We start from the raw sequence: 72,089 nt of genomic DNA, 5'->3' as shown, positions 1-72,089 counted from the left end.
TCTACAGGTCTTTACAACCCTTGGCTTCCCTCTAGCCTCTCCATCTGTCTCGATCCTCGGCCAATAATAACTCTCCAATAATATGAAGGCTTTTATTAATCGAGTAGCGAGTTCCTACTTCTCGAGCTGTTGATCGATTGTAGGCTTGCTTATTTGTATGTTCGACGATCGCTTTAATAGAATTGAGGATTGAGCATATAGTTCTTAGTTTCAAAGTTCTTGCTTGTGATTAGTCATGCAATCTTGATCTTCACTATTCTGACACAGAAGAGGAAGAAGAAGAAGAAGAAGAAGAAGAAGAAAAACAAGAAAACCAAACAATGATTGTGCAACTTATAGGAATGGAAGTAATTCAAATAGAAAGGTCTTCAGCAGAATCAATATAATTATCAGTCATTATCGTTTTATTTGCAGATTTGCAAATAGGAACACAGAACCTATCAATCACACACCTCGAATAAAGTACATCATTCAAAAAACAACAAGTCATTCTCACCGAGAAAAATTATGCCAGTAATTATTTAATCGAATTGAAGTATTTTGAGTAGTTAATGTAATAGTGCAAAAAGTATAGTGTGAAAAATATAAATGGATAAGAGTAAAGATTAGATCTCATAAGGGTATAATCTATATGAAATAGATGTTATTTTTGTCTATCAGACACTAACTTGTCTATCAAGGTAACATTCTTCTTTTTCTTCTTCTTCTTCTTCTTCTTCTTCTTCTTCTTCTTCTTCTTCTTCTTCTTTTTATCCTAGTACATTCTTGTAGATGACTCTCCTCGCTAAGGGGCTTTCAATTGTAATGGGTATTCAATTGAGAGAGGTTTTTCACACTGAAATACTCAGTTTCCCAATATAATTATGCTATTTTCAGTGATTTCAAATCAAATTATCTAGAAAGATGAGATAAACCCTTTATTGTTTTTCCTAGAATAATTATATCCTTTATTCTCATAAACCAATAGTCTCTTAATAATAAATAATCAGCCGTATATAGCCTTAATAGTCACTTAATCTCCTTTAAGAGTTTACCTTTTTCATAATCTCTCTTATTGTCAACGACCCCCTCTCCAAATCACATTCTTTTCGGTTATCATCCAAAATTTGTCACATAATTTCGATAAATACTCTACTAATTATAATAAATTATCCCACAATTCTGGAAAAAAATTCAATCGCGATATAACTATGAAATCAATTCTTATTTGCAAATTCTAATATTCTTTTTTTACGAATCATGATTGCAAATTAAATTATAGACTTCTATAATATTCATGTTTTCATAGCATGATAAACAAACACTCGTAGATTATCATATTTACGCAGTTCTCCAGCATAGGCTGCTACATGACATCATTATAGTTTGCTCATTTAATATGCAGTTCACCAGGCTCAATAGTTTTTATCAATATCACATGATAAAAATTCTCTCTATAAAGTGAGATTCAAACCAAACTGTCAGTATTCCTTATTAATAGCATCAATGCTTCTGCTTATGCTAATGATTATCGACATCAAATCATAATTCAAACAAAGCTGACAGTTTGAAATAAGTCTCTCTAAAAAAGCATGTTTTCCAAGCTCGAACCTGATATACATGGTCTTGTTACTTCATAAGTTAAAATAGTAAAATACTTCATAGGAAATTAATTATCTACATGACACTTCAGCTACTGTTGCTTGTGTGATGTGATATACAGAGTGAGTCATATATATGGGAACCCTTCAATAAATTAGAGACTGTTGTAGATATAGTACTGTAACTCTCAGGATAAGTTATTGATCAAATACTCTACTTTTTGACGTACAACTGAATTTCAACCCCTCATAAGAGGGTGACTTAGGGGTTGTAACTGGAATATTTTAAATATAAATGCCCATTGTGTGGTACATCATTTTTAAGGCCTTCTTAAAACAAGAAAGATGACATCAATTAGAATGTTCTATGATACTTGTATCCAAAATGACGGCTGATTAAAGTTTTAGTTATTAGTGAAAAATGAGGGGCTGTAACTCAAATATTTTCAATGTAAACACCCATTGTGTGATACAACATTTCAAAGGCCTTCTCAAAACTAGAAAGATGACATCTATAAAAAATGCTCTATGATACTTTTATCCAAAATGGCGACTGATTGAAGTTTGAGTTTTTAAAGAAATAATTGATAAATTTCAATCAGCCGCCATTCTGGATAAAAGTATCATAGAACATTTTTATTGATAGAGGAACATTTCTAGTTTTAAAAAGGTCTTTAAAATGAGGTATCTCACAATGGGAGTTTACATTCAAAATAGTTGAGTTACAACCCCTCATTTCTGTAAAAAATAAAAATTTAATCAACCGCCATTTTGGATACAAGTATCATAGAACATTCTAATTGATGTCATCTTTCTTGTTTCTAAAAGGCCTTTAAAATAATGTACCACACAATGGGTGTTTACATTTAAAATATTCGAGTTACAACCCCCAAGTCACCCCCTTATGAGGGGTTGAAATTTTGTTGTACGGTATGTTAAAAGTTACAGTATTTGATCAATAACTTATCCTGCAAGTTATATTATTATAGTTACAAGTCTCCAATTTATTGAAGGGCTTCCATACATATGACTCACTCTGTATATCGAAATATGTTTGTTATTTTACATATTATATTTTTGACAACATCCCAGTGTTTTCGTTATCAGCTTCACAGTTTGAAATGAATCTCTCTACTGCTATTAGCAGAGTTCCAAGTTGAAACCTGATCCACATGAGCTTGATACTTCATAAGTTACTGGGATGGTAAAAATTGTATAATTGAATAGTGTTTTCGTTTTCTTACTCAAGAAAGGAAGCTCAAGGTAGACTAGATTATTCCTGGAATAAGGAAAGAAGTCAGGTGTATAACCAGATATTAGATGTTGGTAACACACCATAATCAGTTATATGATGTTGAATAAACTTGGAAAAGACGCAATAAATTCTCTGATAGATGGATCAAAATAGTTGATATGATATGAATCGAAGTGATTTGGTGAGGGATATATTATAAAATTACAGCATTCCTCCAAACCAATAGTTTGTTTTTATAAGTCAAGTCAAGCACAAGATGTACTTTGCTTCATTCAATTAAATTATATGGAAATTTCTTGTTTTTTCTGGAATAAATTGTGCACGTGTAATGACTCTCTCATGTATTCACTAATTTTTTTTTTGCTCAAAACCTGATTCCCCTTCTTTTTGTCCAAGTTTATCTATTCCTTCAAATATCTATTTTCAAGTTTACTAGTAAGACTACAGTTACTATACATTGTGTGCAATCAAAAGCCTGGTTTTACCATTTTCTCTTCACCTTATTTCATACTTTATCTTTATCTTTAAGGATTCTTTATTTATTCTTTTTTTACAATGAAGCACAGATCGGGAGAGAAAAACTAAGATTATCTTATACTATTTCTCTCTCAAACTTAGGTAACATTAAAAATCCAAATGAGGTTATGTCTTCTAGATCTCCACAAAATTTTCAGTCCAAAAATATTTGTACAAACCATTCTTTTGAATTTAACTTTACTCAGTTAATTCCTCTAAGTCTTCAATACATGGTACACTTATAAAAGAATCTTATTTTGCTTCCATGCTTTATAGAAATAAATTTGATCTAAATCAAATTCTGAGATCTATTTATGCTCGATTAGTACAGTTTTTAAACTGGATCAATTCATACGAATTTCATATTATTTGAACCACTCCTACCTATTTCCTACAATTTCTCAACACTTTCAAACTTTCTATCAAATGATGACTGGAAAATGAATAATTAACGATGAATTTATATGTTCCAGGCACAGAATGTCTTGCGAAATCACCCAACCTTAATGAGTGTGTGAAGAACGTCGCTCAGGGAGTTTTCAGCAACATGCATCTTGGTAAGAAGATGACTAGTTTTGTTGAGTTTAGTTAACAAGTTAAACATTTATTTAAAAAATGAATAAAACTAGGTACTTGAATTTGTCACCAGGTACCGCTAATATAATTATTGGATAACAATATGCCGGTTGATACACCAATGTTAATATTATTTAATTTATTAAAATAAGGAGATCACGTCCTCGGTGCTACATCATAGTTAATTGCTGGTAAACTGAAGTACGCGATATAGTAATGAGTAAGCGGTGTGATTGGTAGATTAGGTGATAATCTGAAATTGGTCTAGACAAGCCACTCCAATTTGTGTTTCATTCAAATGCCACAGAAATGTCGGCTCATACACCCAAAGTGATAAAAATGAATAAGTTCACAAGAAACAAATTAATTAGAGTATTGAAATGCAAAACGAAATCAAAAAAATGTTCGAAACAGGATAAAATTAAAATTTTTAAGTATATTTTTTAAATGTAAAATTGTTTTGACGATTGGATAAAAATATAAAATATTAGAACATTATAATAATTTATTCAAATGATAATAATTATCACGTTGACTTTGGGCCTACAACGGCTTCAATCGATTTCGACGATACAACTATTGTAAAAATACATTCTTCATGAATATAGTGAGGTCCGCGTCACTACCTCCGTAAACCTCTTTACGGAGGTAGTGTATAGTGGCAGTGTAGAAAGATGAGAGGACAACGTTGCCGATTCTTTGCCTTGCCACTGCCTTCTATAGAAGGTAGCTGCTACCGGTATATATGATGAAATATTTACTGTTTATTGTCATAAAAATGATCAATAATTATTGTTTATTCAGCAAGAAATATTATGTAGTAATTAATTTTCATAATTGTGATTAACAGTTATTTCTACACTGTTGAAAAACGTTCAGAGTTAGAAAAGGATAGCGCTATCTGCTTTGTTGAATGATAGACAAGGATAGCAACGCCAATGTTAATCGAATACTGCCATCATAACGTGGACCTCACTATAGTAGTTTATTCAGGCCTAGACTTCTCCATATTGAACTCAACAAGAAATCACAATACCCAGTCGTAATACAGTATAACTCATTCATAATAAAATTATATAATTTAGATCAATTATACTCATGTGAAACAGATCAATTTATTGCAATCACGTGATTCAGATCAATTACAGTCACGTGATTCAGATCAATTACAATCATGCGAATCAGAATAATCACATGTGATACAATCGAGTTCCATTGTGATGAACAGGTTTCAAGGAGGTTGGAGTGCCGATAATGGATCCATTGCAAGTGGTGAAAATGGACATAATCAATGGACAGGGATCGGTCGTGTTGAACTTGGAATTGACCAACACGTCGCACTCCGGACTATCCAAAGTCATTGTCGACAGAGTTGTGTAAGTTTTAACTACTCGTATGTAACAGTTCATATAACTTACCAGACTTTACCTAATACACTATAGTTATTATTGTTCACTAAGTTGTAAGTTAGCCTATGTAAGTACATGATGCATTATAGACTAGCAGGTAACCCGAGCTTCGTAAGTGTCCAAATAAAAACTTGACAAACTGAAAACTTGAAGAATCAAAAATAGGCTCAGTGGTTGCGCTGATAATAGCTATCGACTTGTAATTTAGAATATTCATTTTATTAATAAATTTGTATATAAATTTCATGGCAAATTAATATATTTTAATTTGAATTTGAAAAAAAATATTTCGATTTGATAAGTTGTTGAGAAAGATTCTTGTGTATGCTACTCCCTTTGGAAGAGTGACCACTTGTAGTGCTTACTTTTCTAGATACAATTTAGGAGTCGAAAAATCGTATCTCGGTAGTTTGGAGCCCACCTAAAGCTGTAGGTTCACTTTTCTTCTCTAATCATCATCCGTCTCATTACCCACACACCAGAATGGAGATCTTGCAGGCATCAACCTCAGCAAAACATCACAATGTATTGAGTCACTTGACATTGCTCTGTTAAGGTGCGTACAGATTTACGCGCCGCAAACATGAGCAATTCACTTTTAATCAGCTGATGCCAAGCTTTTTATATCTGTATTTTACCGTTTCTGTAAAGATACAGATATAGTCAGCTGATTAAAAGTGAATTGCTCATGTTCGCGGCGCGTATATCTGTACGCACCTTTAGATATATCGTGTGACTTGGCTGGCTCAGGTCTGGTGTCAGAGTTGTCGGATCGCACCTGATTAATTTCAGGGCTTCTGACGTTGGATGATCTCAGATTTCCAGATATTGAAATCTGTAAGAGCCAAATTAATACGGTACTGAAGCTATTAATTACGCCTTAATGATACGTAACTCTGTACACTTCATCAATTATTATTTCTATAATTCTATAATAATATTATACATAGTAATTAATTCTATAATAATTCTTTCAAATAGCTCTTTCGAAATAAATGAATAATATTTTGATATATTTTGTAGAGCCGACCCGGAGAAATACTCGTTGGACCTATACATCACAGTCCCCAACTACAACATTGAAGGCCTATATAAGGCTAAAGGAAAAATTATCGTTCTTCCAATCCAAGGAGAGGGTGACAGCTATTTCAAATTCAGTAAGTAGACAATTTTCCGCTTTTTCCTGTTTCATTGGAAAAGTATATTCTAATATACGTAGAAATAGAAAATAAAAATTTAAGTCCCCTTTATTAAAATTGCTTACTCTCTAAAATTGTATTAAAAACTGTAAACAATAATTTAAAAAAAGATACTTAGATTTTTATTTTCCATGTCTATTCAAGAGTAGCCCTAACATAAAATACAATCCAATAAGTTATATACGTACTTTATTCAAAGCATTGTCCGCTCATTCATACAGTTCTCAATATACAGTAAAACCCCGATAAAGCTAATTCTTCGCTATAAGTTATAGTGGATCTTTTCAAATTTTCTTCAAATTTACTCGTACTTGAAACTAAGTGAAAAATAAACGCGTTATTGAGTTCCGATCTTCCCATACAACAAAGCTATCATTTTGTCTCTTGAAATAAGTTATAGTCTACTGTATTTCGTTGCACTAATTTTGTACATCTGTAAATTATTGGATTATTTTTCCTCATCACAGATATTTTTGGCAAAAATAATTTTTTACTTATGAAGAGAAAAATATGAAGTTGTATGAAGTACTCAAATATGTTAATTCTACCAAACATATTCCACTTTATAATGTCAGTGTTTAATTAGCAATGGTATTGCTATTCTCGTCCATCATTCAACAAAACGGATAGCGCTATCTCTTTCTCGCTTTGCTCTGTTGCCAGATCGTCTTTTAAAATTAAAAATTATTAATCAATTTATAAAATATTTCATTTTAACTATGAAGATTCACATTGAAATTATTGAAAAATATAATTTCTTGCTTGATAAATATAATTGATTATTTCAAACGAGAATGATCAGTTAATATTACATCGATAAACCTATTGATGGAATAGAAACCTATGAATGGAAACCTATTCATGGAATAGAACTCAAATCACCATACTACCTAGCTCAAATTATCTATAAGAATTTGCCGGACGTCATTAGGGAGGCTGAGGATTGCAGCGACGTGCTGTATAAAAGTAGGTTGGTCAAGTGGTTTTTTGGCATAGGCTGGATTGGAACTGAGGAACTGCTCCATTCACCGTACATCTAGTATAACTTACCAGCTCAATTTAAGTAAAATATAATTTTTTCGCTTCATTGCTGGTCATAAGCTCCCTTGCTCTCCCACTCGTAAATTTATAATCAACTCTGCTCTGCTATTGATCACGTATTTTTTTGAATAAACTATCAACAGCAGTTACATTTATTTATATAGGTTGTAATATTTTTGTTTCCTATCCATTTTCTCAACCTTCAAAATTCAAAATTCTTAGTTTTAGTTGCTTTTGAGTGAAAAAGAACTAAATTTCAGAAAAGTGGAATCATAACCTCATTTCGGACTTTAAACTATTATCTAAATTTGGGAGAGGAATAGTACAAGGAGTATCCTTAGTTTTTCTCTCCCGGTCAGTGCTTCTTGTAAAAATTATAATAATAGAATAAAAAAAAACATAAAGTAAATAGTTCATAGCACAGATAAAGATACATGTTACTCTATTTTGATGCAAGAACTCTCCCCCGTCCACAGACGTATAGTCTTCTTGGGGGAATTCCACGCCATCTATATACTAGCATTAATGTTATAATGTATCATTTTCTATTTTAATTGATGTATTCTATCTAATTTATGAAATTTTACATTTTTTTGTGATGCAATGTGGAAAATAAATTGATTTGATTTGATTTGAAACCTGTATCAGCTACCGTTTATAGAAGGCATTGACAAGACAGAGGATCGACAACGTTGTTCTCCTATCCTTCTTCACTGCCATTATAACGTGTACCTCACTATAGAACTATTTACATCATGCCATATTATTAAAATTCAATAATGTATTGCTCTTGCAACCAGAAGTAAACATCGATTATACCATAGGAAAGGAAAGTTTATGATTATAACACAAACCAATGAAGGTTTGTATTCTGTGATTTTGAGAATTTTGACTTTTTGAGAAGTGAGACATTTAGCTTAAAAATCTTGATATAAAGTGAAATGCCAACTAATCAAACTGTCATATCAAATTGGATTCCGCTCTTCGTGTAATTATCTGCAGTAATAAAACAGTGCAGTGGACTACCTCAACCGGTTTACATGTGTTCTAGTTCTTATCAAAGAAAGGTATTTGAACCGTTCTGCAGGACTGTAGACTATGAGATCACTTAGTGGGGTCAACTTGAAATATAAGCTAGCAACTTTCACTCTTGACATGTGAATTATGAAGAGTGCTAGAGACTGGATTAGTGAACTAATTTGATGGAGGTGAATGAACCTACTACTTTAGGTCGGTTCCGAACCACCGGGAATCTAGTGGAGCTTGTTTCAAGTTGTCAAATCTCTAACGAGATTACTTGGAGTACCTGCATCACTAATCTAATGTGGAGCGATAAGGTATTACGCTAACCCCTAATTGATCGTATGATTATCATGATTGACAGCCATATTTATGTCCAGTTTATGATTTTGTAGTTCTATATGAACAGATGAATGATTGCGGTTGAAATGTATGATTGCCATTTGAAATAGATGAACGGATTACTGAATTTTATCATAGAGAAAAGATAGCATAAGAAGATATCCCATGGTAAAGAGCTTATGCTATCTCTTCTCTATTATATTACATACCATAAAAAATAATGTTGAATGAGTGTGACGAATATACAATACTATGCAATACAATATTTCTATAGTCTATATTATAAAGTATCTATAGTGCTTCAAACTCTTCGTCAAGTAAGTTCTTTGTTATGTGCTTGAAATGCCTGTTCAATTGTTTAGGAAACCACCTAAAACTATTGATTCATCATCACCCTTAGTCATCGCATTACTGTTCATCGTCATTATTTATTCGACAAATTGAATACTTCAATTTCTTTTTTGTAATAAATTTCGTCAATAATCATTTCTATTTCTTTTTTTAGTGGGAATCAAAGCAGTTTGGAAGATAAAGGGCGAACCAAAGGTGAAGAACGGCAAGACTCACATGAAAATCACAAAGTTCGACGTGGAAATCGTTCCCAAGGATTTGAAAATGCGACTGGAAAATCTCTTTAATGGGAACAAAGAATTAGGTAACACTAGAGATTCGCCCTAGGTAGAAGTAGGCTTCAAAAAATCCAATAATTATTGTCCAAAGCTGAAATGAAATAGGGCTAAAAGTTGACATTTGCAAATGTAATGGCTCTCATGAGCCATATGTTTTGCATTTATCAAATATGTTCATTGCTTTTTACTGGATCATAATCTAATAACCGTTAATGTTTATTTTGCAACTGATTGATTGTTGGAAAAATGAACGAACAGCCCAAGCTACATTATTTTATTGTCACAATTTTTAAATACCGCATACCGTATTAAATATTAGTGAGCCCCCGGACTGGAGAACTAGCTCAAAATACCGCTGATATTCTGACAGCTGTTCTATTGAAATCTTACGGTCCCGATTCCGGTAGGAATCGATCTAAAAAATCCATAAGATTTTTACAATCGTGATTATCCTATACTATTAAACGAGCAATTATTTCTGATTATATGTTTGTATTTCACCGGATCTCGAGAACGGCTCTAACGATCCTCACGAAATTCAGAACATAGAAGGTTTATAATATAAAAATTCGATTGCACTAGGTCTCATCCCTGGGAAAACTCGCTGAAGGACATTAAAAGGATAATTATTATCCATATTTGGAAAAAAACAGCTGATAATAATTATTTCGTCGTCTGTTGATGATGGAAGTGAGTGAGCGAGTTCATGTGTGTGGGACTGAGTCAAAATTATGACTCAGCTGTTGAACTTTTGTAATCATTCAATCTGGTACTTAGTGCCGGTTGCAAAAAATCCGGGTTATATTTAATCCTGATTAATTCCAGTAGAAACATCTTTTTAGAAAATGGTCTTCTCTGATTTGGTTCACGTGAAATTAATCAGGATTAAAATTTAACCGGCTTTTGTGCAACTGGGCCTTTGTGAGGGGAATCTTTGCATTCCTCTGGGAATTAATCTCAATTCACTATGATAGGATAGAACATTTCTGTATGAACTATGAATGTTATTATAATTTCTTCTTTCGTAATAAATTTTTTATGCTTTTGTACTCCAGAGCGAAGCTCGGTCCCCGTTATTGATGTCATTACATGACACAAGACAAACCTATTGATATTTATATTAATGAATCACAAGTAAATACTCAAGTTCTCAATTTAGATAGAAATTAAATTAAGTTACATGTTAATTTACATTCAAATTTTCATCCCTAAGCTTTTGGTTTCAAGCTAAGATTAAAGAAAGAAATCATATAATGGTAGTCAATAATCAAAGTGATTGAATGAATTCTATTCAGAAGTATTCAAATTAACATTAATATGTCTACTTAATTCAAAATTTCTACTTCAATATTTATGGTAGTAAAGTTTAGGACATGAGAAATCAGCCACATTAAATGTTAGACTAATTATTATGAATGGACTCTTCTTTCTTCTTTCGTAATATATTTGTTATGCTTTTGTACTCCAGAGTGAAGCTCGGTCCAAATCAAAAAGAGGAACTCGCTACACCTGCTCAATAATATTTCAATAAGGTTGAGCAATACTGATCAGCCAAGTTCAACCACCCAATCTAGGATTTTTTCAAGCTAAGATCGCAATATTACTATATGGTAATGCATGTTACATTCTTTGTTTAAACCTCTATAGTTTCTTTAAAATAAGTTGAGACATGACCCTCCATCCAAATCTTCCACGATATTTCATAGAAATATTAATATTAAGTTCCTAGCTATTATATAAGATTATTGGCTGTCAAATTATCATTATTGTGAATGTTTTTTCATTGAACTGAATAGAAATTATTCGAGGGCCACATTCATTGTAGTTCTTTTTACTCAAAATTAAAATGATAAATATTCATCTATTGATAAAATTTCATTAAATACTCAACAACAAACTATTAAGACCATTATAATTATGAGGATTATGATTTCTATTATAAAGTGGATTGTAATAGGGATGTTATGTAGCTCTGTAGCTACATAGAGATTAAACTACGTAGCTTAATAATTTTAGAAGCTCCTTTTTTACCAGTGGGTAAACTCTTTACATAATTCTCATCTAAAGCGACAATTATTCTGGATTGTAATTTTATTAAAGTCCAGCAAAGCTGAATCTTATCATTTAATCTGAGAAATAGAATATGAAAATTCAATTTATGCAATTTATTTGAGTCTGAGAATTTAGCAGAAGAAAATCGTTATCAATTAAAGATGAGAGATTTCTTCGAAGATAAAATTCTTCAGTAACTGAAGGAACAAATGCTTAAAATCTCAGCTAATTGAAGGTGATATTCTATTACTATTGGAGAAGTTGCGAATGTTTATACTGGAATAATTGTTTGATTTAATTATATTTAACTGTGATTTATACAAATTTGAATAAGATTTCTACTTTATGATTCAATTGCTGACAATGTAATTAGTAAAGTACAATATTACTCAACATCACTGATGTATTTATTGGAAAATATGAAGTTTTCTACAACTAACCTCTCTTCAGGAAAATAAAGATACTATGAAAAATGTATGAGAATGGTATGGGAAGAAATCAGGATAGTTTTTTAGAGCACTTGTGTGTAAAAGTTTTTATCGTCTTCAGCTTTAAATCAAAAGTGAATGAGTTAGTAAAATACTTCGTTGTATATGAATTCTAAAATGGAATTCACTGATTACATGTATAAAAGAAACATAGTAGTCTACTGTCCTCAATAGAGAGTAAAATAGTTGATATAGTTGAGAGTCGAATATATTATTTCGAATTGTTGACCAATCAAAAGAGAGTGAGTGGAGTCGAAATATAGCAGCCAATAACTGCTGCCACCTACTGGCAGAAATGAGAGTTCGTCCAATCATAAGCGAGTAGGCGGAGTCTAAAGTGAAGCTCAATATGCCATCCAATGACTGCTGCTACCTTCTGGCAGAATAGAGTTCTATACGTATTGAAACGTGTTGAATTGTGAACCAACTAACCAACCAATTATAAAAATGGGAATAAAGAGGAATCTGATCGGATTACCACAAATATGAGTGAAAAACATGTAGCCTTGATTTTACAGAATTTCAGCGCAACATGTTCCCAGTAGCCTAAAGAATGTAATAATTTGCACTATGAAACTAACATTATCAAAAGTTTTTGAAACTTTATCAAGGTTTACTAGCAATTGTTTACGTGAAAATTATAGAATTGTCAGCCTGTAAAATGTTATAGCTGAAATCAACTACAAAGCTCAATCATAAAGAATAACTCCAATCACAAATCAAGCCCCAATCATCAAAGAGTAGCCCCAATCACATTGGTTCAAAATATTAAGTTTCATAGGCTTATTTCCTGAAGATTCAAGTCTCCTACAAGTTTTATAGTTTCCTGAAAGTTTCATGAATTATTTTATTTTCCGTGACATTTTTTTGGCTTTACTATAAGCTACACAACACATTAAAAGTGTTTGATAATAATATACCAAATAAGAGGTAAAGGATTCAACCACTTACAATTTTATAGGTTAATCTTTTAAGGCTAAAACATTTCAGGCTTCTCTATTATTAATATAAACTACCGGTACTCAAAGATAGTGCCATTAAAACTAGTTAAAACTATAGTAACTATATAATCATATACTCTACTATTCAGTATATGGTTATATAACTATACTATACTGTATAGTTAAAACTAGCCAACAATATTCAGTTTACTAGCTTCTTAGTTGCTATAAAAACTGTAAAATAGCCTATCACAGTGAGATTCTCATGTCTGTTAGTTGACTCTTGTCTATGGATATTAGATGTAAACCATACAAGAAATGCTGCCAGTTGAAAGTGAATCTTACTATAATAATTCATGAACTTGACCGCAGAGAATCAACTTCCTATATGCCAGCAAGTAAAGGTCATCAGTCCAGCCCGAGCAGTGAATAGCATTGACTTTTGATGTTCTTTTCGATACTTTTTTAATGAAACTTATCTTATTCACCCGGTAATAAGGAAGTCGCACATGCGGTAAAGACTGTCAAGGATCTATGATATAAGTTCCTTCTATTAATTCCACCTACTTCCTCGAATAGTTTCATATTTTTCAACAACGTCTGTAAAATAAATTGAGCACTCAACAGCCTACATTTGTACATTTCTACATTTTATAGAGCCTTCATTTGTACGCCAATTCATCATACTTTAAGATAGATAGATAAATTTCTCGATCCATGAAACATCTATAGATGCATAAGATATTACATTGTAGAACGGAACATTGCATTACATTACATTGGAACATTGTATCCTCATCATTTTCCATGCAGATTCAACCGCTCCCACGTAATTTCAAGCTGAACGAAACGTGCTCTGACTCCCTGCGATAACATAATATTATGACTTTGAACTGTAATAACTCCTTCGATTGTCGATCGATTTCGCTCGGTTGAAGCTCAGATTGAAGAGGAAATCAATGTCTTTCTTATATCAATTCAGAGGTCCTTATATTAATTCGATTGCAAAAAAAACCTGTCAAACATTAACAGTAATTAAATGCCAGGAGAACCAATCAGAAAAGCCTCCTTTTAAGAAAAGCCTTCTCTGATTGGTTATCGCATTAGAGAATAATTGTATAAGTGGTTGCACAAAAGCCTGTTGAATATTAACTTTGACTATAGAAAGACTAACTTCTTTCTATAGTCAAAGATATTAATCATGATTGAATGTGAGTTTCAATCAGAGATGGCTTTCTTGAAATAACTGCTTCTCTGATTGGTTCTCGCATCAGAGAATTGCATCAGGAGTTGCGCAAAAGCCTGATAGTTTTTTATTAAATACGAGAAACAATCAGAGAAAGCTTTCTTGAAATAACTACCTACCTCTGTGATTAGCTCTCGTAACATTTAATCACGGTTAAAATTTAATAGACTTTCATCAGACCGAGCCATAGAGACTTGGAGATTGCAATAATATATTAGCTTCAACAGGAATTAAAATTTGAATATATTCATGAGATGTGATAATTAATTACACGCAGAATCGCTATGACTAGACAAAAAATCAATGTTCACGTTCAATGTAATTTAGATGATAATAATAATAATATCGAGTGACCAGGCTGGCTCAGGTCTGGTGTCAGAGTTTTCAGGTTGCAACTGATCAATTTCAGTTTTTAATAATCTAGATAATCATATTGGGATACATTTAGTCGTATTTTAGATCATGGTTATTCGTTTGCGCTTGATTTGCAATGAATAACTTGAATGTAAATAATGATAATTTACTTACTCACAGGACTGGAGCAGTTTCAAGTTTGATGAAATAGTTCACTATAGATTAACTATATATTGATTAATATTGATTCACTAGATGACTGTCATTGGGAAGATTGTTTATAATTACTCAATTTCATAGAAATAAGTGGTCAATTATGTCAATCAATGCAAATTGACTATTTGTTCATCAAATTGAACTAATTCAGAATGGGTCAAGAAATCATTATCTTTTATCAATTGTTTATTGCATTGTTAATCAACAATAAATATTTATGATTAAATAAATAAATAGACAATAAATTCACAAATATATTATACAAATATATTTATTATAATATATTTATTAAATATTTATAATAATATATTAATATATTTATTAATATATTAATATATTTATTAAATATTTATTAAATATATATATTATACAAATATATAGGAATACAAATATAGTATTCAACAATTAAATAAAATTGAGAAGCTCTGTGCAAAAAGGGCGTGCGAGAGAACAAGTCAAATTTGAGAAAATGGATGTCGAAGTTTCAACTTATTAGAACCTAATAATAATTGTATGTGTCACCATCGAGGTATATCATTGCTAAAATCCAGTACTCGCCCACCGTTTTATGGGTGCCCCAACCTAGGATCTTCACAGTCGTTTCCCCGACCTCTTTCTTGCAGGCGCCTCTTCTGTAGATGCCCCTCTTATAGGTTAGGAAATCTTTGTAGATCTTGAAGAGCGCTGTGATTGGTCCGTGTCTGAGCAGTTCTTTCTTGATGGCCAGTGTTGAGTTGGGAAGCCGGTAGGAGAGTTCGGCTTTGTGAAGATCCTTGTTGAAGGGTACATTGTAGTTAGGGTTTTTGCAGGCATGGCTCTCACATTTGGATGGTGTGGGGTCTTCGGAACATGAGGGCTGGTGAGGACCCCCGCATGGTCGGAACTCGTAAGGGTAGCATCCCTTGTGGCTGGCATACCCTCCGCCCGTCACAAGACCATGGGTGGCCGCGTACCTCCATGAGGAGCATATGCAACCTCCTTTCTGGCAATTTCCGCACTCCTCACAACAGCTCAACAGATTTTGGGCTGACAGCTCCTGTTTTACTTTACCTTTGGATGCTATACAATATCTGGAAACAGAAATAGGAAAATTTCACCCAAAATTTACCAAGTTCAAACAGAAAAAAGAAAATGTTACCCAACTTTCACCCACTTTGAAACGAAAAAGGAAAATCGTAGTACAACTCACTTTTATTCACTGTATCCATCTAGACTATTCTCAAATTGACCTATACTCTGTACAAAATTACTTCTTACTTGGGATGGATATGCGCAGCAGAGAAGGCATACAGCGGCAAGGATGCAACGGCGGCTATGTTGCTATGTTGCGTTCTAAACCGGCCAGCGTTCTCTAATTTCCAGATAGTATTCAAGCACGTATCATGAGCACGCATACGGATGTTTCCTCTCTGTAAGCACTCAGTCGATTGAGTCTAATCGACAAATTGGCAACAGCGCTTCTTCCTATGACTCTTATTTATCACTGAAATCGGCTGATCTCCCTCCATTTCTCTGCGCCGCATATTCCTCAGGAGTAAAATGCAATCCGCTTTACTCGACCAAAAAAGTAAGAGCATTCAAATATTTACTATGAAACAAAGGCCCAATTGCACAAAAGACTGTTAAATTTTGATCAGGATTGAATGCCACGAACGAGAACCAATCAGAGGAAGCTTTTTTGAAATGAATGCTCCTCTGATTGATTCGTGTGCCATAATTTTATCATGAATAAAATTTTTAGTTGAAGTTTTTGTGCTACCCAGTCTTAGCTTCAACAGTGTAATTGATTTAGTTTATTTGTTTGAATCAAGTTCTGATGAATTTACATTTAGATGTGGGATGCAGTTGAAAGGGTTCTACTTCTTATCAATAGATGTAGCCTCGTAGCCTGTAGCCTCGTAATGGCTGCATTTGCTGTAGACTCTCTTTTGGTTGTAGATGTAGCCTATTAATTGGCTGCTGGCTTTGTGATTCAAGGGCGCCCGTTCAATCCCTGTTCTGAAGATATTCTGAATATCTGAGATATTCTTCTTGGACCACAATAACAGCATGTTTCGTATGGACACGTTATTGGTCAGGGCTGCATAGAAGGCAGTCGTAAGGTCTTGAAAGAGGCCCTGAAAATATTATCAGGTGTTTCCTGGAGAACTCTGTTGACTCTGATACCAGACTTAGAACAGACTGGTATAATACCACGATACAATGACCATTCCTGAGAAGTAATACTTCTTAAGCCGTGTCAACACTGAACAAATGTTCGAAAAAAAATGTTTGTTCAAAAAGTTTGGGCAAATTTTATTATGTTTGACAAACAATGTTTGCCCGTAGCCAGCGTCAGCAAACAGAATATTTTTAAGTGGGAAGAACAGGTTTTATGTTTTACAGCTGTCAACACTGAAAAGTTTTGGAAATGAAGTAATTTTTTGATTGTCCAAACTTTTTAAAATGTTTGTCCCTGAGCTCCTCAACAAACATGTATGTCGAACATTTGTTCAGTGCTGACACGGCTTTATACTGTAAATTTATTTGCCAGTTAGTAGGCCTCCTTTATTACACAAAATGGTTGTTTAATTATTCCTGTTCTATTAACAATGTTGTTTATTCCAGGCAAAATTAACTGCAAAGTATTATGAGCTCATAGAAAATTTACGATAAAATACTAGAGTTAAGAGAAAATTTTGAACAAATGAGGAGATGCTAGTAAGAGTAAGGTTTATATTAGAATGGAAAAGTATTGAAAGGAAATCTCTTCAAGTCAATTGAATCAAAATCTATTCAGATAGCCTAGAGTTTTATAATTAGAAGACCCAAGTTATTTTCTGTTCATTTGAATATAGGCTACTAGATTGCTGAATAAATTCATAATTTATATCCAGTTATTGGGTACGAATTTCAATTGAATCTTTGTATTTTGACAAGCAATAAAAAATTTGAAAAATTTACCATTATTATCTCCGTAGTACAAAATGTTTGCATTATGAATTTATATAGCCTCTGGTGGAGAATTCCAAATTTCAATTGAAAATTCATTGTTTAATATTTAAGTTTTTATCTTATGGGAGTAGAATTAAATTTAAATTTGAATTTACCTGTCTGATAGTACAGAAGCAACACTCATAGCCCAGTAGGCCTTGCAATTCGCCTGGTCCCTGATTTGACGGATCGATGGACAGTATTTCCATTTTTTACGGGCATCGAAAAATTTCGGCAACTTTTTCAAATCCTCCTCCACTTCTCTACTATCCTCCAAGACCGGAATACTCTCAATATCCTCTTCGGAGCATTGCGATTTGCCGAAATAATTCGCAAAATCCTGTTTTTCATCGAAAACTCGGCCAGGTGTCCAGGAGAGTGATTTGTCGTTTTTGAGTTCCTCGATAAAGTCGTCGGTTATGAAAATACTCTCACTTGCTAGAGTATAACTATTGAGCAAATAGAAACCGAAAATTGTTAACAAAGTGAACTTCATTGTAAATGATTTGCTACTGAATACGATTCGATTGGAGCTTATTAAACACGTTTCATTGCTGAGAAATATCGTAGATATATTTTGTTATCTCACTCGTTTGATCTCAAACTCCCATATTTTTTCTTCTCACTCACGTAATTCACATTTATCTCTTAGCATTTCAAGAGCATCGGTGAGATCTTGAAATTTGACAAAATTATTGACTGAAGAGGTTTTAAAACCCTTCAAGTAGCTTCTGTATCTTTCAAGATGATTTTCATGGACTTGATAAATTTGCGGAATTGATTCAGATGTATTTATGAATAAATACTTTGAAATATCGATGATCATTAGTACATGCTCCCTTGCACGTACCATATGATTTCAAAAGAAAAAGCAGGGGATCACAAACTATATCTGTCTAGAATTACAAAATAGTATCATTCATTATAATTGGATATTATATAAATATAATACAACTTATTAAGTTAGATTCTCTTGAAATATCGATGATACTAATATTCCATTTCATATTATGGATTTTCTATTGTAAATAAATTATAAATTTGGATATTGTTGAATGAATTGGAAATAATTTATGTTCTTATATTTTGAGTACAGTATCTCGAAGTTTTCTTTTTCTTTAAATTGGCTAAACAATGATCTCTTGAGTTTCATTAACATTCTCGACTTTTCCGAAAATTTGATGTTTTATAGGTCTAATAAATCGCTTCATAATTTTTGTATAAAAGCATAATTTGCAAATAATAGTTGAGACGAAATTTGTTCAACGATGACTTTCTTATCTCAGGTAATCTCAATTTCCACTTGTATTTTAAGCTTCTCACGTCTCCCACTATGATAGCTTTATCAGACATATTAATAATGTGATCCATCACTGTTTTGAAGTGCAGAGAGCCACTCGACTATATTCACATTTCAAAGTATTCATTTCTTGGAACACATTTGAAACTTGATTAATAAGTTCGTTTGATAAATATATGCCAAGAAGAATAGAATGTGTAACAACTCATTCCAATTTCAAGTGAAAGCACATTCATTACGTGAAAGCTGGTGATAAATGTAATTCAGTCAGTAATAATTGAAAGACATTCGTGATAAAAATTATAATAAGATCATTGATAATAATTTATTTATAATTTCATGTTCAAATAACGTTAGTTTTTACTGTGTTGAAAGCATATAGTTATAGCAGACACAGGTAAATAGCATCTTTACTCTATGGTTATAGTTTACAATCATGGAGTAACTGTCTTAAATATTAAACTGAGACTAGTTCTTCTATGATTCTAATTGATATATTCATAAGATCGTGTTCCATAAAAATTGAGCCATTGCAAGAGTCCAATTGAGTTTAATCATAGTATAAATTGTGCCATGGCATTTTATTTATTTATTAAAATCAACCAATGCACAAATCTATGTTATATTGTTTCATTATATCGATCTCTTCTGTTGTGAGCTAAAACAGTACCGAGTGCCAAAAAGCAGTATTTAGCGAGCTATATTATGATTGTTGGGGAAATGACTCTCTAGGATGAATGAACGACTAGGGTATTGAACGTCTGCTATTGGCCTAGATAAGCACCACCCACATTGAGTAGTTCCTATAAGAACGTAACAGAAATTGGCCAATGGCAGAACTTGATACAAATCCTATATCGCTCGCTCAATACTTTATATTCGGCTTCACTGACAGAGATATTATAAACTTATTAGATACTTTATATTCGGCTTCGGTTTCGCTGACAGAGATTTCCGTGTGACAACGGAAACTCGATTTTTTTATATTTTTATCTTGATTTCAGTATCGATATCTCAATTGATTCGTGGTTTGAAAACTTGGAGTCTTTTTATTCAAAATATATAATAATGTAACAACCACTATTATGACCTCACACAAAAAGTTGATTTATTCCAGATTTTCTTTTGTTCACTGTATAGCTCAACGTTTTCAATAAATATTTTTACAATTCAAAAACCTACATTTTTTGTTTTAAAATACTGTGGTTGCCTAATGATTGGTTGATCAATATTGAAAGAATCAATAGAATATTTCAAGGGAAAATAATCATACATTGGCTGATTATGGATGTAATTCCACTATTCAAACTGGGTATTGTAATACAGTTAAATAATTACGTAATTAATACGGTATTACTATACTAATAAGGTATGGTATTGAGGGCAAAGGTACACAGAAACAGACGGACGTAGGCATAAAAAGACGGAGGAAAAATCCCTCCCTTCCCTAGGTGTTCAAATGTTATATGCAATACAAACAGACGGTTGTTCCACGGACATTGTCTGCTCACGTCTGTATTTTTTCACATTCGATTTTTTCTCCGTTTGTATGCATACGTCTGTCTCTTGCTGTGTGTTTTCGCCTTTACAAAAAGACAAAAATAAAACGCAATTCTCTCAAAATTCTCAGAAGTTTTAATCTCATCAATGCAAAAATCTAAGAACACTTAAATTGAAGATCACAGTCGATTATAACGAATAAATAAATAAATTAAACGTGAAGCAATTCATAAATAAATAGAGTATACAAGGCCAAGCTAATGATAGATACAATAAATAAATTATGACTAAATAATAATGAGTCAATAAATAATAGTGCAAGGAGAGTTCAGCACGAACTCGATAGTTGGGGAAGGGGTTGAGTTTTGGAAAATGTGTTTTCAATTTATTTTGGGAAAAGCTTGTTGAATGGTGTAGTGGCGAACACTTTTCCTCCAATGTCTTCAGCCAACATGGCGATGACAGCCTCGATTGCTGGTTTCACTTCTTCAACGATATCTTTGGCATTGTCGTTCAGGAATTGGTTGGTGGTGCGGCCTGAAATTCAATAAGAAATATTAATAAAACAACTTCTAAAAGTGTTCACAATTATATGCTGTGACATGAAATCAATCGTTAAAATTATAAGCATTGTTATATGGATGCAAACTCAGTCACTCGGTAGGCCTACGCATTAATAGGGCCGCATTAATATAAGGCCGCTGCGATTTCAATTAATATAAGGCTAATGAATTGATAATTATTATTAAACGAAAATCCAAATTAAATGCTGTAAACCCCGAAGACTTCTGCTACTGCAAATATTGACAACAGGGTAAACAGCTAGATGGAAATTCGATGAGGCCTATGCATTAATATAAGGCCGCTGCAATTTCAACCAATTCTCGTCACTGAATCATCTTTCTCTTATTTCCGAGTTTATAATATTTCTGATGGTGCATCTGATTGTGAAACTGGTGTTACACATATTTCTAAATGGAATTCAAGGTGTACCCTCAGGAAGGGGGAGGGCAAAGACGCAGACGGCTTCATTGGATTTTTCAAAACAAATAACGACTGACGACCTCTTTTCTGGTGGCTTATTCATGAGGGGAGGGGTGCAAAAATGTTGGATATTTTTAGGGGGTGCGTGATTGGGCTTGGAAAGAATAAACCCCTCTGGTATTTCAAGAATAATAATAATATTCATTCATGCATCGTCTCTTTTCTGTTAAGGGCTACTTGTAATATAAACAGAAATACAAATCAAATGAATGAATGTCCAAAACATTTTGTGATAAAATCATTCAAAAGGGGTACCCACTGAGATTTGTATTTCCATTCATTCATGAAGGTACATTTTACATTCAATTTTTCGAATTTGTCAGTTACAATTAAAAAATCATAAAATTTGTCAGGTCATCAAATTTCCGTGAATATAATTTGAAGTAAAAAAGATGAGATCATCTTAATTATTCTAATTTCACTTGGTTCATTTCTCACACTGTATATCATGAGAAGACTCCTTTAATATTTTCCTTATTTTGCTAAGCTCATATCAGTGCGTAAATGCATTCTGCCGTCCTAATACAAATGTATGGAAAAAATAATTTTCCAAGAAAATATATAAATTTCAACGGAAATGAAGCCAGTTGAGCAGGTTGATCAATATTTTTAAAGTGAAAAATTAAAAAATGTCAACGTCTTTGCAGTTTTTGGAAGGAGAAAGAACTAACGACTCGGGGTGTGTATGCAAACAGAGAGCTATAATTATGACCGGTCAGAGCGTTCTCAGGAGGATATAGATATCGAAATATAGGCCTACCCTTCTAATAGCACTGTAACGCGAAACGCCTGACTGCTCTCTGTGTGCGTACACCCTTAGTGGCTATCAATACAGTAGTTTGCAAAGTCCTCTAATACTTGATACTTATATTTTATCCTTCAAACGCTCCATTCTATAGTTGAATTGGAATCTTTCTTTTAAATCACAAGGGCCAAGCCTTAAACAAAGAGTATTCATTCACTAGTTATTTTCGTTATAGAGTAACTATATATCGATATTTTTTTTCGATGTTTGTTATTAATTGATTTATAGATAAAAGGTACGGTAATGAATTATTGTACATAGGAGATGAATGAGTAGGATGAGAAAGGTAGAATGAACGATGGACGACATAATATGAAAGTAGATGAATGTATAGATCCATAAACTTTGTTTCGGGGGAGAAACTTTGTTTTGGATTTGTTGTTTCTCTCTCCAATCATTGTTTTGATTTTGTATTTGTGTAAATAGAATAAATAAATTATGTTTTCAACTTTTGAATACTTACTCAGGGTCTCGTCACCATTGAACAAGTTGGCAAAGTCGGCAGTAGCCTGTTGAATGTTGAATTTAGTGCTGATGCTCTTAGGCTCCAAGTATTCGTCACCCTTCTTCTTCACCAATTTCGTTTCAATGTTCACGTCGGCGGTCACAGTAGCTGTAGGCAAAAACATAATCATAAATGTAATTTTAATTATTATTCAGATTAATTATCATAATTTTATTTAGCGTATGGCAGATACACAACACATATAAAACTCTTGAGTCTCAAATGCCTACATACACTGTATATCTCCAATTTCTTTAATAACTTGTGTAGTTTTCGGTCACGAAAACATAAGTCTGTCTTACCGCCATTATTTAGCATTATTTACTAGTCCATTTAGCGTTAACCAATGTGCACCATGGAGGTGAACTAGCGTTACATAATAATAATAATAATAATAATAATAATAATAATAATAATAATAATAATAATAATAATAATAATTTATCAATTTGTGGACTGATATTGAATCAAAATTCGAGAATAGAATAGTAGGGGCTGAGCCTGTCTTTTCAGACCCAATCATTCTATGATTAAGTGTTTTTATTATAATCGATTAATAAATAATTGTAATGATATATGGAATAATGAAAGTATTGGAACTGCCCTCTTGAATAGTAATTGCAACGGAATTTTGAGATGGTAGGGTGGCGGGCAAGGCTTAGGTCAAACTTCGGCTATGCTCGTACTCAATTAGTAGTTTCCGTTGACAGTCTCAAATCAGCAGTGATCATGTTATTTCACCCTCGCTTGCTAAAATCTGGTTGATACAAACTGAGTGAATTGGAACTTGTTCTTTGTTTTCTGGTATCATGAAGATCTCTTCTTTTTGTCTCACTTGTCTAAACGTCTAAACTCTAAAGGCATATGGCATATGTAGTTCCATATGATTAATAAGTCAAGTAAAGTAAAGTATATGCCTCCAGGGCTCGTCCACTGATTCTTTCTTCTATTTAATGAGGTAAAAAAAGTCTGACTTATTTGAAGAATAAGGAACGTTACCCATTATTGACCTCATAACGCACACTATAGACAGTTACACACACACACATCAATTTTTGGCTGTACGATTTTCTGCCGTCCTTATAAATTCTATAAGATTAAACAGATGATGTCAAACAGATTATGTGTGACAAGTTTCATTTAATCGGATAGAATTCATAAGGACGGCAGTAGTAAGTCCAAAAATTGATGTATGTGTAACAGGCTTGGCTAGAACAATATTAGAATAACAATACATGAGAATAGAAAATAGCTAGTAACAAATGCATTTAATTTATGCAATTATTATTTAACGAAAATCTAAAATAAATTCTGTAAATCACCCCGAAGACCTCTGCTACTGCAGACATTGACAACAGGGTTATGTTAACAACGGGCTGGCAACCAATTTTTGGATAGTAGTTCTCTTCGAATTTCCAAAACCCTGTTGTTAATGTCTGCAGTAGCAGAGGTCTTCGGGGTGATTTACAGCATTTATTTAGGATTTTCGTTAAATAATAATTATATATTAATTAGCATTTGAATAAATGCATTCTCTATTTAATTCCATCTGTCATTTATGCAAGTTGCATTCGAATGAATGTACTACTTCTTTAAACACAATATTGAGTATTGCTTTGAGTTTGAGATGGGTTTTCGTAGTATTGAGTTTTGATAAAATAGCTTATAGTTGTGAACTCACTGAGATTAGCCTTGAAAAGACCGTTTCCTTGGATGGGCAGCACCAGAGCTCTTCCCTTGATATCGTAGTCAGCTTCCAGCCAGATCATGGGGATGCTGATTCTGCCCATGATTTGCAGCTTGTTCAGGTCGATACTGATGACAAAATTGAAACAATTTATTCAATAATATTCACGGAAGACATAGACAAATGTTGAGTAGTTATAGGTTGGATCAGATAGTTTGTCAGTAATATCTTATCTGAGTTGGGGAGAGTAAAAGCTCAAGCATAGAATGAACAATCTAGAAGTGTAGAAGAAGTATAGAAGTATACAAGTATAGAAATATAGTATAGGAGTTTTCTCTGTGGCTCAAGTTAACCTTAATTTTTTCTCCCGATCATTTCAATAATGTGATTTCTGCGAAAATATAGAATAAAGAATCAATCAATTTTTTTGCTGAAGATGAATTGTTTCCATGAGCCTCATGCAAAATAATGGGAAGGAATGCTAATGAGTGATGAATTCGATTCACCAAGATCTTCCACTTCTTTCAAATTCAAATTGAAAAAAAAACATAATTATTACAATATTTGATAACGCACTATAAAATATTAATCCTCCTATCCATCTGTGTGTAGAGGGGGGGGCTTTACCTTTACAAAGCTTCAACTCACCAACTATAATAGCTAGCTTACTAGCAAAAAAAATGTACGTCATTTTTAAACACGCAAATTGAGTACAGGGATATAGGAAAGAGGGCAGAGAGTGAAATGAGAAAGACAGTGCGAGAAAAATTGTTTAAGGAAGAAATACGGAGAAAAGTGAATGAGTGAGAAAGAGAGGGTAAGAGGAGTGATAACTGAGAGATTGATTGATTTATTGATTATATGTCTTTATTAGGGGCGGAGTTAGGACTCCAGATCCTCTCTGTTACACAACCCTTAGAGAGAGAGAGAGAAAATGAAATGAAAATGAAAATGAAAAAATTCTTTATTAGGCGGAGTTAGGACTTTTAAGTTCTCTCTAGAGATAGAAAGAGAGAAAAAAGTGATAGATGAGGGAATGGTAGAGAGAAGTGATGAGCCAGAGAGAATAAACCGTATACAAATATACGTAGAGCAGTACTAAGTACGGGAGAGTTAGATCACAAAATTTGGGTTTATTTGAATCGCGTTTCAATAGAACACTCGCCTATCCTGACAACATTCATTCTAGTTCATGTGAAAGAAATTGTCGAACTTTATTTAATCCTCACAGCCTGTAATTGCCTATTTGGTGTAGGTACCTACGACTTTTCCTACACTCTCAAAGCTAGTCTATATTTGCCTATTTGATGTAAGTACGTTTTTCTTATTGATAGTGTACCTATCAATTCAAACAGAGTTTTTTAGAGATGGTAAAAAATTCTTGAATTTATCAGGATTATCGCTGAATTTGAGAGTAATAGTCAAGTATATAGTCAACGTATAAACCCAGTAACTTACTTTCGTTTTTCAATCCCTCTTTTCAACTATCATAATGGAATAATTATTACATCTTCTCTATCAAGAAACTGAATAAGTAAATAATTTACGTTGGATTCCAACTTATCAATATCAGTTATCAATATCAGTTATACGTGTCCGTAAGGCGGGATGCACACCGGAGAAACGCGTTTCGTGAAAAAAAATTCAGGAAACGTGAAACGAAAGTTGCTCGCAATCGACTTATAAGATTAAGCAGGGAACGTTTCTTTTGTATGCATGCGCGAGTGAAACGGATTGCATGAAACAAGTTTCATGAAAGAGGGCTTCACGAAAGGCGTTTCTCCAGTGTGCATCCATCCCGCCTTACAGTGACAATATTATTCTCATGAGTCTAATGGGAGTATGGTATTATTGATAATCGCTCGGAAGGGCTGAGTGGAAATAGAACTTATGAGAATAATATTTTCACTGTACCGGACCGAATACTAACATGTGGAAACCCTGCTTTTTCCGTACAGTAGGCTACATGAAACGCGTTTCAATGAAACCCAAATTTCGCGTTTCATGATACACGTTTCCTCGGAGCGTAGTGTGCCAAACTACAATAAAAAGGAGCTTGAAAATATTACTTACATATCATACACTCAACCTCTCATTGGTATTGTTGAAATCATTATTTGAAATTCAATTCATAATTGGAATTAGGATACTAGAATACTGCTTTCCAAAATCTCTGTTAGCATCATAGAGCTGTATGTGTTGTAAGTACATAATTATTAACTATAAATATAATATTAGTAGGTTCTCAAGTTGTTTCTACTCACTGCACATTGTCGAACATGTAGTTTCTGAGTCCGAACACCTGAAGATTTTTCAGCTTAGCCTTGTAATTGACGGCTGGGGTACCCTGCTCCAGCATCACCATGGGAATCATGAGAGGATCGATGGGGGGAATGTTCAGTTCAGGAATACCTGAAAATCAAATTCATTATCGGTATTATCTTATAGAACCATCTTCTTCTTATTGTGCCTGTCCGCTACGAACGTGGGCGATCAACATGGCGATTTTCACTTTATCCACGGCAATTCGAAATATTTCTATGGAGCTTTTTCCACACCAGGATCGGATGTTGTTTAGCCAAGAAATTCTTCTTCTACCTGGGCCCCTCTTTCCAAAAATCTTTCCTTGGAGAATGGAGAATCACCTGGAGAACCATCAATCACTAATAATCAACTGATGGGTGGTGGGGGGGGGTAACATCAGATACCCTGTATGAGAATTCACAACTAAAGGTCCAAACTTCACCGTTTCATGTGAAAAATGATATTATAGAAGTACGAGTTAATCTATAGAGCTATTTTACAAAAATATAATTTTATCTAGTCAAAAATGTTAAGAAGAACAGTGTTGACAATTCATGAGGTATGTGAATAACTGTTGAGTTCAGAATTTTCCAAATAATTTGGATTAAAGTCAGGAAAACTCCATAATTCAGGTATTGGATGATATGAACATTAGGTAGGAAATATCATAGAGAAACAATATAGCGTAAGTAGATATCCCATGGTATAGGGAATTTATGTCGCAACTTTTACTGTTATCTCAAGCCGATTACTGTCGATTATTGTCACTTTTTACTGTTTCGTTGGGGTGAGAGTGTATGAACGGCACAATTTGAGAGACTACCAGCGTCACACAGCTTCATGGGAAAGAACTACATGAACTATCGGCTTGGGATAACAGTAAAAGTTGCTACATAAACGCCCTATACCATGGGATATCTATGCTATCGTTTCTCTATGGTAATATTCATTATATATGGAATTGAAATTAAATTGTTGTTGAGAAAATATAATTTTATTTGTTTTAATCTAAAATCTGAGATGCTGCTCATGTAAACTAGGAGTGTTTCATAGATCATAGATTCTGCAATGATCAATCAATAATTTTTCTGAAAACTCACCTTTGGTAATGTAGGGCCTGATAACCACTGTTGCTTTCTTGAAGCAGTCATTGAGGTTCTTGTCGTTCCTCTTGCAGATTGGAACGTAGCTGGCTGAAAAAAGTAGAAAGGGTTCAAAAATTAATGGATAAAATTAAAGAAATAAATATTCAATTAGGCATTATACAAAGGCATAATGGGAATCCTACTTTACTGATATACCGTATATATCATTCCGTATATCTTCATATACCGTATTTTTCATTCCCAATAATTCTTTTGATATATGTTTTTTATCATTGATAAATAAACAAAAACGAATAAATAATCGTGCATTAATTTGGAATGTCACTAACAATATCCGTTAATGAGAAATCTCTCTCTCCAATGGCGCTACAGCCCAAATCGGGCTTTGGCCTCAATTAAGCTTTGCCTCCAGCCATCTCTATCCATTGCTGCACCTTTCCATCTCGTCACACGTAGCATTTCCCTAGCGTCCTTAGCCACTCTATCCTCCCTTCGCTCTCTTGATCTTGTTAATGAGAAATATTTTTTTCAAATAATTGGAAGTTTTGTCACATAAATCTCACAAGAGTATACTGGAATGAATATGGATCGAGTTGGCTAGGTGTTGAAAAGTAGCCTATATATCAAAAATGAGTCTTGAATATCACAATTTTCATTGCATTGAAGAATATCAATAGTACATTGCCATAATTTATGGCCAAAACTATCATCTTCTAAATCATGGTCCAAAATGTAGCGGAAGAGACAGTGATTTTCGAGAGCAATGAAGTATAATAATCAGGAATACCCTGTCAAAATTGGAAAGGAGTTATTGAGAAACTTTCAATATACGTTGGTAGGTATGTCATTCGAATTTTCTGGGATTTCTGAACAACTAATCACTCTATAGATCCTCTTTTAATTTAAATAACGTTCTCATTTAAACCTGAATAAGCCCTTTGCATTCTACAATGAAATTGTCATACAGTTGGCAGTTTTGAAAATTGGTGTGGACCTATTAATGATTCTAATAATTTTCTGTATTTATCATGTAAGAACTTCTGTATTACATTATTTCTGGCTTACTCATGTATCCAAGTGGAAATATCAGTGAAGCAGTTTTGTTTTAAAACTTTCATAAATAAAGTATTCGACGATTTCTCCAGAAACATATCGAAATATTATTATCTACTCTTGTCTAAAAAAATCTAAAATATTCATATTTTATCCTAAATTTGAGACTCCTCTTAAGGACGAAGTATTCATGTCTTCGAACACAACTTATTCTCTGAACTGGAAATTGATTTATGACTAGCATGTAACCCGTGCTATGCACTGGAAAAATTTGGTGTTGTAAAATGTAATCTCCTTATGTCCAGGAAACATGAAACAGGAAAATTATTCATTACCTACTTTGTTCAAAATTACGTGGATAATCTTAATGAGAGTTGAAAATTCCCAGTATAAAATGAGTTTATTGTGTCTTTAACCAGCAGCCCCTGATTCAAGAGCCGCGCACGCTACCAACCAAGGTACCTAGAGCTAGAATACATTGTATTCTACCATGGTACATTGCTACCAACTATGCTACGGAGTCACTCGGAGAAAGCATTGTTTTGCGGAGTTTCTATAGTTACGTCAACTTTGGATCACTTCAATTGAATCAATTAATTGGATAAATTTGTTTCAATTACTGAACTATAATTGATTGATTGATTACAGGTAACCAGTGCTCCACAAGGGTCAAGCTTAAAATCTTGACGTAATATTGATCTTGGAGAATTGAAAATAGGCCTATAACAATCCTCGGTAAATTAAGAATCTATATGCAAAATTTCAAGTTAATGAGACCTGTAGTTCGGACGTGATGATGCGTCATTCGTGAATTTTCTATCCCGTACGTGTATAAGCCAATTGAATCGAATTGAATTTATTGCCAAAAATCACAAATACATATTCGTACAGTATAATTACCACCAGAGTATACAATACAAATAGACATAGATTGTAACTATTCTTTCTTTCTCTACTAATTATTTTCTTTATTAAATTATAGATAATCGAAATTTAAACTAGTACTCACGTAGGAACTTTGCGTCAGCTAATTCTTTTCTTTATTATATTATAGACTAGCAGATAGCCCGTGCTTCGCAAGGGTCTAATTAAAAACTTGACGTACATGATATTGAATAATTTAATATATGCTTATAACCATCCTCGGTAAATTAAGAATGTAAATGCAAAATTTCAAGTTAATCAGTTGAGTTCTGTAGTTGAGACATGATGATTCGTCCGTCATTCGTGAATTTCTTATCCCGTACGTGTATAAGACTATTATTTCCTTTATTTATATTATAGAATATATTATAATGTATAGAAGATATTAATAATATTTCGTTAAGTTTAGAAGTTACATGAAATTGAAAATAGTACTCACGTAGGGACTTGGCGTCAGCACCCTCCTGCAATGCAGCCACATACAGGCACAACACCACCACTATAGACAGACGACTCATTTTGCTGAACTCCATTCTCACCAAAGTGCAGTGCAGTGCGTTTTGCTCGCACCAAACTCAGAAACTGTAATGACTGAAACTGACCACGACTAATCAAATAGAACCCACAGCATCTAATACAAGTCACCCTTGAGGTGGCTCAATTATATATATAGCTCACTGGTCCCAATCCTGATTTCCCCTTCTAAATCTAAAGGGAAGTTGTCGTCAATATTACGTATACCTGTGTATACTTCCTCACAAATATACTCACTGTGAAGGCCTATGTTTCAAATACATGCATGTATATAGTTTTCCTTTATATATGTTTCCAATAGGCCTACACGCAAGTTTATCATTGTCTTCACTCTGTATGTTTGAGGGTTGAGTGTAAGAGAGGGCAGGCTGCGCCCTAACTCCGCCCTCCTAGGTAAAAATAAAGGCAGCTATTCTATTCTATATGTTTAAACTGAACTAAAATAAACATTTTTTTTCTCAATTTGTGTGCCTGTTTTTCCTCTTCAAATTTCATTTCAATGATAAGTAATTTGTAATTTTGCACGAATGGATTAATAAAAAGAAAATCTATAATATAATAAAGGAAAGAATTGGCATATGCACGTACGGGATAGGAAATTTATCATCAGGTCTTAACTACAGGACTGATTAATTTGAAATTTTGCATATATATTCTTAATTTACCGAGGATGGTTATTGGCCTATTTTAAATTCTTCAAGATCTCAGTAGGTCAAGTTTTTAATTAGACCGTAGCGGAGCACGGGTTACCTGCTAGTCTATAATATTTGTTTCAAATACACTCATATATCTTCCATCCATGTTTTAAATCATCATGAATATAGTTCCTAAATCCTTGTGCATTATTGTAATGCAGCTTCTGTGCATATCTTGTATAGAAACCTATATAATACAACTTGTAAACCTTAATCTAAACCTTATAAACCTCAATATAAACCTTGTAAACCAATATACAATTCTTAATAAACATGAACATGTCATGTATATAGTTTCTAAATCTCTGTACATTATTCTAAGGAAACAATTGTAAAATACCTGCTTGTATACCTATATAGATACCTCACAAAGCTACGTACTTTGTATAGGTACCTATGATGGAGTGGACAACAGGTTTTTTATTTGTTTTCGAAGAACGGCAGCACTTTTATTTCAACACTAATGATGTCTTTACTAAGAAACAGATATATAGTGATATAAATATTTAGGCTATTTGTAAAAAGTTCACAGATATTATATAGTCTATCTTTTCAAATGCGGACAATATAAACAGATATCTGCCTTCCGGAAGTATATTGAGCTGCTGTAGAATAAGCCAGTTATTGACGGTGTTCAGTGTATCAAGAGTTTGCTTATCTTTTATAGATCAGACAAGTTATGGGTGTTATTGATGTGTCGGTCAGGAGACAACATTTCCATGTTGTGGTCATTATGTCGAATTATCAAGGCTGTATCTTGTAAGTGTGTGTTTCTGTGCTGTCTTTCAAACAGATCTGAGTTGAAGCTGTGATAGATGATCAAGAAGCCTAAAGCCCGGGCTACACTAATCATGCAGATTTCCGATCCGATCACTGACGACAACGGCCTAGAATGATGCATGCCACACATGTCCGTCATGTGGTCTGTCCCTCCACCCTTCACCATTAGACATATCGGACATGAGTAGAATCGGAACGCTGTATGTATGATAAGTGAGGCCCGGGCTTTATGAGTGTTTGAAAAAATTCAATAGTTGAAATTTCATTTTTCTGTGCCTGTACGGCTGCATCAGGGAACCACTTTTATAGCCTAATATCAGTTTTTGATATGGTACTCGTATGTATTTTTTGCATATTTCACGTGACAGGTATTATTCATGCAGACAATTCATTAAATTTCGAAATGAATTTACAATCTCCAAATCAAGAGGCATGTAGCCTAGGTCCTGTATTAAAATATCTCTTACGAAGGTACCTAATCCTATTGATTTGATAGATTCTCATTCTCTACATCAAGATTTAGAATCATTACGATTCATTTCATTTTTTCAGAATTAAAATTTTGATAATTATTATAATTAGTGGTGCCCATAGCCAAATGATGGAGAGGGGTTTGGATGCAGACTGCGTCCTTGAAATTCTTGTGGGGCTCATAGATCCTGGTGCAAAAATAGTAAGAAATGGGATCGACCTAATTCATAGAGAAAAATGTATAGAGCTAATTTTATTGATGATAATTGTTGCAATGCTAAAATTACAGACACTTCAAAATACTAATAGTGATGATTAGTGCCGGTTGCACAAAAGCCGGTTAAATTTTAATCGTGAATAATTCCACGAGAACCAATCAAAGAATGCCTCTAATTTGTTATCGTGGAATTAATCACGATTAAAATTTAACCGGCTTTTGTGCAATCGGGCCTTAGTCTATCAGAGAGTATGAGTATTAGCTGTTAATACTTAATATATGTTGAAAATTATACCCATCAATATTTTTTTTATTTTCAATCTAGTAATAATTTGAGGACCTGATAGCATATTTGACTTAATTTTTAGATTATTCTTTCTTACCTCATCTCAGATCTCACTGCACACTTCATCACACATTCTCTTTTCCATGTTCTTGTTCTCTTCTTCATTTTCTTCGTCTTCTTTTCATTTCGGTCCTTGCATCAAATAAAAATGCAAGTGAGAAAGTTCAACAGGTAGTTGGAGACCGGTTTTGATTATTCACGCATCTCAATGTAAATGATAAATAATCCTACTCGATAATAAGGATATTTACAAAATGCACTCTCTTCCTCTACCCCTCACTCTCACTCACTCGCACACTCACTCCTCAATCACTCTCTCCCTCTCTCTCTCTCTCTCACTCAACAGACATTCGATGTCAGACTCAATGTCTTCATTAGCAGCTTCAAGGACTTCCTCTTTTATTTCTTTTATCTCTAATACTAGCTGGCCTATTCAACAGAAACTGCCAGAATTTTAGCATCTGATTTTTTAAAGTAATACAGTAATCATATATGACTAGTGAGACCACCGGGCTGGGGAACTCGCTCATGAACAAACGAACTCAATCTTTCATTTTTATAATGATTGTTTGACCTGTCTCTTGATGCTAGTTTAATTATTACTACAGTATAACATATTATATGATTTTTTCTCATTAGTATTTTCCTCTTTAACTGTGTTGCTTCCAGTGGGACTAAATTCAGTTTTATTGTAGCCTAATCTCATATCCATAACTACATACCACCACAACTACATACGGTACCACCACTACTACCACTAATCATATTGTGTATTATTTCTCTTATTGGTACTTATTTATGTACTCATATTCTTTATTATTCTTAATATTTCCTTTCATTTTATTTCTTATTTGTATTAATTTTCAATTTTTCTTCAACTTCTTTTCTCATGTCACTTATGAAGAAATTTGTGATATTGAATAGGGAACAGTTTTGGTCTATAATACCTCTTGTTCCCATACTTGTATGCATTTTTTTGTAAATAAATAAATAAAAAGACTTCACTTGAATGGGCTACTTTTTACAAATTAATAAAAATATTATGAAAATTTGTAGCTCAAATGACAGTTACAAATTTTCATATTGTTTATATTAATCTATAAATAAATAATTATTCAAAGCATATGTGTTGAAAATTTCAATTTGATGAAGCCAATCAAAAGTGATCGTCGAACATACAAAGTCCACAAACAGACAGCGACTCGAGGCTCTAGTTATCGTCAGTGAGAACTCGCTACGCTCGTTCAATTATGCAATTTTTCAGTTGCATATAATTAGTGTGACCATGGAGCTTTTGTGCTGCTGACTGCAGAGAGGTGAGCAGGTTGGATGTCCGGTGTCAATTATTCGCGTTCATTACTGTACTAGAAATCGTGAGCTATAAGTTAGTCGAAAAGTCGGAAGTGAGTTGTAGTTTTTTTTCAAGAAACAGGTAATAATCGTAAATGTAAACATGTACACGTATCACAGCGTACAACCTTGAATCAATTCGAAAAAGTTCAGCAACTTAAGTTTGCAGAACAAGTTATTACTTGATGAGTCATTCTATTCATTGAATTTTATTAGAAGATACTTAGATGATTAAAAAATCATTCTAATCAGGTTGATTCAATCAACTTGTTTAGAGCCAGAGTATTAATCGTTTTTCAATTTTCAAATTATAGTAGTAGATAAATAATAGGTAGGTATATTTTGTTAGTGGTTGCTATCAACAAGTTGTTTTCGAATTCCAATTTTTTCATGAATTGAAAATTATAATGTTTAACTGTTGTATCTCGTTATTTCTTGTTCAAAATATCAACTGATAATTTAAAATTATAAAATCATTTATATCCTAATTTATAAAGGGTACTCAGATTTATATTTTTATTTTTATAATACACCTATAATTTATACTATATTATCTATTTTATTGTATAATTATTATTAAACGAAAATCTCAATTAAATGCTGTAAATCACGCCGAAGACTTCTGCTACTGCAAATATTGACAATAGGGTAAACACTAAACAGCTAGATGGAAATTCGATGAGCGCTACTATACAAAAATTATTTGTCAGCCCAGGAATGATTCCTGTATCTTGCGTAACATCTTGTATGGTGTTGTCAATATTTGTAGTAGCAGAAGTCTTCGGGGTGATTTACAGCATTTAATTGGGATTTTCGTTTAATAATAATTATTCATTAATTATCATTTGAACAAATGCAACTTTCAATTTATTTCCATCTGTATACTATTGTATTATTATTTGGAACCAAATATGATTGAATACTCTGGGTTTTGGAGTAGAATTTATTTGTACATAATTTGCATTTTTTATACATACTAGATGACGAACAGATTTCAAGCGGAATCCTGTTGTATCTTCCGTTACAGAAATACCTTATAAATTGCTCGATTTTGATTGAATTATAAATCTAGATTATAGATTATTTTCTATTAATGACACAGTCATGTCAAACTGTTATTCATCATCATAATTTAGAAGATAAATTATTGCTGCTGAACTTCACATTCTAAATAATGAATTGGCTACTCAGAACTAGAATAGAGATAATCGAGCAATTAGCATTTCAATTGGAATATTTTAGGGGAGAAAATGGATAGTAATATGGAAGATGATATCTTCAGATTTTGATCATCTTTGACAATTAGTGAAGATTGTAAAATTGCTCGCTAATAGGATAACGAAAGGTAGGTCTAGTTTGGTCCTTTGCAACGATTGATAGAATATACGGTGGATCTACTTGCACTATGTTCACAAATATATATTTTTTCTCTTCACTCTCTTTCTCTCACTCTCTCTCTCTCTCTCTCTCTCTCTCTCTCTCTCTCTCTCTCTGTGTCTGGTAGAGAGAGAGTGGTAGAGAGTAATGAAGAGAGTGGTAGAGAATTTGGTAGAGTTAGTGGGAAGAATACTTCGAATATTCTTTCCAAAGAATGGACATTGATATGTCCAAAGCTCCGCCAATTTATGTAGATGCATAACAATATTATCTATTTCATCTATAGTTATTACAAATTGTTTTTTTTTCATATTATATATACAGCTCAATAATTATTTTCTTAATTTATATTTTGTAAATTCATCCATAATTTTGCTGTATTGTAAGCTATAGTATATAAGTGTATAAGCCAGTATACTATATTGTAATCTACATAAATAAAGTACTCAATCAAATCTCTCTTGCGGGTTGTGTGGCAGAGAGGACCTAGAGTCCTAACTCCGCCTTACAAAGGCATTATCCAATTCAATTTAATTCAATTCTCTCTATCTATCTATTTCTCTTATCTGCATGAGCAATCATATATTGTAATTTGAAAAATATAGCATAACTAAACAAATCTAATCTAATCTATTATAATATATCTGATTCTCTCCAAGATTCCTTCCGAAAAATACAAACTGTCAAAAATGGATGTGAATTTTTCAATTCAGAGCAAAATTCTTCACAAATAAAGTTCATAAAGCACTGCTTTTCTATGAATTCCTACTCTGCTAGGCAGAAAAGGTATAGCAGCCTATATTAATATTGGCAGCCTGGAGCGGTACCTCTTCCTCGGCCATATATCTTTTCTTATAGTTTTGAACTTCAAGTGGCATTCTATTCAAATAACTGCACTAGTTGCGTCTATTTTGTAGATTTTTTTCATGCAGAGGAGCAACCGATATAAAACATGGTAGCCAATATCAGTACAGGTATTTCTGATTCTATCACTTTAGTGCACCCAAACAGACTTCACTAGGAATAATATAGTGGTTTATGTATATAGTGTGTATAATTGTGTATAGTTGGAATCTCAAACAATCGAAGAAATTGAAAAATCGCTTATTTTAAAATGACATTAAAAGGGAATAGGTTTCAATCCACATATTGAACTCAAAGAGGATTACTGTACTGTATGAACCTAATTTTGGAATAAAACTGAGATAATAATCTCATAAACTCTATACCGTATATAATTTTATACTGTAGGCCTACTTAAATTCCACACATTCTGAATTATTGGAGATAACAGTTCCTAAAAATTCTATACACAAGGTACTCTCAATCAATCAGATGAAAAATTCTTTAACTCAGTCGAAATCTTAGCCACCATTCACTATAATCGGTTTAAATGTTATTTATAGAAATCGGTGAGATTTCTACAGCTTCTGTATTCAGCCTGCAATAAGAGCAAGTGAAGATCTTCTTGAAACTGTAAGAAGAAAATCATAATTATCTATTAGTGAAATCGTAGTAAGATCGACGGCTCGATCTCGATTGTTTGTGAAAGACTATATAAATGTTATTTCCTGAGATTAATTCTCCAGATTTGTTTTGGGATATTCACAGTGATTTGTGTTCGCCGTTACGGAGCTCATTAGTTGAAGATGCTGTATGTGAGTATTCACGTTTTGTTCGGTTTATTTTCGTGCGTATTGCGGTGTATTCTAAATAATTATATTGATACCCTACAAATAGTACCATAGTATTATGAAAGTGTAGTATTGTGTTTGTTGAAGTGCGGCAACTACCTACCATTTTCAAGTATTTCAAAGTTTTGTATTACTTAATGCAATTTCAATCAAGGAGTTATGTAATAAACTGTATAACGTTCATTGTTAATTATATCTTATATATTAAGATATTATTATAGGGATTGATTTGATTGATTCATAAGATTATTGTTGAGGTAGGCTACAAAGAGGCAATAATAATAATTGATTAATAAGACTTTTTGTGTAGTTGAGAAGTTGATATTGTGGTAATTATTCATATTGAATGAAAAAGACTAAGAAATTGTCAAAAACCACAGATTTCTGGGAAAATATGTGGTTTTTTGTCAATTTCTTAGTCTTTTTCATTCAATATGAATAATAAGAGTTGAATCAATATCGTATTCTCAACCCTGCATTCATTAATTATCTCATGATGGAACTGATGAATAAATGATCAAATAATTCCTCTCTATCAATAAGAATCTGAGAGTAAAATATATTATTTAATGTTTTTTATTAATAGTTAATTGGTATTGGTACCAATAAAGTTCAGCAAAGACTATTAAAGTTTCAATGAATTATTCACGCATAGCTTTATTATTTATTTTGGAATGGGTCTATTCTTTTCCAATTTATGTGTTTCTACTTATAACGAAAATCAATTGAATAACAAGTAAAATAATTTTGATTTCATTCAATAAATTACTTTGATCTATTATCTAAATTATAATCTAGAACTAACGGTACTACTCGTTTTACTATTAAAGTATAATATTTTAGTACAGAGATACTAGTATTTTTCATTGATAATAATTCTAATTAAAGAGAAACATTGAAATATTTTTATTTAATTTTCTCATTCTGTTTACCAAATTTTTAATTACAGTAGGCCAATTGATTTTCACATCTGCTACGTTACATCCAAATCTCTTCTAAACTATTCTCTAAGCTATTATCTTCCTACCTACTTGATAATTAACTTTCTCTAAATTCGAATAAAAGAGTACAGTACTTTTTGGAATTAGTATGCATGAGTATTTCAATCAAGCTTTGAGAAGACTCAAAGAATTTAGCATCTTCTGATTACACATTTTTGAACTCGATTCCAATATCGATCAATTCTGACTCATCTCTTATTCGCATGCTATTTTTGTTTAGTTTGTCTAGATACTTTTCATTCAGTGGGAAATAAATTATTTAAAATAAACTTGGAATGAACACTTGATAGTTTTATTATAAAGAATAACTAGTACACTTGTATTTTCTTTGATAACACAACCGGTTCCAAAATTAATTTACTAACTCTTAATTTTTTTCTTGTCTTTTAAATTATTTGATACTATTAATTAATATGGAAACAAATAGCATAGACTTGATTGTCAATATTATTACAAGAGAGCCTCCATTATACGGCTTTTGTTTTATCCTATATACTGATACCGGTCAATTTCAGTGCCACAATTTACATATTTTAAAGTGAAATATGTTTTATCACTTGGTTGATCTATAAATAAGTTCTGTGTTTAAAATAACTTCTACAATTAAATAAATTATGAATAAATTCGTGATATTATTAGATAACATGCTAATTTTGATTATGTATAACTACATCTCACCAAAAACAGCATCAATTTATAAATGTTATTGTTTCAAATTTAATTTGTGTCTCTAACCATTACAATTATCCAAATTTGGAAATACTGTGTTTTTTAAGTAGACTCTACTGTGAATGATTAAATTGAGGGATCAATATTTCATTTAAATTGGGCTTCTTGATACTTTTTATTAAATTTATTATAATAGTACCGAAATAGGTCGTGTCTCAAAGAAAATAAATTCTAGTAATTGTATGTGATAAAGTGTAATGGATTAATATTATTGAAAAACACAGTTTTATTTTTGTCACATCCTAGAGGAAATAATGTGGATGTGACAAAAATAAAACTGTGATTTTTCAATAACGGAAAAATTCCACAATATCAATAAGGAGTAAATATTATTTATTGAAATAAACATGCAATTTTGTTTGTTGCAACCAGTTGCTGTTCTTGATCATTGGTACACTACTGACCCAATTCGACTCGAGGGCTTTGGCACAGACAAACACTCCCACTACTTCACCAGGTCGACAACCTTTAGCCACCTACTCAGTACCAACAACAGCTGCAGGAACAACAACATACACTGTGCCAACAACTGCTGGAGGGACAACAACATACACGTATGTAGTTCCAACAACATCCGGAGGAGGTACAACAACTTACACGGTACAATCGTCTGGAGGTGGCACAACAACTTATGTTGTTCCAACAACTGGGGGAACAACAACGTACATTGTACCAGTTTCTGGAGGAGGTACGACAACCTATAGAGTACCAGCTTCTGGAGGTGGTACCACAACATATACCGTGCCAGCTTCTGGAGGTGGTACCACAACCTATACCGTACCAGCTTCTGGAGGTGGTACCACAACCTATACCGTACCAGCTTCTGGAGGTGGTACCACAACCTATACCGTACCAGCTTCTGGAGGTGGTACTACTACCTACAAGGTGCCAACAACTGCAGGAACAACCACAATACCAATCTCAGGAGGAACAATCCAAACCATCAAAAACCCATCCGGAACAGGAGTGTCAGTGCAGCAAACATTCTCTGGCAACTCCAATCGACCTACATTTGTCTCCACTCAGCAAACTTTCACATCAGGCAACTCTAACCAAACCACATTTGTGTCTTCCTTTTCTGGCAACAATCCATCTGCATTCAACCAGTTCATTGGCAGCAGTTCAGGTGGGTTCAACCAGTTTGGAGGGGCCAGACCAGCAGGATTCAATCAGTTTGCAGGAAGTAGCCCCACAGGATTCAATCAGTTTGGGAGTCAATTCTTTGGAAACAATTTTGGTGCAGTGGGTAATCCAAATCCTTACAGACCTGGTGGTTTTGTGCCATTTGTACCACCACAAAGTGGGGCCACAACATTTGTTCCATCACAAAGTGGGGCCACAACATTTGTTCCACCACAAAGTGGGGCAACAACATTTGTTCCACCACAAAGTGGAGCTGCAACATTTTCCCCAAGTAATCAAGCAGTAACTTCAAGTGGAACACCACCACAACCCTCTTATGTTGTGCCAATTACAGCCAGTCAACCTGTTTCTGGTGTGACAACAAATGCTGTCAATAAACCAACCAGTGCAGTGCCAACAAGTTTGCAAACAACCAGTGTGCAACAAGTTGCAGTGCCAACCAGTGTTCAGCAGCCAAGCAGATCCCAATCACCAGCTGTGATTGGACCATTCAGACCAGGAACATTTGTGCCGTTTGTGCCAATACAACTGGTCACAAGTGATGTGAAACCCAACCAACCAGTGGGGACTCCTTACAAGGGACCCTACAAACCCAACACTTTCATACCCAGTGTGCCTGTGGTGGATGTCAACTCTGAAAAGCCTCCCATCACACAATCCCTCACACCGGAAGGATCTGCATCTCAAACCGTATTTCCGGTCAAATCCCCAATTGCAGGAATCCCTCAACCTTCACCTCCACAGGTTTTTGGATCAGCTTCACAGAGTCCCTCACCAGTGAAATTGCCTCAATCCAGTGCTCCTCAACTCAGCCCACCTGGATTGTCCCTCAGTTTCTCAGGGCTTCTGGGGTTGGGTTCCTTGGCAAATAAACCAGCAAAACCAAACCCTGTCAACCAACCATTCCTCTCATTCCTAGCAGAGCTCTCCTCCAGTTCCTCGAAACCAAAACCACCGACAGGACCCTCACCTGGCTTCAAGCCCCCTCCATCAGAGGTCAATATTTCCCCTTTTGAGCCATCTGGTCCGTTTTTCAGTTTCAAAAGCTTTTCCAACAGACCTGCATCAGCCTATGGCTTACCAGGAAATTTCTAAGATTACTGTGGTTCCTTATTGCATTTTCAAGGTCTAGAGTTCCAAACCACCAGCTAAATGATCTGAACAAATTTATATTTCTCCTCAAATCCTAGTCAAAATTATTGTTAACTTTGATGGAAATTTATGAGATTTGACAACTGTTCTAAATTTGACACCTAATATTATTGCTATCATATTTTATAAAAAAAAATCGTTATTTATGAAAAATATGATTGATAAAAAGGTTCATGCATGTTTTGAATAGTCTACTATTGGTGGTTCACAATAAATTATGAATGATGTACTGATTTATTTCAACACTACTCTTGTAAATAGCTTACGGTTTTTTATTAAAATTAATTTTTTTCAAATAAAACTGAAAATTTTTGTTTTTTCCTTTTAGTTCTAGAATAACCGCCAGTAAATTGATTCCAGATATGAAAATTCTGGCTACTGAAGAATAGATTGATAAATTTGATAAATATGAGTTTAAACTGTAGATTTATCCACGAGAAGTCTATTAATAGGTGTATTCACTTGGACAATTTAAAAAATGCAGGTTGCAAAGCTAAAAACTAGGCTACATCCAATTTGATTTTTCATCTTCAAACTCATATAAGATTCATACAAGTTTATTTGTATAGCTGGAGTACTTTTAAATGCATGTATAAACATTTTTAGTTTAAACATATCTAAGTCCTTAGTATAAACATAAATCTTTAGTCTCTTTTCTGTTTAGGGCTACATGTAATATAAATAGAAATACAAATCTCAGTAGGTACCCTTTTTTGAATTATTTTATCACAACGACAACATGTTTCAACATTCATGCCATTTTCAAGTAATTCTTTATTTATTCCTTGCATGTGCATCTTCTGTATTGTAACAATAAAAATAATAATAATATCGAGTGACCTGGCTGGCTCAGGTCTGGTGTCAGAGTTTTCAGGTCGCAACTGATCAATTTCAGGGCCTCTGACATGACCTAACGACTGCTTTTTAGGCAGCCGGGACCGACGGCTTAACGTGTCCATCCGAAACACGGGAGTGGCCCGAGATGATAATCATTGAAAATGGCATGAATGATGAAACATGTTGTCGTTGTGATAAAATAATTCAAAAAAGGGTACTGAGATTTTTATTTCTATTTATAAATCTTTAGACTTACCAGAAGTATAAAAATGTAGTGTAAAAGCTAGACTATATTATTTTTATCGACTATTCAAAACTGTTGAAATTTGTTTATTAAGCATATAAAGCATATTATAAACTAAGCATAACAACGAATAGTACTGTGTAACAACACAAAACATTGCTTTATGAGGCTCAGAAGCATAGAAGCATAGTCTTAGTGGAAAGGCGAAGATAGCTTCAAGCTTGAGCTTGTAGAGTGTAATGCATGTTTTTCAATTGGTCGAGACATATCGCTTCACTATTCGCTACCATCCAACCATTGACTAAACCACACTCAAGTTTGAAGCTAGCTTTGCCGCTCCACTAACTTTGCACCCTCAGGCCCGTATGCAGACACTCGGTTTAAAAGGGGAAATGTGAGCTGTTCGTTTAAACCCCATATGGAACACATTATGATAAATGCAACCATATCTACTAGTAAACGTGGTTTAGCGTTAAACGTAGTGTTAGCATATGGCCCTTAGTCGAGTACCAGAACGCAGCTAGAGTGAGGTTCACATCAAACAGTCAGCATTCTTATCTCGAATTTTAAGAATACTTATAAAGTAAAAATCGTGTTTTTGGACTCAGGGGACCTAGAAACGTATAGAAAACTTGAAATTAGTGTAACTTAATTTTTTTTGGAAAGCAATTCTTTCCTTACCTATGGTAAATAATAGGGCAAGGAAACTAAAAATGCATTTACTATTAGTTAATTAGTAGTGACGTACGTTTCGACCTGGTGTATGACCCACACCAGACTGTAGAAACTTACTCTTATGTCAAGGTCAAAACATCGTCACTACTAATTAACTAATAGTAAGTGCATTTTCACTTTATAAGTGTTTTTAAAATTCAAGTTTTATTTCATTCGTGAAAAAATGAATGCAACACTCTTCATTTATCCCTTGAATGAGCATCTTCTGTATTGTAACAATACAATAATTTATTACTATAATTATGAACTAATCTTAGGGAATATGCATTTCGAGGTTTACTGTTAAGCTGCGTTTACACCAAAGTTGATAACTTAATCCTTATAGATTCTATTGGATTGAGCATATCTTATCATACACATGATGAACATATGTGTTTGTCAAGTTCCGTTCAATCTAATGGAATCTATGAGGATTAGGTTATTATTAACAATTTTGTTTATAACTTTGGTGTAAACCCAGCTTTAGTTTGAACAGCTGGTGAATAAAGTAAAGCTATCAAGTATTCATGATAATGATTTTTATAACCACTAGCTAAATTCTATATTCTTTACTAGCCGTCAGGCTCGCTTCGCTCGCCATATCCGTCTAGTCAGGGGGCTCCGCCCCCTGGACTCCCGACTTGATCGTCCAAAAATGAGATCAGCGGGCTCGCTTCGCTCGCCTGCATGTAGCCCTCAGCGGATCCTCTGTACCGAATTCTGGACCCCCGACTGGATTGTCCAAAAATAAGATCAGCGGGCTCGCCTGCATGTAGACCTCAGCGGAACCTCTGTACCGAATTTGAACGTATTATGTCTATTTGATCTCGAAAAACACCTGTTACTATATCGGCGTATCTTTGGCAAACAAAATTCTTCCACCTCAGCTAAACCTGTGTACTGAATTTTTTTTAATATATTTCCATCAATTATTAATTATTGAAAAAGGTGAGGAAACGCAGAAAAGCTGAAAATGCTAATTTTGGCTAAATGGATAAATTGGTATTTAGGAGGTCCTGGATAAATGCATTTCAATCTTCAACTTGGTGCCAACCTAACAAAGTCAACTCAACTTAATGTCAACCTGACAAAATTTTTAATTTAGTTACCAGAACAACTGTTTCGAAGAGGTACTCTCTCTAGATTATAGTTCTATATTAACATATGGTATGGACATCTAAATAAAATTATAATTTCAAGATATTGGAATAAGAAGAATATACATGCTAAAAGAACTTTAAACCCTTAAAAACCACCCTTAGAGTTAAAATATCGCCAAAAAAACGATTTCGCCAAAAGATTTCTTAGTGCGCCTCTAAAGGGCCAACTGAACATACCTACCAAATTCGAACGACTTTTAGTTCTGCGAGTGAGTGAGTGCCATTTCGCTTTTATATATATTATAGATTCATTCATACAATAAATTAATACATCATCGAAATGATAGGGAGAGGAAAAATAAGGTAACCTTGTGCTATTCCTCTCCCAAATTGGGATAAGGTTACACATAGTCCGAAATAGGTTAAGTCTTGTAGTTGTTCACTTCACAAAATTTTCAGTCCTTAAATATTTTCACAAAGTAGATTTTCAAATTTAAATGCTTCAAAATCAAACTACAATCAATCTACGTCTTCAAGTCAAGTTACTAAGTAGACCGAGCGTAGAGAGTTCTTACATTTGACTAGAGCCTAGAGTCGTCCGTTTGTTGGTTTGTATGTTCGACGATAAATTTTGAATACTTTCATCAATCAACTTTAAATTTTGAACAAAACGTATTATTTGAAGTATTATACAAACCGAGTTCGTTGGTCAACGGAATTGACTCACTCATTCGTCCTTTTCGAGAATATAACAGGATAACATTGAACGTGCATGAAAAAAATGTAATTTGTCATTACAAATCACAAATGAGCAGTCAGATGGTTTATTATTCAATTATTGAATAATGCAATTATTATTCATAATTATTATTCTTCACTAATAGAACAGTTGACAGAGTATCAGCCACATTTTGAGAGGTCTCCAGCTCAGAGGCTCACTAGTTAGGATTATTGCACTGTGTGGTAAAACTTGATTGTAAAAGCTGGTTTTTTAAACTTGATATGTATCTTATCCTATACTATTAAACGAGCAACTTCTGCTTATATGTTTAGATGTTGTTTGTATTTCACCGGATCTCGAAATCGGCTCTAACGATTCTCACGAAATTCAGAACATAGTATATAAAGATTCGATTGCACTAGGTCTCATCCCTGGAAAACTTGCTGAAGGACATTAAAAGGATGATTATTATTCATCCTTGGAAAAACAGCTGATAATAATTATTTCGTCGTCTGTTGGTGATGGAAGTGAGTGAGAGCGAATTCATTTTTTGTGGGACTGTGTCAAAATTATGACTCAGCTGTTGAACTTTCGTAATCATTCAATCAGGTACTTAGTGCCGGTTGCAAAAAGCCGGGTTATTTTCAATTCTGATTAATTCCAGTAGATCCATATTTTTGAAATAGTCTTCTCTGATTTGGTTCACGTGAAGTTAATCAGGATTGAAATTTAGTACCATAGTACCCTTATAAAAACGTTTCAATATAAAATAACAACCAGTCTTGGAAGCTTACTCCATTTTCAAATTGATTAAGCTTCCTAAACTGTTAGTTTTTATTTTGTTATTTTAAATAGAGTTTTTAAAAGTATACTATGGTATTATTTTTGAACGAATGAATAAGTGCCTAGTATGAATGAAATACTAGGCACTTAGTTAATGAAATACTAGTTCTTGTGGAGAACTTTCCTGATAGTTTCTATTTGTTCAACAGAAACAAGGAAAATATTCATCTTGAGGTGGTGTTGATTCCTGTTTGGTTTGCTTATAAAGCAGACGACGTTTCCTAAAATTCTTTACCCACTACAAGATCGTATTCCTACTGGGAACAGGCGCGTGTCGGTTTGAATTGAAATGTCTGCGAAATAAACGCTGTGTAAAAAAACGTAGCTTCTTTTAAAATTAGTTTCAATCACATAAGCTCGATGTTCACTTGACCACGACATACTGGCTACTGAAATGGCATGAATAGACCTGTCGATGTACAACATTCTCACCTTTTTAATGACAATGGTGTCAACACAACACTTACTACAAAATCGTCAGATTAATATGCCGGTCCCTGTATGAGGAGTATTGTGATTTCAGACAAGGGAATTAGAGTCCAAATCTGGAATCATAATCCTAATAATAATAATCTACCTGCCAGAATCTCAATTTATTTTACACGCTTTTCTTTTGGTCATTTTTTTGCAACAAAACAAACGTTCAGGTTAGCCGAGAGGAGTAAATGCATCTGTCATGCAGCGTTCCGATCCTACTCATATGCGATATTTCTTCAGGGTGGAGTGGTGTGGTGGGACAGATCACATGACGGACATATGTGGCATGCACCATTCTAGGCCGTTGTCATTCGTGGTTGGATCGGAGTGGAATCGGAACTCTGCATGATAGGCGTGTCCCTGGCATATGGCGTTGCAACCTTCATTTAGCTAGCGCTGCCTGGTCGTGGGTTCGAATCACGTCGGTAAGAATGGATGTTTGATCAACTCATCTGTCATCTCATTACCCACACACAAGCGAAAACGCTTAAATAGTCATCATCCACAATAGATAAAAAAAAAAAATTGGGCACTCAATTCAATTTTTCAATAAAAATTGGACTAAGGTGAAAACTTCTGACAGTAAAAATTCGACTGAGTCACTGTCCATGTTGTAGAACCGTTCCATAATGAAATAAAAACACACATATATCGTCGTGTACAAAAGAAACCGTAGAATTTGACGATATATGTGAGTTTTTATTTCATTACTTCTGACAGTGTTTTGTGAGGAGTACAGATATGCATACTTATTCATAATCACAAAGATATTGAAAAATATCAAAAATTTATTTTAAGAAACACACAAACCTGTTTCGGCACCTATGGTGTCATCTACAGATGAATTAAATTTGTGATATTTGACAATATTTCTATGTTTTCATTAAGATAAAAACTTTCACAAACGTGGAAACCCAAATGTTATTAACCAAAATTTGGGAAACAGTTTTGGGCGTAGGTTGTAGTCATCTCCGACAATTATGAATGATTTGATCATTAATCTATCAAAATTAGAAATCATAATAAAAGCAGTTATTAATTTTCAAGTGAAAATTGGTGTCGTAATGTGAAGATAACCATATTTTATATTATATCATACAAACATATTGATATGCTATTTCAAATACCGTTTGTCAGAACCGCTCAACATTTCAATTCCTACCTAAATACGTAGATCAATGAGATTGTACAATAGACTAAACCCATTCCTTGACCCCTTCTATGACCGCTACAATACATTGAAAAATCTTGTGAAAAATTATGCTGCTCAATTGATGAATAAATTATTATTTTTGAGCTTTACTAACTCTCCTTTTTCAAATGATTCTTCTTTCTTTGTATAATTATTCATATTTTTCATCCTATACCCCTTTACTAACTTTCCTGAATCTAACCCAAATATCCTTCTCATCTAATCTTATTAGTTACACTGAATCGTAACAGGGGCGAGGCGTGACTTTTTGGCTCAGTCATCTCCAGGAACAATTCAGTTGAAAGTTTGAATGAAAGCTGCACCCCTCCCCTACTTTAAAGATAACGTTCCATTTTGGACGATTATTTATCGAGAAAGATGACATCTAGTATAAGATAAGCTTACTATTCAAAACCCTAGAGTTGAAAACTATAGAACCTGGCTAGATCTCAAGCTCGGAAACTGGCCCTCAAGTTAATTAGAAAAATGAAATTCTTTATTCTATATTGATTCATACAACAAGTACACCATCAAAAATGACAGGGAGAGAAAAAAATAAGGAAACCTTGTGCTATTCCTCTCCCAAATTTAGAAAAGGTTACACATAGTCCAAAATAGGTTTATTCTTTAGTTGTTCACTTTAGTACTTAGTTGTTCACTTCACAAAATTTTCAGTTCTTAATTATTTTCACAGAGTAGATTTTTAAATTTAGATGCTTCAAAACCAAACATAGAAGAAATAATAATAATTATTATCAATAACAAATTGCAAACAAAATAATTATCGTATGGTTTGCAGCACTGGCGCGGAACAGTGGAATCGCAGAAAATAGCGATGTCTTTGACCGTTTACTCCACCATCGTTTATGTGGAGAGGGAGAGTGATGATGCAGAAGAGTGGTGGTAACCAATGCTAAATAGCATTACTGGAATCGCATATTTTTGAGAATCACATTGAACGGATGGAACTGATGATGCAGTTGTCTACTTAAGTCGAACTTGGCGCGCTCGCAAAAAATGTTTCTCTTTTGGTTTCTTCACCTTTTTTTTGTATTTATTTTCAATATTTTCAATCCAATAATATAAACATTACATAGCAATTTCTGTCCAGTCATCGGCGAATCCAGAGATGACCGGACGCCTCGCCTCTGAATCGTAAATATTTAATGAAGTGCGATATTATTTCCTTTTGTTTTATTTTTTGTATGTTAATTGTAATGTTATACTTTCAAATATGTCATTAAGGCTCGTACTGGAGTTTGTCTGTGAGCCTTTCTATGTTTTCATGGAATAAATAAATACATAAATTTTGGACATTTTATTATACTAAATTTAGTAATAGAAGAAATATTGAGCTAGCGCCTATTATTTTCATTCCGCTACTGTTGTAGCGTCAATGTATGAATAAATTAATTGAATTACATGTATTAATTAATGAATGAATATGATTTGATTTGATAACTGACCTCTTAACAGTACCCTTCGCTCTGAGCCGCTTCACAAACGTGACCCTTGATTTGTTTCGGATGCCCATCTCAGACAACAGTGCCTGATCGTTGCTCAACTGTTCCCCGTCGAAGCTCAAGTGGTTCGTTTTCCACACATATTTCCACGAGATTTTCCGCTTTTCACTGACTTTTCCGATTTTCCCGGTTCGCTTCAGTTTCAGGTCAACCGCTCTCCGTATCGCATGCTTCAGGTCGATCACCCGTGCTCCTTTCTGGTTCACCTGAAAAATTCAAATTTAAATTTTTAAACCCAAAAATACATAAAATAATTAATAAAAGCTATATAAAACATGTAATACCCTTTATATTTAAAGCATTTTAAAAATTTTTAAACATTTCAAAATGTTTAAAATATAAAGGTTACTACAAGTTTTATATTGTTTTTATTAATTTTAATATAGTAGCCCATATAAGTAAAGTGATTTTACATAAAATAACAATGTATCCACAGAGATGTTGACCCAGCTTCTGAGTGTAGTTGGTATACAAACATAGAATAAATTCAATTCAATTCAATTCAATTTATTCATTCTTTGCACATTTTACATAGTTTAAATACACAAAAATACAAAATAAATAAAGAGTACAAAAGAATGTGTAGCTAGAAGTAAACAACTGCCTAGAAGTTGGAAACTTTATACACTGTTTCATATAAGATAATTTGTAAATTGAAAAACCATATTAAGCTTAATTTACAAGAAATTAACAGACAGAAAATACGAAGGAATCTAGAATACGAATGTATTCTACTAAATTCCTTGGAAAATACTATTGAAATGGATCAATTGATGCATAGCAAAATATTGGTCTGCTATCCATTTTTTTTTTATTTGGTTTGCGACTTTTTTGCGCAACAGAGTAACTGAAGGCTTTTTATATTGCAGTAATTTACAGGAAATTGCAGTTCAATTTCTCATAGGCAGATCTTAAACAATGTTTAAAAACTTCACAAAATTATATTATAGAATAGATGAACTGATTAGTCTAAAACCTCAGCTTCAAGAGCAGCTTACTCTAATCTCATTTACAGTGGACTTATACAAAATCAGACTATAATTGATGCAGACGCACACTGCAACAGATGGACGTATTCTGACAGACAGAGGAAATATTCCACCCCAAATTTTACCCACACGTCCACCTGTCTGCAAGCAAACGTGTGATTTTTTTCTCGCCTGTTTGTTGCAATATGCGCATTTTATTCATATCCGGGTATCAATGAACTATTAAATCTCAAGGGTCATTGCATTTATAAGGGACCAAGAAACCGGGCTACCAATCGTTATACTCCGTACAAAATACTTTAACAGATGGAATTAAATAGAAAATGCATTTATTCAAATGCTAATTAATATATAATTATTATTTAACGAAAATCCTAAATAAATGCTGTAAATCGCCCCGAAGACTTCTGCTACTGCAGACATTGACAACAGGGTTAACAGCTAGATGGAAATTCGATGAGAACTACTATCCAAAAATTAGTTGCCAGCCCGGGAATCAAACCCGGTACCTCCCAACTGCCAGTCAGGAATGCTTACCCTTACACCAAACTGACAATCTCTGGATAGCAGCGCTCATTTTATACGAAGCCATAGCGGCCAACCAGTTACAGATGGAATTAAATAGAGAATGCATTTATTCAAATGCTAATTAATATATAATATTATTTAACGAAAATCCTAAATAAATATTTTAGACTTGGAGGAATATGCGGCGCAGAGAAATGGAGGGATATCAGCCAATTACAGTGATGGATGGAGTCATAGGTGGAAGCGCAGTTGCCAATTTGTCGATTAGAATCAGTCAGTGCTTAAAGAGAGGAAACTTCGTAAGATCAAATTGAGCGCTTGAATACTCAATAAAATTAGAGAACTGATATGAAAAATAACACATAAACAATCAGTCTCTGTGGAGACAAGCTATAATAATAAACAGTTTACATCTTATTAGCCTTATTCAGTAGGCCTATTCTGTTATGTGATGAATACGAATTTTGATTTGATTAAATTGAATTAATAATTAACTTTCGTCAACCAAACTAAGAGCTTTAATCAAATCTAAATTCGTATACATAACATAATAGGCCTACTGAATAAGGATAATAAGATGTAAACTGTTTATTATTATAGCTTGTCTCCACAGAGACTGATTGTTCATGTGTTATTTATCATATCAAGCTGGCCGGTTAAGAACGGAAACATCGCCACCGTTGAATCCCTACCGCTCTATGCCTTCTCTGCAGCGCATGCGTCCATCCCAAGTCAAAAGTAATTTTGTACAGAGTATAATAATAGTGAAAATTTACATGTTATTATAGCCTTATTCAGAAGTTTTACACAGCAGTTTTGGACTGTAGTCTGTTTCTTTGTCCTTAAGTTGATTGTAAATGATAAATAAATAAATTTGCACTCACCACAGCCGCAATCTCTTCGCCATCCTCCCTGACCGCATAGACAGTGATGGACTGGCCATGCTGCACGGCAATCTGCGCGTTCACTTCCTCCAGGGTCACATCTTGTGGCAGATCAGCTAGTATGGTCACCGTTTTTAGCAGATCGTTGAGAGCAGTTGACGTCACTTCCATCAACTCTTCATGTGACAACTCGGCGGCCCCGCCATCTTGACTCAACGGTTGCGCATGCGCTTCATGTGACAACTCAGCGGCTCCGCTATCTTGGTTCAACTGTTGTGCTTGCGCGGTGGGCACTGTTTCTGATGTGTGCGCAGTTCGTACTGTTTCAGAGGTGTGCGCAGTCGGTACTGTTTCAGAGGTGTGCGCAGTTGTCAATGTTTTAGAGGTACTTGCGTCCATTTCAAGACAATGGTCAATTACAATACGCCTGGACACATCACAGAAAACATTCGATTGAATAATGTACATGATGCATCAATAATATTGTAAAAAATATTATTATAGTAATTAAACAATTATTATACATGAAAAAATAGATGGGTACGATTTTTGAAGAGAGATATTATCAAGTAAATAAGGTTTATGGAATGGGATACAACTTACAACATTCATAAAAGGTAACATATGAATGAATGGCCAGAATTTTGTAACATAGGTAGCACGATTGATGAAATATAGTGAAATAGACACTAGTAATAAATTATTGTGAAAACAATAAAAACAGTTTGTGACTTATAATATGTGACAGAGTTGATCAACTTGATTTTTTCAATAATTACCAATTTACGAGAATCTTTCAATTCACATAAATTAATAAATATAATGTTGAAATACGGTAACACAATGGAGACGGTTCCTTTGAGAGATACCTTAAATGAATCTAAGAAAATAGCAAAAGCTACTTGAACAAATACATATATTTCATGAAGTTTTATTATAATATATAAAAACATAAATTTTACAGTGATCGATGAAAACATTACAAAATAATTACTAGAGATCTTCAATCTTTATTATCGTGAGATGGCTTCTGAGTTGAAATGGAGTAAAATGTGGGCTTCGATTTAAATTCAATATTGTACAATTTCTACTGAGAAAAATTTGAATCAAAGTAGTAGAGATTGAATACATAAACAATCATGAAATATATTGATACAAATATCTTCAATAATTACTTTAAATCAATAGAATCAAACAATTCGTATTTCTGGATGAATATTTTTGTAAAAATATTTAGTGGAATAGATGACCTTTTTGATTTTAATAATCTTATATAATAGTTACTTGTATGTATACAAATGGCATATTACTAATAATTTGTATAGTATGCGGTAAAACACAATAAGCAAGATTATTAGACTACAAAAAACCTTGTAGAATACTGGCTAAAAATATAGATTTCAAAAGATCATTTAGGTATGCCAATGCCAATAAATTAACATTAGCCTAATCAGTCTTTGATTTTATCATTAATAACAGCAATAGTTAGAAATAATAAGAGATAATTCATATTACTACAGATTTTCACTTTTCTTCACTCAAATTTTATCAAAATAACAGATTTTGAACTTCAGAATGGATTGGAATTGTTAACTAAATGGAAGACTCAATTGAATAAAATAAATTTAATTCTTTATTGAATTAATTTTTTCCATTATAATACAACTGTTGAAAAAGTTGTGTACATCTTTAGCTATGGGTCTGAAATAATATAATTTTGAGAATGTGTAGAACACATTCTAGGTCAAGGGTAAAGACCCTAATGTATTTCTAAATAGTACAAATTAATAGAGCACTACTTAGGTAGACACACTAAAACTATTAACTAGTATGCAAATATTAAAATAATTTTGCCTTGAAATTTGTGTAAAACCTATTGCTGTTATTATGATATTTTAATGCACTTTTTCAATCCCATTTCCATTAAAATTATTTTCTACTTTTAAGGCTTTTGATCATGCTATTTATTTTTCTCATTTTTAAAATATTGCTGTTGTTATTAAGGCTTTTGTTTTGGTGAAAATTTCTGCCAAATTATACAGATAAAAAATACGGTAATATTTCAGCAAGCCATTCAATATTTCAGCAAGCCATTACAATAATATAAATCTTTCTTTGGTTACGATAGTCTAATATTATTTTTGACATTTTACAAATGCATAAAATAGATGAGAAGGCTTGTGACTAGAAAATAAGATTTCGCTGTAACTTTTGTGGATATTGAGACATGCTGTCTTACATCTAAATATTACGATATTGTGCTCTAGAGAAGTATTTCCTTCAATTCAATTATATATAAATAGGCCTACTTTTTGTAGATAATTCTTACAAAGCAATATTATACAGTACATTTACCTACAGTATTTTTGGTATTTTTCTTTACATTTTTCTACTAAATGGTATTCAATTTGTTTTCTCCAATTTTCCCACTGGATTGTCTTATCTTCTACTCCTCTGTTTTGTTTCGTTCCAGTACTGTTTTATTCAACATTTCTCTTCATTTTACCACCTGAATTCTCTACCTTTCCATGTATTTTCTGCTCTTTACTTCATATTTCTCCTCAATAACATTTCTCCTATTATTATTATTCCTTTTCTTCTACATTATTCTACTTTCCTTCAATTAAGCCTCCTATACTTCTGAATAACCTAGTTTTTCCCTTCAATTATCTGTAGCCTCCTATGTACTTCTAATCTAAATAACCTAGGTTTCATCAACTTTTTATTCAACCTTCCTATTTTAAGCTACATGTATTCTATTATCTATTCTCCTCCAATATGTCTACCAACTAAGCTTTGTGTATAAGTACGACCTCCTCCACTCTATCTGCAAACTAATATATTCTATCACTTTCTAATTATTTGTAGTTTTTCTAAGTTCTTACTACTGAATTCAATACTATTAATACATGTTTTGTTCTTCTGTATTCTACCTAAAACTTTATGAACATTTTTCCTTCAACTACCTCTTCATATCTTTTCTCTCTTATTAATATTATGTTCATCACCTATTCTCTTTGTTTTTTCGTCTACATTCTACAAATTCTCTTTTGTTTCTAGTACTTTTCTCCTACTTCCTCTACGTACTTCTCTTCATTTTCTTTTTTATCCTACTTACTCTGCCTAATTCTCTTCATTTTTTCCTACTTTCTCTACCTACTTTTCTTCCTTTTCTCTCCCTACTTCCTCTTCATTCCTCCTCCCCTATTCGCAATCAACGGCATCAATCTGTCACTAAATCTGTGATAATTCCTTTCCAACTCACGCTGATAATCCCTCTGGTCGGGCCCAATCAGGTTCTTATTTTTCCTCAGCGCATCCGAGCACTTTTTCGAGAAATCCTTAAAACACAGTCGCAACTTGTTTTGCAGCTTTGTCGGCGTCCGCTCGCCGTCGACCAAATCCGACAGGAACACCACTGCCACCTCCATGGGCCTTGGTTCACGGTGGTCCCTATGCAACCCTGAGCACCATCTGTAGGATTTTGGGGTCGGGAGGGTCTTGTTGAGTTGCAGCCGCTAGTTCCACCGTTTTCTTCTGCAGATCCTCAATGGCCACCTCGATCGGTGTCAACACGATTTGCTTCCTGTGTACAACCTGAATCCTAGTTTTCACGTAGGAAATGATTCGCAGTTTTAACACTGTTTTTCTCTTATACTGCTCGTGTAACTCACCGTGGGCCCGCCCACTAGTCGTGAAGGAGTGGCGTAGATGAATCGTTTGATATTGAAATTCCTGTCGAAATGTGTCATACGATACTTAGCTTCATACGACTCAAAATACGGTTCAACATAGGTGATTTGTATGTAAGCTTTGTCGGGGTCTAGATTGTTAGCATCCCCACATTCGAATCTTTATAATGACTAATAATCAGGTCCGAAACGTTCAGCATAGAAGTTCTCCAACCTACTAAAAATCTCAGGTAACTTAGTCAAAGTAGGTTCCTTATAAATAAACTCCTCACCGTTCAAATCCCCGAATTTCGCTCCATAAAACCCTACACGAAAATAAGTTCCGAAAACTCGTTTACCTTGCAACTGTTCCATCCTTGTGAACGCGTCATGTAGTTTTCCCATGAATGTTGGCCAGTTTCTTGTAGTCACGACTTGCCTCCGTGATAGGTATCATCACTTTGTAGACACTGTTCATAGCTTCGTACATTCCGGCGGTGTGGAATGCGTTGGCTGCATGCTCCAGCAGTCCCACTAGTCCACTTTCAGTGAAATCTTTGCCCAGACACACGCCTTCCTCCTCAGGACTCAGTACATCCTCGGACACTGCACACTCCTCCAGACAGTTGGGCGTCACACACTCCAAACTCACAGCACCTAACGGCAGGTGTTTCTGGTCTTCCAACATATGAAGATACTCAGCTACAAGTGCTGCACTATGTACAAGACACATACCTGCTTCAGTCTGGTTGTTTCTCTCCATGTGTTTCTGTGCCATATTCGCCAACCAAGTCAACCGCAAATCTGGGGAGTTCTGGTAACCTTTGGCGATACGATACATCAGATCTAACAACATTTCTGGATCCTCCTTGAACTCCTTCATTTTGACCGTGTCGCTCAGTATCATATGTAGGTTGAACACCAGATCTTTGACTTGTTCCGGGAAGGTGGTGTCCTGTAGATCGAGGTCCTCCTCAGAGTAGAGCAGGATAGTTTTGAGGGAGCGTCTGAGTGAAGCCTCGCTGAAGGTTTGACTTGTGCCGACCAGAGAGCTCAACGACATTGTCACCTGCATCTTTACGCGCGCGAAGTTATTGCCGATCTCAAAGTTTTGTCTCATAAGTAGATAGAGTGAGGCCGACGCTTGTGAACGGATGCTACTGAGATGTGAGCTGCAGTGTTTCAGTAGTTGTAGACAAAGATCGGCACATTGCTCAGTTTCCTCGTCGAAGAGCAGGTTGGGAAATTTGAAAACTATCGAGCGTTGAGTGGCAAACATGTTGTGGAGGACTTGGGTGCTCTGGTTACGAGAGAGAGCGTGTAATAGGACCCTCAAAACCGCCCCCAACAAACTCTGCAGATGGTCAGACTGCGATGCAACTTGCACAATCTGTTCCAAAGTATCAAGCACAATAAAACTCACCTCAGTAGCCAGTCCTCCATCAATAAACGCATCCGACTCGTTCGTGTTATGCGGTCGGGGACGATCGGTGGAATCGGGTGCTCTGTAAGCCATCTGCTCCTTCCGCCACCGCAACCTATCCCCACTACCTACCCCCCATCCTGGCGAGGGAGGGTTCTTCTCCTTGCGCCTCAACATCATTTCACATCTTGCAGAACCTTGGCCCAGTATCACATCCTCCAGCCTCGACTTTATATCCGCCGTTTTCTTGTGAAACGTTTGTGTCTGGTGTTTTGTGATCTTTTTCCCCTTATACTCAAAACAAGAAATGCAGATATCCAACACCTCCAATAACTGTCTCAACCTTTGTAACGGTAAATCGATCCACCACTGTCTCAACACCTCCTTATCCATGTTTTTAATGACCCACAGAAAACAGATCAACAAATTTCTAGTAGTTTCCCCGTTCAACCCAGTTTTTCTAGACTGTTGAAACAAACTGAACCTCTCCATCTGAGCGGTTTTCACTCCAAACATGGACGTCCCCGCTATAGCCATCGCCACATTCTGATTGATCCCAGTTTTAGGTTCGAATTCGTCATTAGTTTCCCTCACGTTTCTACTCTGGTGCCAAGTGTATAACTGAGGCAACATATCCATCACAATTACTAGTAATGGGAGATACAAAGCAGCCACCCTAGCTTTAGCTTCAGGTTCTGAGAATCTGGCATCAGTGTCTTCACTGGACATCAAACTCCTTACAACATTCACAGCTTTAATATGAAGGTTGACGTTCTCCATGTCTAGAACAACAGCGAGATCTGTGAGTAGAAGCCCCATGAGGAAATGTTGTTGCCTGAAATCTGTGGATAGCTCCGCGTAGCTCGTCTTGTCTCTAGCTTGACTAGTAGAGGACGCCTGTGAAGGGGTGGGGGAGGTCGGTGCTGAGCTCCATGTGAACGGCGTCCCGAAAGCCAGGTTCAAAGCTACGAAATGCTCATGACTGCAAACAATTCTCAGGAGATCCAGTTTCAAACTGTACAAAATTGCGCCGTCAGGAAGTGAGGATATCTTAGCTGACATCTGTTTACAATACACTTTGATCAGCATGAACACATACCCTCTATCCATAACTGACAACAAATCATACAGGAAGAACGCTAGACTTGAATTCATACTGCAGCTCAACTTTAGGTCCTTGTTGTAGTTTGCTATGACGTCTGAAGTAAATGTAGTCACTAGTGTTGAGATGTCATCTGTGAAATGTTCTGAAAACCGTAGTTTTCTCGGTGCATCCAAAGTCTGTGTGCGTTCCAAGTGTTCCAGCATACTTTTAATAATCAGATCAAAGAAAAACCAAGCGTTGGCCATTGATAGTTCTCTAGCTGATCCACTAGCGACCACCCATTGCAGCACCAACTCCTCATGAACTAGTTTACACAGACTTGTTTTCAGTAGATAGTTTTCTGAACAGTTACCTGTTTTCATACTGCATGCTCTGTCTAGTCCCCTCGAGTATAGATTCACCTCTGAATCTTCCAACCCTAAAATATGCATCGAATCAGGGTTACTGTTGCTCTTGGTCGCTTGCAAACTGTCATCTGAACAGATAGGGTGTGGTAGATTAGATTGGTAGGTGATGTAAGTTGTCAGCAGTACATGTCTCCCAGATAAATCAGAGTACACTTCTTGTAGAGCGGTGATATTTCTCACAAGTACAGCCAATGTTTGGAAAATTGTTTGACTGATGTTGATGGGAATCGATAGAGGTTTCACCAAAAATGCAATCAGTTTGTCAAGGATTAATGGCAGAAATTTGACCAGTGGTTCAGTTTTAGCATGAGAGAGGTTAGTCACACTCATTTTCAACTCGTTCTCCAAAGTAGACTCGGTCATTCGTTGAGGGATGATGCCTTGTTCCAAGTTTGCACACAGTGTGAGGAAATGCTGCAGATATTCGTCTTGAGTGTGTATGGAGGAGACAGGTTCCAAGTGCACTGTGAATATACCTTTGTGGTTGTCCACCCATTTTGTGCCAGGCAGCAGAACATCGGGCCCAATGTAGGAGTAGTTGGGAGGGGGGTGTTCCATCATAACTGGCAAGCAGTACTCCCCTCCCTCCAAATTCCCATTTCTAAAAATCGGGATCCAAGTGTAACCGACTGGAGTTTCGACAACGTTTTGTTCAGCTTTTTTCTGACAACTGATGTGATAGAATGTGAAGAACAGATGGTGCTGGTCGCCTAGATCAGCTGGTAGCTGAATTTTGACCTCGTCATAGAAGCTGGGGTACTTATTGTGATAGCTGACAGTTGTATAAACCTCGGTGCAGAACTCTGGGCAGGAAGATTTTCCGAATATTACTGGGAGACTTTGATGCTCCTCTTCACCACACATCAGTTGCACCTTAACAGCCAGATTCCTAGCAGATCCTGTTCGTCCGTTGAAATTCAGTTCCTTGGGGTAAACATACAACATGTTTCGGTACAGGTAATGAGGAGTGAGTACTTCTTTCACTGGAAATTCCAACACTTCTTTAGTGGGACGTGATTTCTCGTCAGATGCTGGTAACAACGGTAGAAGTTCTGGTGTGATGCTGTTTTTTATGTCCTCGGTTAACGGTGAAATATCCAGTTTCAATGTTCCAGGTATATTTTTGAGTTTTTTCAACACTGAGCAGGGGCGTTTCAAATCTTGTAGAAACTTGTATAAATCCTCATCGCGCAGCTTATCACTCTCCTGTTTGAAAAAACTGGCCACTGTTAGTGTAACAGGGCGGAAAGTATCGAGAGAAGTCGAAAAATCTTCCTGCGACCAACTGAATCTCTTATCTGAACTAGCTCTACGTTCTAGGGAACCGCGTCTAGTCAACGATCCCATATCACTAGCTCTTTTCCTCAAATTTTCAAAATTACTAGAACTCGTTTTACGATCCAAACTGTTTGATCCCATGGATTCCTTGTCACTGCTAGACTCTCGGTCACGATCCAAACTATTCACACCTGATACTACATTCATCAAATAGATGGCAGTCCATGCGAAGGGCATTCTATACTTTCCCAAACGTTCACAGCACACCTGTGCGTTAGCTTTCACTTTATCAATGTTTTTCTCGTCCTTAATATATGGCTCAGCACACTCATTTATATCACCCTGGAGAACTTTTTCCAGTTTAATAACTAGGAACAAATCGGTGGAAGGGTAAGTATGTTGAAAATACAAGACCTACTCATTGTGCTCACATCGCTATAAGGTATATGAGGTTGTAGCATACGTTTGAAACTGTCTGGGTTCAAATCAAAGTAAAAATTTTCAGATACCTTTTTCTTTTCCTTGGCGTCATACAATGCCATACACGCAAATATCGGCTCAACTTCCAAATCTAGTTTCAACTGCAGAAGTTTGACAAGTATCCTATGACCGATAGGTTCGGTGGGTGGTTCAGGTAGTAAGCGTCGTTCTACAGGATCGTCAGATTCGGGAGGAGGAGAGAGAGCAAACAACGCCTCTTGTCTGTCTTGTTGACGGTTGATTTGATTCATTTGATCGACTGTGTCGGGAGGAATTCTCTCCAGAAGCGGAGGCATCAGTGGGTCACTAACGCAGTTCAACAGATCAAAACTCGCCCAGCTACCTCTGGGAACGTCACCTATCCCAGAGTTATACTTAATCTTGAAACTATCGTCATCATTTGAACCGTTACAATTCAAATTATCAGCATCCACCTCATACTCTTGTGATGACAAACTGTTTAATAATTCTTTATCTCTTGAAGACGTCGACTGAGTGCTGGAGTGATGCCTGTATCTATAATCAACGTACACCCAATCTCTCGTGTAGCATTCTACACAATCCTGTACAATAGGTGGAAGTTTATCCAACGGTTCTTTTGGTACTGATGGGTTAAGAGTACGAATTTTACGTGGCAACACACATACCTCGATATCATTATGTGGGAAGTCGAGAATATCACGTAACGGGTCACGGTCCAGTAACAGTTGATGTTGTTGAATGAATTCTTCGTAGTCTAGAGGTTCGACAATGTCACAGGGGGATGACATAGATATTGCACGGCCATCGATCTTAGAAAGTTCTCGTGAGGCACTTGTTGCTGAAATCTGTCTACGCACATCAGCAGCATGCTGGCTTGAAAGTTTTTGTGCAAATGCTCTTTGCACAGACATGATAGCAAATTTAAGAACGAGCAGAAACAGTTATCATGATTGAAAAAGGTATCAAATGTTTTCTAAATTAATTTACTTACACTCAAACAGTAATATATTTTTCCTCTTTCCATATAAAGAATACTAAGAATCCTTCCCCAACAGAGAAGTCACTTCAAAATGAGTATATATAGATATAAGCCTAGCTTAAATGACATAGGTTTTCACCACTCAGAAAGCCTCATAAATGAGTTTAAATAGAATAGATTTTTTGTATAAGAAAATACATAGATTATAAAAATGAGGAAATCAATATTCAATTATTATTGCAATTTCACGAACAAATCACAACAAAGGAAAGGTTATACTTATGCTGTCAATGTGAACAAAGTAGATAAAGCACTAATTTGATCAATCACGATTGATGAGTGAACCTATGTTTAGATTTTCTTGGATGAGTCAGTATACACTACATTTGAGATTAGTTAATGAATAAATTCATAAATTAAAAGATAGACATTTTAGGATAGCCTAGTCTGCATCCACCATCAACATCAACAACGTCCATTCCAATGCTATCTAGATCAACCTGATCAAGCAGTTTAGGTCAATAAACGTCAATTGCAGTGCCTGCAGACAATATCCAAATGTAAAATGGTTAAGCGATTTCACGTCAAGAAAGTTGACATTCAAAGAATGTATTTGAGAGCGTACCAGCTCAATAAATTTACGAGTGGGAATAAATTTATGAATATATTGAGTCGCTCACCCAAGGCCCAAAAGTGGGCCTTGAGGACGATATTGGAGAAAAACATGATGGAGCACTGTAAACCATTATTTGTGGAGAGTAAAATACTCACAGTAGTCTCATTGTACCTGCTCGAAACAATAAATCTGGTTAAGAGGAAAGGCCTTACCACAAGACAGGAAAAACACTGCTATGACCTTCGAAACAACAAGAATCTTGACTTGCCACAACATAGACTGAAGAAATACAGCTGCTCACCAACATATGCAGGATCATACTTTTTCAATTTACTGCCGCGTGACCTGAAGGACATGGATGACGAGGCAGCATTTGCCAGAGGCCTAAAGTCATACCTATTGGCCCGACCCTACTATGCAGTATCAGAGTATGTTGAAGAGCATACATTTCAACATATACGACATGCTCATGGAGGAAATCACCTGCCGTGAAAAATAATGACGACTCCCCAGCCTTCAGACTGTCAGGAGGACAAATACAAGTAACAAGTCACTACTAGTCTTCAGCCATTCATAGTCACAAAGAATGGAGACATGCTGTTACAAGGCCGTGCAATAGTCGACTAGAATCGACTAGTCTTATGTCACCATTTGGAAACACATGCTCTCGTCCAGAGTCAAGTCTCTTCTCTTCTCCTATTTCTAATAAAAGTTGAATTTCCTTTTTTCTGGAAGCTAATGTGTGACAAGGAATATTACAATGTTAATGAATTCATGGGTGGTAAGTTGGATTTTTACTGAGAGCGCGAGCACTGGATCACTGCCATCTGAACTGTTACAGTTTTTTTTTTAATGTTTTTTGATCATTTAACGCCATCGATCCCACAATTTACTGTGGGTCATGATGCAGAAGGTATTGAAGTTATCTATCAAATAACTGGTACAGACGGTCCTCTGTAATCGAGCAATTTCAATTCTTCGAATTGTGTATTTTGTATGATGTGAACAAAACTGGTGACTTCGGATTTTTTTCTTCAAAAGTAGTAATTTTTTATAAATCTATGCTCTTAATAGTTTATCAATTAAATGATCCTATGATATAACATTCAATTTGGAGAGATTTTCAATTCCTCTTGGAATTTTTCACTTTTTTCAAATTTCAATTTTTTCCACAGATGGTTGGTAAAACTGAATCAAAATCTATATCACACTATTATTTTGTGATTGCGAATGGAGTTGAAAATTTAAAAAAAGTTTTTTTTTTAGTTTTTCTTAGGAAATTGTAATTTTATAAAAAGTGACATCCTTGATAATTTTTCCATAAATAATATAATGTTTCTTATCAAACCAACACTGATACCACAACTCTTTGAAGTCCAATATCCCTTGACTCCTCCCACCAATGAAAAAAGTGCTAATCAATATTAACCGGTTTGATGATCTCATTTACTACCTAAATTAGTTCATAAAGTTCTGTTATCAAACTTTTGAGCTTTTACTTTTTTGTTTGCATAAATGAAGCAGTTCAAATTTGTGGTGGGGGTTGATAGGCTATGTCAGAAACGGGTGATCGTATCTACACGTAGCGACTTCAGAGCTCCTAGCTCAGTTTTCTGCAGTCTAGTCTGACATGTCTTGGGTGTGTGATGAGTTGAGTGATGTTTGAGCAGTGTTTGTGGTGTGTTTTATTATTCAACGACAAATTTGAGGCGCTTAGATCGAATGGATTAAAATTATTGAAAAGGTACGTAGTGCAAAAACATATTGAAGCTGCTAAAACATTAGAAAAGCATCAGTTTTCTTGTGTCCAAAAATTTCACTGTCACGGATCTGTCGATTTGTGGGCGGACAACTTGTGTTATAAACCATTTCACACCAAATTTTCTTGTAGAGCTACCTTTATTTTGATAAGCACTTGGTGTTGATCATAACACAAAACCTTTAAGGTACCAATACCCAAAAAGAATTTCTAAATATTACGTAAATAGATCAAAGCAAACGTAGTTCTCCTTAGGTTAGATGACCTGATATTCAGATCCTATTCTACAATAAAATCAAAACTGTGAGCCTTATTGGCTACTTTAGAATTTATATTGATCTTATTTAGGGTATGAGTGAAAGTTTTAACTCTGTAATGGTTCTGATACAAATATTCTTTGACCAATGAGAATTAAGGCCGAAATTAATGGAAGTTTAAATTTTTGTTATCGTTGATGAAATATCTGTATCTAAGGTAAAGATATATTTAAATTTGTCCAACAAATTTCAAATCCTTTTTTGGTGAATTTGTGTCTTGTTGTATACCTTCTAAAAATGTCCATAATCCAAATCAACATTTTATTTAAATTGACGGCAATGTAAACTATAAGGCCAGTTTGCCCTCATTAGGACTGATGTTATTAAATAACTCTTGTTTATCTGTAGAATGTGATTACAAAAGGAAACACTACTTCTGTTGTTCCAATTTTAAAAATGTAACCTAACCTTGACTTTAAACATTAATAATAGTTGGAAATTTGACATAAATAAATAGGTTGTTTAGGCCTAATAAGTTATGTTTTTAGGTTATTTGTAATCTACAAGAATCTTTAATAATTGTAACTTAAGTTAGCCTATTTGTATTGGTGTTTAATACATAATAAACCTCTTTTAAGTTTGTATATAACCTGAAAATCTCTAGATAAGAAGTTGAAAAGAGTTCTTCAAATTTTATACAGTAGTATTGAGTGCACTTTTTTAATATATTTACCGTAACTTAGTAGAGGTTTGTAGTTTCAAAAATATATTTTTTGTCTTTATTTCATCTACGGCATATGAAATTATCTGAAAATTTATCATAATAGTTTCATTATTGTTAAATTGGCTTGTCAGCCTGTTGAAATATAGGTTCGGTACGGTAATGCTTATCAAGAGAAGAGCATATCTATTGGATTGCTTTATTTAAATCTGTAAGGCTGAGACAGACTTTATAATTAAGTGATAGGCCAAGCACAGAAAAAGGAAACCAAATTTTAATAGTGTTCTCTACTCCGTGGTGATAGTAAGCTATATAATAATTCTTAGGTAGCATAATTTTTATCTCCCAACAATAAAGTTTTGTATAATAAAAAAATATAGCTTAATAGTTTAAAAGTACCTATTCGATAGTTAAATAGTATTCGGTAAATCCTGAGGCTATATTCAAGAGCCTACTCATGATAATGTCTACTTCAATGAATACCCTATTTTTGAATTCTGGATTGAATACATTTTTTGGCAGAAAGTAAATAGAACACAATCATGCTGAGGAATAATTTTTCCTTGTAAAAATAAAAAAAAAACTGTCTCAAGTTGAATTTTTTGTTTAAAAAACAATGTCTTATAATTTGGTTAGTAAAAAACCTTAATGAGCCAAAATTCTACAGTTCAATTCAGTTTTTTTTCGTCAAAATGAATTTTCCTTATTTTTTACAAATTCCTCCTCATCTGAAATTAATTCCTGGTTATTAGAGATTTATTGTCACCCAAAATAACTGATGTACTTTTTATACATCCAAAATGGAAGTTGTAGAGGCATTGAACGAGCACATTAGCAAAGCATATTAGTAAAGCCTACGGTACCAATCGTGTGTAACATTTTGATGTTTGGGAAGAGATGTCTTATTCTTTCAATAACATTTGGATATATTTTAGGAATAATTAACATCAACACCACTGATATCAAAGTTGGAGATAATAAAGTCATAAACAATTCGTAATAGCTGGTGTGCTACATGCTTAATGACTATAGCATACAAGAAAGATATGTTCTATTTACTCCTGTTGACAGGAGTGTGATATAGGCATTAGATAATCATATTTATTATTTACTAAACCATCTATTTAGTCAACTAACAACAAGTAATTTTCTAGAATTTATTCTATTTCCTATACAAATTTGTTCTCCATTATTCTTTGGACTAATAAAGAAACCCGTTCTAAAACACAACATTGTTTTCTACATAAATGACTAATCGCATTAAATAGTTTTCCATACAAACAGTTATTACAGGGAGCATTATTCTCAATCTATATCCAAATTCTTGGATAATATCTATAAATTTAAGCTTTCAATTTTCCTTTGTAATTCATTAATATCTTTCTGAATTGTTGAGTAAATCATCATATAGAACTTTTAAATAAGTAATGACAGCCTTTGATACTATAACATTAGATCGATTCACATGCGGTTAGCTAATAATCTGGTAATCCAGGGTTCATGCATTATTAATAATAGTAATAATCAATAACCAAGTGTTATAATATTATAAATAAAGGCTCGATTTGCATTTTAAAATCAATTTAAGAATCAATAATTTTTACTTTCCTTGTCCTATTACCATAGGTAAGGAAAGTATTGCTTTCCGAAAAAAATCAAGGTACCCCAATTTCTAAATGTCTATACTTTTCAAGGTCCCCTAAGTCCGAAAAAGTGGTTTTTACTTTCCTTGCCCTATTACCATAGGTAAGGAAAGTATTGCTTTCCGAAAAAAATTAAGGTACCCCAATTTCTAAATTTCTATACGTTTCAAGGTCCCCTGAGTCCAAAAAAGTGGTTTTTGGGTATTGGTCTGTATGTGTGTGTGTGTGTGTGTGTGTGTGTGTGTGTGTGTGTGTGTGTGTGTATGAGTGTATGTGCGTCTGTGTACACGATATCTCATCTCCCAATTAACGGAATGACTTGAAATTTGGAACTTAAGGTCCTTACGATAAAATCCGACACGAACAATTTCGATCTGATGCAATTCAAAATGGCGGCTAAAATGGCGAAAATGTTGTCAAAAACAGGGTTTTTTGCAATTTTCTCGAAAACGGCTCCAACGATTTTGATCAAATTCATACCTAAAATCGATAAGCTCTATCAACTGCCACAAGTACCATATCTGTGAAAATTTCAGGAGCTTCGCCCCATCAATGCAGATAGATTCCCAATTATCAGGCTTCAGATACAATTGAAACGAAAAAAATCATGTGGAGTAGATTGAGCATGAAAATCTCTACAATTAATGTTCAGTAACATTTTCACCTAAAATTGAAAATAAGGTTTAAATTCGAGAAAATGTGATTATTCAATTGCAAATTATTGTTGATTCTATTAAATCATTCAATATGAAGAGATAGCAGACCTCATGTGTGTCTCCAGCGTTATTGCCCTGTCACCAGCTGGCTCAAATCTTTGAATAGTAGACTTGAGATGCGCGGGAACACTAGCGTCAGGTGATCAATTTTCATAACGGCAAGGAAAGTTGTGTGAGTGCGCCACACCAGATTTTTGGGTATTGGTCTGTGTGGTGTGTGTGTGTGTGTGTTTGTGTATGAGTGTATGAGCGTCTGTGTACACGATATCTCATCTCCCAGTTAACGAAATGACTTGAAATTTGAAACGTAAGGTCCTTACACTATAAGGATCCCACACGAACAATTTCGATCAAATGCAATCCAAGATGGCGGCTAAAATGGCGAAAATGTTGTCAAAAACAGGGTTTTTCGCGATTTTCTCGAAAACGGCTCCAACGATTTTGTAGTGTTTTGGGTGGGTGGACGCAAATTAACCAACATTTTAGAATTCACATAATTCAATTTATTGAACGTTTCATTAAGCAGCAAGAAGAGAACAGACCAAGCACACAGGCAAGGCAACATACCAATTCACAACTGTTGGTCGCACTGCCGCCAACATAACTAATAGAGAAATAATAAATTGTAAATGTATAAAAAATAATAAAGTAATTCAACATTGAAATAATTGTTGTTATTAATATATTACAGATTTTGATCGAAATCAAACCTGAAATATTCATTGATAAGCACTATCAACTGCAAACAAGTCCTATATCTGTAAAAATTTCAGGAGTTTTGCCCCATCTATGCAAAGTTTGATTTTAGATTCTCAATTATCAGCCTTCATATACAAGTTAAAAAAAAAATCAAGTGGAAAAGATTGAGCATGAAAATCTCTGCAATTAATGTCCAGTAACATTTCCACCTAAAATTGAAAATAAGCTTGAAATCCGAGAAAATTAGATTATTAAATTGCAAACTGTTGGCAACTGTTGGTTCTATTTAATCATTCACTACGAAGAGATAGCAAACCTCGTATGTCTCCAGCGCTATTGACCTATCACCAGCTGTCTCATATCTTTGAATAGTAGACTTGAGATGCGCGAGTACAGGTGATCAATTTTCATAACTGCAAGGAAAGTTGTGTGAGTGCGCCACACCAGATTTTTTATTGTCACTAACAGAGTTGCATTCATTGTCAATCGTCACTAACTGAATAATGCTACCTACTAGGCTCATACGAGGACACGTTATCATTTTTTGTATAATACTACAAATGATAATACAAAAGAACTATAAACTATGTATATGTGTTACAGACCAACATTTCCTCGTTTGAATAAAATGCTTTATTCTTCTACCATTTTTTTATTGTTCCTTTCAAAATATCAATATCATAAATTTTTACTCTCAGCGATAAACTGTTGAAAATGTTCACTCCCATGTCATGTAAATTTTCTGCGTTTTGGCAAACCTAGCATTCCCCAAAACAATCTGAGTACCTGATCGTGTGTTATGATCGTGATATTTAGATCATGATCAAAATATTGATCATGATAAATAAAAATCACAGTTGGAATTCCTGACTAGTCTCCCAATAATTAGTTGAAAAAATAATTTTCAATCTAAGTTACTAATATGGAATTTTCTCCATGATAATTGCCAAGTCTTAAACTCTATCATAATCACCCTATCACATTCTATGTCTATTACAATATCGGGGAGTCCAATCTTACTAGGCTACTAAATCTATAGTAAAGCCAATCTATAAAAAACAAGCAATTAAATTATATTCTCTATTATCTGTGATTCTGGTAGGAAAAATTCATTCATCAGTTAAATCATCAAATTCTTTCATCAGTTGGAAAAAAAACAATCGTATCCAATCTTTTTGATGATTCGTCGTCATTGTTGGAATGAAGAATCAAAGAACTGAATATACATGAAACTCTTACACCACTATCCATACTAAGGTTACACAATAATATTTATTTATTCGATACAAACATAGAAAGGCTCACAGACTAATTCCATTACGAGCCTTAATGACATATCTAATATAACAGTACAGTGAATATGAAGAATAAACCAAGAACGGATTACGATTCCAAAACAATATAGATCAAAATCACAATCCGTTTTCTTCTCTAAGGCTACTTTTGAATATAAATAAAATATAAATCTTAGTACCCTGTTTAAATTATTTCGTCACGACATGTTTCGTCTACTAAAAATGGTTTAATAGCCGAAACATTTCGTGACGAAATAATTTTAAAAAAGTACTCATATTTAGCCTATTTAAAAATCACAATTTTAGCCTATTTAATTTAAAAAGCCTATATAAAAATCACAAATGTATCTTTGATCCCATACTTCACAAAATTCTGAAGCTTGCATCTTTTTAAATTTGTACTGTACGTTGAATATATTCGTCCGACATACGTTATGATATGATTAAATTGATGTTGACTTTTTGCGAGGGGCCACTTCAATTGGCAAGAGAAGGAGAGGATAAAGAGAGAGAAACAAATTCCAGAGGGGGGGTGGTGTAAGAGATGGAGGGGGAGGCGTTGGAGGAGTAACCAGTGCTGGTCCATTCTTTAATTGAGTTTTAATTCGCGGCGGCGTTTTTTTTTGCGTCCGACGTCCGGTTTTTGATGTGGATGTGGGCGAATAGGTCAAGTCGTGATTCACGCTCGCATTGTTTGACCTTAATTTTTCTGGTTCGGTTCGGTTTTTTGAGGGTAACTTGGCTGTAATTCGTTCGAGTGCATATTGTTCACCATTCTCTGGTCTTTTGTAACACGTTATATATTCTTTCCTACATAGGGGTTCAGCTTCAAATCGTTGAAATTGGTTTGGATGGATATTGTATCTTCATTCTTTGGTCTTTTGTTGCACACTTTTTTCAGCTGTTCGTTCAAACCCCGTTTGAAACACATTATGATAAATGCAACCATATCTACAAGTAAACGTAGTTTAGCTTTAAACGTAGTGGTAGCATATGGCCCATAGTTGACAGTATTGTTTCTGCATGGATTGTTATCCTGATTTTGTTATGTGACGATTTTGTTAGGCCTGTGTTGTTTTTTCAATTGTGTATAGGCCTATTGTTTTCTCAGTATGGAATATTAATATTTATATAATATTGGATTGCTGTGGATTTTGTTTTCCAGAATTAATTTGGTCTTTTGTAATTGATAATCTGTTTTTTTTATTTATTTATTTAGTCAATGTTCAATAATTGTATTATTACACTTATTGAGAAGTCGCAACAGGCTTATGCCCAAAACTGACCCTTCTCAGATAAATACTACAGTCCAACTCAAAATATAAAATATGGTTTGTTGTGTAGCCTATATTGTCATCCAGAATCTCGTATTTTGTAACCTATATTTTTCGTTCGTAGTTTGAATGGATTGAATTGAAATCGTTGAAGAATTGAAAATACTTATATTTTACTTAGATTAACTGTAATATAACTAGCCTATGGGTCTACTTTCTCGATGATATCATCCATTAGAGTTTTATTGTTATCATAGTGAATTTTTTGGACTTTTCAAGTTTATTTAAAAATCTTTTTTATGTATTTTACTCGACTTGAATTGAATAATTGACTGCACGTCGTGTAAAATACATAAAGAAAGATTGTCAATACATCGTAGCTCGGAATGGATCAAGAATCATCATCTTCAAGTCATCTATTCATTCATCTTCTGATTCAATGATAGCCTACGCAATTCATTTAAATGATTACAAAACTGTTCCTCCCCCATAAATAGTCGTAATGATGTACAGTTATAGGCTATATTTTTTAATTTCTATTGTGATTGGGTTTGTAACAATAATTTTGAAACATTCATAAGCCTAATGTTCGATTTATTGAATTACGTTAAATTGATTGAAGATGATTGATGATTGACCCATTGATTGAAGATAAATGATAGTAGTTGGTTCAGCTCAAGATAAGATACTCTTTGCCAGGAGAACAAACGTTAACAATCCATTTTATATAGAATTGGTCAGTTCGAAATTAGATTCTTGAAGTTTGAAGCCATATGCAAGCGGCATGCGATCCATTTTTTGTGCAAGAGATTTGACATGGAAGGTTATAGACACACGCTGCAATCTGATCTTTAATAGGATAATGACTGAAAGAAGGCTGTTATCCAATTTGAAGGCAGGCAAGCCACTAGTATTTTCTCTCTCTCTCTCTCTCTCTCTCTCTCTCTCTCTCTCTCTCTCTCTGTTATGTTTACCCCCTTCTCCTTCTCTCTGTGTTCGAACTTGAGAGATCAAGTTATCTTGTGTTTGATCTCTTACTCTTAACTGAACTCTTATCTGTTATCTCTTACTCTTAAGAACCGCCTATTTATGAAGTTACTTCACAGTATTATATTATCGTTATTATAATTGCATTCAATCTTTATTTTCATTGATTAATTTTATACTTTGTAAAATTCGTTGAATAATTAGCATTACCGTCATTTAATGTAAATTAGTGTACAAGCCAGTAAATATTGTAATGTATAAACTCTAATCTAGCCTAATCTAATCTAACTCTTTCCGGTATCGGGACTTGAGTATAGAAAACATCCCCCCCGTGCATGTCTGTTAAGTAGAGTACCAAATGCCATCAATGTCAAGTAGTCCAGTCAATAGAGGGAAAAGTTTGGAAGTCAATTTTTGACTCCGCAGTTCTGTTTAGTGAAGGGGTCAAAAATTGTCCTCCAAACTTTCCCTTCTATACCCTTTTTTGAGTATTTATTGCCTGGACTAAAATATAGTCTAAATGTAGAATACAGTAATATGTTTTGTGCAGAAGCAGAGAGGAGTTAGTAATCCTGGTAACTCTTCCATTTTTTGTCAAGATCTGAGTAGATATTCCCTTATCTCTGGCAGAAGTAAAGTATTACAGGCTACTTTGTTGTAGTTTACACAGGTTACTTCAGAAGTAACACAGTGTCTGAACTACAACGAATTTAATTATATAGTGTTTCGTCATGGAAAGCAATTTCAATTATTACAGGTAGCTAGCTAAAGTATATTAGCTGACGATTAAAGTATGTAGCTAAAATAGTCTATATAAAAGTACCAATAGTCTATCCCTTGTACAGGAGATAATATTGTTGTGATTTTTATTTCCAGTTTATCGGATGAGAAGAGAGCATGGTTAGCCTAGTTGATGAGAGATTGTGACTAAAAAATACATAGAAACTCCAATAATTGTCTTTTTTCTTAGGGCTACTTTTAATATAAATAAAAATATTAAACTAAATACTCTTTTAAATTATTTTGTCATGACATGTTTCGGCTACTAATGCTACTCAGATTAATATTTTTATTTATAAACTCTGATTATTATGATTATGAGGGAATAGAAGAGCAGTTGAAGAAAGTTATCATGCGAATGGAAGAAAAAAAGAGCAACTGGAGACCTCACATACAGAAGCTAGGTTGTGC

At 34.2% G+C, this 72,089-nt stretch overlaps 6 protein-coding genes across 8 annotated transcripts in view; 2 read left to right on the top strand and 4 right to left on the bottom strand.

The window, feature by feature from the left end:
• The window catches only part of LOC120348706 (protein takeout-like), a 15,508-nt gene extending 5,677 nt beyond the window's left edge, over nt 1-9,831 (top strand). The window contains exons 2-5 of the mRNA XM_039440077.1: nt 3,825-3,908; nt 5,156-5,303; nt 6,360-6,493; nt 9,444-9,831. Of these exons, the coding sequence (XP_039296011.1) occupies nt 3,825-3,908; nt 5,156-5,303; nt 6,360-6,493; nt 9,444-9,616 (539 nt within the window). The 3' untranslated portion in view covers nt 9,617-9,831. The remainder of the gene's footprint in view (nt 1-3,824; nt 3,909-5,155; nt 5,304-6,359; nt 6,494-9,443) is intronic.
• A 5,201-nt stretch (nt 9,832-15,032) lies between these two features.
• On the bottom strand, nt 15,033-18,443 carry LOC111048658 (cathepsin B-like cysteine proteinase 4). Its single transcript, XM_039440076.1, has 3 exons — nt 17,954-18,443; nt 15,244-15,934; nt 15,033-15,118 (listed from the first exon to the last, which is right to left on the bottom strand). Exons 1-2 carry the CDS (start codon nt 18,331-18,333, stop codon nt 15,364-15,366), a joined length of 951 nt encoding a protein of 316 aa, XP_039296010.1. The 5' UTR covers nt 18,334-18,443; the 3' UTR covers nt 15,033-15,118; nt 15,244-15,363.
• Nucleotides 18,444-20,749: 2,306 nt separating this feature from the next.
• LOC111048650 (protein takeout) lies at nt 20,750-30,795 on the bottom strand. The gene is made up of 6 exons (XM_039440073.1): nt 30,505-30,795; nt 28,083-28,175; nt 26,943-27,090; nt 24,673-24,806; nt 22,950-23,099; nt 20,750-21,174 (listed from the first exon to the last, which is right to left on the bottom strand). Exons 1-6 carry the CDS (start codon nt 30,596-30,598, stop codon nt 21,023-21,025), a joined length of 771 nt encoding a protein of 256 aa, XP_039296007.1. The 5' UTR covers nt 30,599-30,795; the 3' UTR covers nt 20,750-21,022.
• Nucleotides 30,796-34,437: 3,642 nt separating this feature from the next.
• On the top strand, nt 34,438-41,862 carry LOC111057028 (cell wall protein AWA1-like). The gene is given in 3 exon segments (XM_039440074.1): nt 34,438-34,470; nt 34,473-34,511; nt 39,632-41,862. Coding segments are annotated over 3 exon segments (1,938 nt in total). The 3' UTR covers nt 41,498-41,862.
• Nucleotides 41,863-47,408: 5,546 nt separating this feature from the next.
• On the bottom strand, nt 47,409-61,419 carry LOC120348777 (U11/U12 small nuclear ribonucleoprotein 25 kDa protein-like). 3 transcript variants are annotated; one of them, XM_039440071.1, is made up of 3 exons: nt 60,944-61,419; nt 51,607-52,033; nt 47,409-49,411 (listed from the first exon to the last, which is right to left on the bottom strand). In XM_039440071.1, the coding sequence occupies exons 2-3, from the start codon at nt 52,003-52,005 to the stop codon at nt 49,076-49,078; spliced, it is 735 nt and encodes a 244-aa protein (XP_039296005.1). In that variant the 5' UTR covers nt 52,006-52,033; nt 60,944-61,419; the 3' UTR covers nt 47,409-49,075. The 3 variants fall into 3 exon arrangements, with proteins under 3 accessions (XP_039296005.1, XP_039296006.1, XP_039296004.1); XM_039440072.1 differs by having other exon boundaries at nt 61,211-61,408; XM_039440070.1 differs by lacking the exon at nt 60,944-61,419 and having other exon boundaries at nt 51,607-55,034.
• Nucleotides 52,385-60,935, bottom strand: LOC120354051 (dedicator of cytokinesis protein 7-like). Its single transcript, XM_039440069.1, is given in 6 exon segments — nt 52,385-55,036; nt 55,039-55,074; nt 55,077-55,304; nt 55,307-55,679; nt 55,681-59,885; nt 59,888-60,935. Coding segments are annotated over 6 exon segments (6,069 nt in total). The 5' UTR covers nt 60,864-60,935; the 3' UTR covers nt 52,385-54,785.
• Nucleotides 61,420-72,089: the final 10,670 nt, after the last annotated feature.

The sequence above is a fragment of the Nilaparvata lugens genome, chromosome 13 (genome assembly GCF_014356525.2).
Source record: "Nilaparvata lugens isolate BPH chromosome 13, ASM1435652v1, whole genome shotgun sequence".
Classification (NCBI taxonomy): Eukaryota; Metazoa; Arthropoda; class Insecta; order Hemiptera; family Delphacidae; genus Nilaparvata; species Nilaparvata lugens.
This window is presented reverse-complemented; position numbering and strand designations above follow the sequence as displayed.

What these genes read in the sequence shown, in the direction of transcription:
- LOC111048658 (XM_039440076.1), bottom strand. Translation starts at nt 18,333, where the DNA reads ATGAAGTTCACTTTGTTAACAATTTTCGGTTTCTATTTGCTCAATAGT. An exon ending in GCTTCTGTACTATCAGACAG is followed by an intron (nt 15,935 to 17,953) that starts GTAAATTCAAAT and finishes TTCTGTTTCCAG; the next exon opens with ATATTGTATAGCATCCAAAG.
- LOC111048650 (XM_039440073.1), bottom strand. Translation starts at nt 30,598, where the DNA reads ATGGAGTTCAGCAAAATGAGTCGTCTGTCTATAGTGGTGGTGTTGTGC. An exon ending in TCTTTTCAAGGCTAATCTCA is followed by an intron (nt 23,100 to 24,672) that starts GTGAGTTCACAA and finishes TTTTGCCTACAG; the next exon opens with CTACTGTGACCGCCGACGTG. An exon ending in CAATGGTGACGAGACCCTGA is followed by an intron (nt 21,175 to 22,949) that starts GTAAGTATTCAA and finishes ATTGAATTTCAG; the next exon opens with GCCGCACCACCAACCAATTC.
- LOC120348777 (XM_039440070.1), bottom strand. Translation starts at nt 52,074, where the DNA reads ATGTACATTATTCAATCGAATGTTTTCTGTGATGTGTCCAGGCGTATT. An exon ending in GCGAAGAGATTGCGGCTGTG is followed by an intron (nt 49,412 to 51,606) that starts GTGAGTGCAAAT and finishes TGAATTTTTCAG; the next exon opens with GTGAACCAGAAAGGAGCACG.